Here is a 70,255-nt window from a genome sequence, read left to right as displayed (position 1 = left end):
CATGTGTGTGCGTACGTGTGTGTGTATATGTGTGTATGTGTGTGTGTGTGTGGGGGGGGGGGGTTGTGTGTGTGTGTGGGGGGGGGGGGTGTTTGTGCAAGTGTGTGTGTGTGCATGCATGTTGCTGATCTATCCCAAACCGGCCCTGCCATGATCCTGTGCCTTTTGCATCTTCTGCCCCGTGCCCCTGTACATGTGCTGGCGCAGCACCTATGTGCCCACCTCCGGGCCCGGTGGCCAACGGCAGCCTGCAAATCAACGGTCGCAGTCCCGGCGATAGCTACACAATTGCGTGCTCGTCGGGTTACAAGCTCCGCGGCGACTCGAGCACGGTCGTTTGCCGACCAGACGGATCCTGGGCGCAAAAGAACGCAACCTGTCAAGGTAAGTGTCCAAATAAGGCTGCAAGCTTGCAACGCACTCGCGTTGCTGGTGTTGGCGTATGCTTAATTTTATAGTGGGAATCAAAAAAAGGATGAGCTTATTATTAACAATGGACTCGCTGGGAATAAAAATTAAGGATGGTGTGGAAAAGTAGAGGTAAGAGAAAGAAAGAAAGAAAGAAAGTGAATGTGTAAATCCACCGTACTTGACCGGTTTGCAAAACTCCCCATGTGTGGCTGTGTATGCAGGATATGATCGGGCTAAAGGCTAAAGTTGAGCTTAAACCTGCCCGTGATAAAGGTATACCCGAACCTGATGGGGTAGAAGTATCTGGGCCGGGGGGGGGGGGGCACATTCACTGTTGGCTCCCAAGACGTATTTTACGGTGTCACGTGATGAACATACATACATGGATGGAGATAATGCCCGATACTAGTACCGTAAAGTACCGCCAGAGCGCCCCACCATCTCATCCTTTCGTGGTCGTTTTGTGGAGGTGGTCTGCTGTCTGTAGGTCATATGACATGAACCTTGTACCCATATTGCACGTTTTGCAGTCAATCCGTACCTTCGACAGGACACAAGCTCCACCCAAAAACCTGCCAAGTGTGACCTTAGTACACTAAGATTCTCACATCGTACCCACTTCGTTGCACTCTGCCATACGATTTTCCTTTCTCTGGCTGTAAAATCAAGGTGGGGCGCTCTCGCGAGACGGGGTGCTCTGGCGGTACTTTAAGGTAGTAATGGGCTTTCTCGGCACTTGTGCCAGTGATTGTGAGACTTATCCACTCACCCCCACCGTTAGGTGCTGCATCTGCCACTAGGGGTTACTGGGTGTTCGGGAACGGACATGATAATTTACTTTATTTTTATTTTTTTACTTTTTACGTGATAAACACTGCCTCCCCAGTTCTGAACAAGTAGTCGCATAGTATTGAGGGTTATCAACTGCAAGTGACATTTGAAGACGAAACGGTTAGGAAGAGTTTGGGTACTAGTCAATGGCTGCCATGATGACGTGCTCACATTCAGGAGGCAGTGGTGCACTGCAGTGGTGCACTGAATCGGGACCGCAGCGGTGCACTGTGAATCGGGACAGCAGTGGTGCACTGAATCGGGACTGCAGCGGTGCACTGTGAATCGGGACGGCAGTCGGTGCACTGTGAATCGGGATGGCACATTCTGGCCTGCGAGCATGTGTCCTGGGGTGCATGTGTGTCGAACGCCAGACTCACCGGACCTTGTTACCTTGACGGTTCACCATTGCTGTCCGTTTTCGTTGCATTCTATTATTTACTATGCTAGTCATAGTTCGTCGTATATATATTTTCATACCGTTCTTTTTCTTAATCTAGGAGCTGTGGCAATGTTTATGATCCACAGCAAGAAGGCAGCAATGCCTGTACCTATGTACCTATGTACCTATGTACCTATGTACCTATGTACCTATGTACCTATGTACCTATGTACCTATGTACCTATGGTGAAGTAACATAAAGATAACATGATTGTGTGTCTCTTGTTCTTCCCAGAAATCACCTGCAGTTTACCAGCCTATGTTCCAGACGGCCGGGTGAACTTCACGAGCTTAAGCGAAGGCAGCGTGTACACGGTAACGTGCAACCAGAACTACAGGCTGCCGAGGGGAGTGCCGGCAAATCCACAGGCGCGGTGTCGCAGTGACGGGACCTGGGAGCCACTGCCAGTCGTGTGTGAACGTACGTTTTTTTATAAGGACAATGGTCATCGCCTGGCTGCTCAAGCACTTGTCAGTGTGCACAGACACTCCGCTGCTCATGTCATTCATTCAGTCTTTCACACAGCAGCACAGCAGAGCTTACGTGTCGCGGTGTCTTATACTGTATAAGCAGAAATATTCGTCTGGAATTTAATTTCGTCTTTTTCGTCCAAGGAGCTTTTGGACTAAATTAAATGTAGGACGAATATCGATTTGTCCAGCGTTTCTATACACTCTTATGACCCACGGACGAAATTTTCAACCGGACGAACTCCTTTTCTTTGGAGTTGGACGAAATTATTGACCGACGAAATTTTCTGCCTCTACAGTAGTTCAGCCTTGCTCATAGTTAGAATCCTGTTTTGTATACAAGCCTGGTTTTCATGATACAGTTAAACCTGTCAAGGCGACCGCCCGGATACGGTGACCACCTGTCCAAGAAGACCACTGAAACCAGGATCAAGGGATGCTATTTCCAGTCAAATGACCCTGGATAAGGAGACCACCTGGTAACAGAGACCTCGTTTTTGAAGGTCCCTTGAGCGGTCGTCATAGCCAGGTGTCACTGTACATTGTCGGAGTCTGCACAAAAGCCTGGTTTTAGTGTTAACATACACAGAAATACCTGGTTTTAGTGTTAACATACACAGAAATACCTGGTTTTAGTGTTAACATACACAGAAATACCTGGTTTTAGTGTTGTAACATACACAGAAATACCTGGTTTTAGTGTTACCATACACAGAAATACCTGGTTCGGATAAATACCTAACACTGACATCGGCTTCCACAGGAATAAGCCCGGCTTTAATACGCTACATGACCCTATATTACTCTGCACATACTCAGTATGCAGAAGAAACAAAGACATGAGATACTCACTGGTTTGAGCGGAACGGGTGAAAAGGAGAAAAGCCTGAAGAAGAAAAATTGACTGTCGCCACCAGGACTCGAACCATGAACCTTGGCTTGAGTCCGGCCTTGCTCTCTAACCACTGAGCTCAGTATGGCGTAGCTGGCATCCCAGCAGCCACCGGTCGACATTTTCTTCCGACTTTGTACGTTTAGAAAGACGCGAGACTTGCTCCGTTTGTCGATGTGCTGCTCGTGTCATTCTGTGCTTTACAGGCGTAACCTGCCCACTGCCTTCCATCCCGGCTGATGGCTACCTGACTATCACGGGGTTAACAGTGTTCAGCACCAGTGACTTGCACTGTGACCGCGGATACACTGTCCAAGGAAAATCAATCAGGGTTTGTCAGCCTGATGGCACCTGGTCTAAACGAGGAACTTGCCGACGTGAGTGACAATGTATTACATTTTGCTTTTGTGCGTGTCACGGTGGGGCGGGGGGCATGCGTCTGTGTGTGTGGGGGGGGCATGTGTGTGTGTGGGGGGGGGGGGCATGTGTGTGTATGTGTGTGTATGTGTGTATGTGTGTGTGTGTGTGCGTGTGTGTGCGTGTGCGTGCATGTGTGTACGTACGTAAGTGTGTGTGTGCGGAGGGGGGGGGTGCGCACACACCCACATGTGTGTCCATGTGCATGCATGCGTGTGTTTATGTGTGTGTTTGTCGCCTGATGATGATGATGATGATGTGCATACAGCCAGTCCCTATACAAATAGCAAGCACACATTTTTTTGGAAAACAAGACTAAACAAGTAGGGCCACACCTAGCAAATCGCGTTCCTCCGCCGACTTTTGTGAAACCCCTTCCAGGTCCGAGCTCTAAAGCGGAAGTTTGTTTACCAGTGTTCTTCTTGGCAAACCATCACTGCATACATAGCTACTCCATGTGTGCAGTCAAGTAACCCTGGAAAACAAACCGAATTCTGTGTTCTTTTCTGAATCCGCTGATTTCTTGTCTCCTCGGTACGCACAATAGCCAAGGCAACTTGTCCGATCCCAGTACCGTACGTACCCCATGCTCAACCCGACATCGGCGGCCATTTTGAAAGTGACCACTACTCCCTTGCGTGTGATGCTGGATTTAAGGCCTCGCTGGGTGATTATGGAACTGATATATCTTACTGCGGATCGGACGGCGCATGGTCAGTGTTGACCGTCACCTGCAAGCGTACGTGTAGCTCATTCTCTGTGTGTATATGGCGGGGAGGGGTTGTAACGGTGTGCGTGTGTGTGTGCGTGTGTGCGTGTGTGCGTGCGTGTGTGCGTGTGTGCGTGTGTGCGTGTGTGTGTGTGTGTGTGTGTGTGTGTGTGTGTGTGTGTGTGTGTGCATGTGTGTGTTTGTGTGTGTGTGCATGTGTGTGTGTGCGTGTGTGTGTGTATGCGTGTGTGTGTGTGTTGGTGTGTGCATGTGTGTGTTGGTTTGTGCGTGTAATGCCAGCGCAAGTTGCTATGTCTAGCATAGCTGTTTGCTATCATCGCTTCGCGATGGGCATGTCTGAGGTCTGAGGTGTATGCGTGCGTGTGGTGTGTGTGCGTGTGTGTGTGCGTGTATGTGTGTGTGTGAGTGTGTGTGTGTATGTATGTGCGTGTGTGTGTGTGTGTGTGTTTGTGTGTGTGTGTGTTTGTGTGTGTGTGTGTGTGTGTGTGTGTGTGCGCGCGCGCGTGTGCGTGTTCGTGTGTATGTGTGTGTATGTGTGTATTGGTGTGTGTGTGTGTGTGTGTGTGTGTGTGTGTGTGTGTGTGTGTGTGTGTGTGTGTGTGTGTGTGTGTGTGTGTGTGTGTGTGTGTGCATGTGCGTGTGTGTGTGGTGTGCGCGCGTGCGTGTATGTATGTGTGTGTGAATGCGTGCGTTTGTGTATGTCTGCTCTGGAGCTGGGTCAGCCACCCATCTGGGGGGGGGGGGGGGGGGTACTTGCACCCATTTGTACAACACGACCAGGTCACTTTCAACCTGGCTTGGAGTACCCATGTACATGTACATGTCAAGAGTACTTTTAGCAGTACTTCAGTACTTCAGGTCAGGTTCGCACTGACAAGTTCCAGAGTTTTGCCCTGACACTGTGACACTGTGACAGCATTCTCAGTACAGTACTTGTGGTGTACATTTATGAGCCTCGCACACACTCCCCTACACACACGCATGCACTCCCCTACACACACGCATGCACTCCCCTACACACATTCGTGCACTCCCCTACACATATTCACGCACTCCCCTACACATATTCACGCACTCCCCTACACACATTCATGCACCCCGTTTTCCGCTCACCCTGTCTCGCTTACGGGTCGTCGCAAAAGTTTTTTGTCGTCCCTGAAACGAACATGATTCATTTGGGGGGGGGGGGGAGGAGGTGCGAGCCAAAATCGCAAGTCGACCGACACTGTACATATGACATGTACATGCATGCGATATTCGTCGTCCAGCATAGCAAGCTGTGTTCGTTTCAGAGGGAGGGGAGGGGGTCCGAGTACGAAATGAACGATGTTCGTTTCAGGGACGGCAGAAAACTTTTTCGACGACCCCTTAATGTATGCACCCCTTTTCCCGCTCGCCCTATTTTCCCACTTGCTGCCTGCACCCCTCTTTCCCTCCATACCTTTAGCTACACTCAGAAGGCTGCTCTTGCGCAGGGGCTGCTTCTCCCAGTCTTTTTGTGCTATTCCTAACCAGCAGTCCTCTGTGTGCTGTTCTCCCAGTCCAGAACATTTGTGATAGTCCAGTCTCTTTCCTTTGATATTATAGCCATTATAAAAGCCTTACGTGTGTTCTGAGACGAGTAGTATAAAGAGTAGTTGACTTGTACATAATAGTATAGTAGTCCCTTATTTAGACTACATTGGCGCCCAACCTGGGGCTCGAACCCTTGACCCATCGTACCCCCCGCAAGTAGGTACGGCGTGAGGACACAGCCTGTTGGGACGGGGAGCAGTGGCGCAAGAAGGACCCATGAGTGTGTGTGATCCGCGGTAGCCTAATCGGTAGGGCACTGTCCCGGAAGGACAGGGGTGCTGGGTTCGAATCCCGCTCGTGGATCCTTTTGCAACACTTGGCAAGTATGCCATGCTTGGATCGTTTGTGCAGTACTACCCACTCACACCATCCCCGCTGCTCGGTGTGTGTACTGAGTGTGACTTTTGTGTGCTTCACAGCCGAGTTCTGCCAGTTGCCGACGCAACCAAGCACAGGAGTTATCGCCGTTGGCAGCCTGGCCATAGGCGGTACTGCCACCTTGCACTGTCCAGAATTGTATACCCCGCGTGGACCCACGCTGATAACCTGCACTGAGAGCGGTACCTGGGTGCCAAAACCAGGACGGTGTGAAAGTAAGTTACACAACGTGCGTGCGTGTGTGTGTGTGTGTGTGTGTGTGTGTGTGTGTGTGCGTTCGTGCGTGCGTGCGTGCGTGCGTGTGTGTGTGTGTGTGTGTGTGCATGTGTGTGCGTGTGTGTGTGTGTGTGTGTGTGTGTGTGTGTGTGTGTGTGTGCATGTGTGTGCGTGTGTGGGTGTGTGTGCCGCTCTTGCCGTTTTGTCTCTTGTCTGGTTTTGTGCGTACAGTGTGTGTCACCCCAAGCTACATGGCATGCACTTTCAAAAGACTGGCGGTGCTCTCCTGCCTTGGCAATCCTCTTCATGACATTATGTTGTGAGTGAGTGAGTTGTTGGTGGTCTTAACTCTTAAGCATTCTGGCGAGATAATTGTCTTCTTCATCATGTTGCCTCTTTGTCTTATCCATGACGACCAGAGGAAGTCACATGTCCAAGGCCTTTAGCTATACCCAATGGCCAGGTCAAGATCGATGGGTTGCTTGTGGGTGACAGATATACCATGGGATGTGACTGCGGATTTGTACCCGAACTGGGGTCTATGGGAACGGCTAGCTCAGCATGTCAAAGTGATGGTACTTGGTCACCTCTGACGGCGACATGCAAACGTGAGTGATGTGGCTATATTGCACACTTGTGTATGTGTGCGTGTGTGTGTGTGTGTATGTATGTGTGCGTGTGTGTGTATGTATGTGTGTGGTTTTTTTTGGTTTTTTACTATTATTCGTGCGTGTGTGTGTGTGTGTGTGTGTACGTGTGTGTGTGTGTGTGTACGTGTGTGTGTGTGTACGTGTGTGTGTGTGTGCCTGGGTGTATGCTTGTGTGTCTGGGCGTGCCTGAATAGTATGTCTGTGTGCACATATTTGAACCCTGTGGAGAATACCCGTAATCAGATATTTTAGTTGTCACAAGTGACGACTTGTTGGAAAATTGGTCCGTAGAGAGTTCCGGCGATATCTCAATCGAAGCAAGACGACCATGTGTGTTACCGCATTTCCCCGAATAAGTCGCACCTTTTTACACCCAACTTCAGGGCCAGCAATGGGGATAACATCTACAATCAAGCATGACTTGCTACTGAAGTGAATACCTTGAAACAATATGACATGGATCTGAAATTGAGCGTGCCACTTACAATCTAGTGCGACCTACAACCGGCGAAATTTGGTGTGGTATCTGTACTTGCGAGTCATCATTTCTTGACTTGCCACACAGCGCATGCCTCCAGCTGTTTTTTTAAATTAATTTTTCTATTTTTTATGTATTCACTGGTTTGAGAGAAAGACACAAACGGGTAAAGGTCTGAACAAAAAAAATGACTGTCACCACCAGGACTCGAACCAGGGACCCTCGCTTGTATGTATGGTTGTTCTTTTGTTGACTGCTTCGTTATACTTCTGAAATCCTCTTGAAAGCATATCAAACTTCCGTGTTCCATGTTCTGACTGAGTACATAATATGGTATAAACTACAATACACGGTATTCACCAGCTTGAGTGTATGTTACACTTTCCCGTCTGTCCTGCACAGCCAAATCCTGCCCACTGCCTGTGCCGCCAGCCAATGGCTACGCTAACGTTCTACACCTGGATGTTGGCAGTGCGTACGCTCTAGACTGCCTGGAAGGCTATGCCCTCCGTGGAGCAGGGTATGTGCGGTGCAGAGCGGACGCCACTTGGGAGCCACAAGGCACATGCCAACGTGAGTACCGGTAACATGTTTTCTGTTCTGTCGAATGTTCGGGGTGGGGGGTGGGTGACAGGGGGAGGGCGGGGGCGGGAGGTGTGTCTGTGTCTGCGTGGTGAGAACACAGCAAGCTTTCATGGTTACTCTGTATGCTTCAACGAGTGCATGCCAAATTCAGCCCAAAAGCGTACGCATGTGATCATTTCGGACCAAAATCAATGTTCCCGCCAGGTTTCACTGTGAAAAAGCAAGATTGCTCTGGCTGCTCCGGCCTTGAGGTCGGAGCAAGCAGAATATGTTCTGGCCGACCCAGAACAGGCGCAGTCTCAACCGAACACACTGTTCTGGTGAATCCTGCTTTAGGTTGTACCAAAATCGATGGTACCGCCGGGTTTTAATGTGAACAATTGAACTGCTCTAGCTGCTCCAGCCTCGAGATCAGAACAAGTTGCGGCCGGTCAAGAACAGGTGCAATCGTAACCAAACACCCTGTTCTGGTGAATCCTTCTCTAGGCTGTACCAACCAAGTGCGCCCTCTAAGCTCTCTTGTGTCTTTTTTTTTCACGCACAGCATTGCAAGGGCGTAAAAGTTGCCCGATACCACCCCACGTTGCCAATGCTGATCTGGTAGTTGGTGGCGTAACACCCGGCAATAAGTACTCCGCACAGTGCAGAAGCGGGTACAGCCTCTCAACCGGCGCCGGCAAAGCTGAAGCAACGTGTCTCGGCACCGGCCATTGGACACCGCTGGCGGGCAGGTGTGAAGGTGAGCTTTAAACCCTGGGCCCAATAAGCCCAGTGCGCAATGATGATTATAGTAATTTGTACCATAAATACCCCACACGGCCATCTGCGCATGGTCGTCTGTCGTCTGGGGCGTTGAACAGTGCATTGCTGATCTCAGCATACTAACATGCATTACTCATACCTTCCATATTTGGCAATGCGCGATGGGCCCACACCGTACTGGTCTAGAGTGCTTTCACATCTCGGTCGTGTGACCGGGTGGTGATCTAATGCAGAAAGCGTACTGGCAAAACTGGCAGATGCCGTTGTTGACTGGTCCAGCCAGCGGCCATATCAAAGGCTTTGTGTACGATATGGCGGGTCACATGACCTCAACACCAGTAATCACGTGTTGCCTGTTAGCGGGGCAAACAGTTGCCTTGGCGGTGGCCTGACCAAACTGGACCGATCCCTTCACCCCTGAATGGCGGTCTGTGCATAGCGAAACAAATATGGCCGCCACCGTCGTGTGACCCCCTGGTGTAGAGAGCAACCGGCAGAGTTTGTAACCCACAGGGCTATCCTGCACTGTCTGGTCATGTGGTGAATGTCTGAAGGCCCTTCAGCTCTGTTCCAGATGATACCATCATTGCACCTGGCTGACACACTGTGCTCGCAATGTTCGCACACTGTACTCAGAGTCTCACACATTTTAGGCACCCAGGATGGCAGAGGTCGTATCTGTTCACGGGGGAGACAGATGAATCCCGGGACATACCACCCTGGGGCCTAATAAATTACAACTCCGAGGAGAGGGCAACTTTGTCTAGTTGTTGTTGTTTATTTTAGAGCAAAGAGGAAGAAATGTGTCATGCGCATGCGCATATCTGGTGAGGGAGCTGACGTCATGCAGCGAGGTCGCTACAGTACTCCCCCACCAGAGAACAAGCGGAGCGCAGAGAACGACAGAGAAAAAAACAAGGAAATAGAAAGAGCGCTGCATGTGGCGTACCCAATGTTTGTTAACGAGGCTAACAAAGGCCGAAACAGAGGAGAAAAATGCAGAAAGCGAAAAGAGATGCATGACAGAGGCGGGTTAACATGTCAGAGGTGGATTAACGTGACAGAGGTGGAGAGCATGTCAGAGGCGGAAAGAGAGAGAAAAAAAACTGTATGCAAACTGTGAAGGCAGAGGCAAAGACGCGCAGTAATCAATTGCAGGAAAACTTGCCGATGAACAGCCCATGTAGCCGTGTATCAATGTGGCGAGGCGGCGACTGGGTAGTCGGCAGCCAATCCAGGTACGGAACATGACAGCAATACAATGTTGTAGTAGTAGCAGCAGCAGTGCTGGCTCCACGACTGGGGAGGCTTTGCGGGTGGGAGGGGGCCAAGCTCCAGCTTGTGGCCGGCGCACACTGGACGGTGGTTGGAGGGTGGTTGCTCCACAGCTGCTCCAAGTCCAGGCGGTGAGGTGCGGATGTTGAGGCTCAAGTTTAATGTCAACAGCCGGTGATTGACAGGCAGCCAGAATGCGGTGCACGCAGGAACGGACTCAGTCACTGCGGCGAAAACCAGTGATGGCTGGCAGGCTGACGGGCGGAAGCAGCATGACGACGGATGGCGGCGGCAGGAGGGCGTAGTCCGCAGCAGCTCCAGGTGTGCCGAGGGCGGGTGGGCGGCGAGAGGCACCACGAATTCCCAAATCCGGAAAGTCAAAATACTAGAATGCTCCGCGAGCGCAGCGTCGGGGGTCACCAATTTAGGCACCCAGGATGGCAGAGGTCGTATCTGTTCACGGGGGAGACAGATGAATCCCGGGACATACCACCCTGGGGCCTAATAAATTACAACTCCGAGGAGAGGGCAACTTTGTCTAGTTGTTGTTGTTTATTTTAGAGCAAAGAGGAAGAAATGTGTCATGCGCATGCGCATATCTGGTGAGGGAGCTGACGTCATGCAGCGAGGTCGCTACAACATTGCCGAAACTGTGCGACTCGCACTGTGCTCAAACCATATAAACATCAAGAAACATGAGCATGTACACGAATTCTCTTGGCTGTGCCTATAAATAAACACATAAATAAATAAACACATGTATTTTTTATTAGTAAACCCACAGTTGGAGATCAATACTTTTAAAAAAACATTCAATATTCCAAGCATTTATTCTTGAATGTCTCAGTACCCTGTCAGTCTTGTGCCTAGTTGTTGTACTTCCTGACTGTATATAGTATCTAGTTACAGTGGTGGAGAGTTCCTCTTAACTCGTTTCCATATGTCCTTTTCCTTTCTACATTTATCATTGGCTCAATACCCGAGTTTCACATTTGTTCTTGATTGTTGTCTTCGTGACGACCTTTACATTTTATAACTCTCAGCACAACTCCAACCAGCACCATTGAAAACCTGTCCAACTCCGGTGCAGCCAGACAACGGCCGTATTGAGTTCAACAACCTGCAGATAGGTGGTATGTACACCGTGGAGTGCTCCGCGGGATACGTTCTCAATGGATCTCGACTGGCACACTGCACACAGAATGGTACCTGGAGTGCAACCCAAGCGACCAGGTGTCAAGGTGAGCAGCAGCAAACTTTGCATGCAATTATGTTGTATTTGTATTTATGGATTCTCCATCGGCCTTTAAAATAGCCTGAATCAAGGGAGTCTCCAAATCTGTATCTACATTTTCTCCACTTCCAATGTAGCCTTGTCACGCCAAATACTATGGACAGGTGCGGGGCAGTGCAGCCATTAAACCATCGTCGTGACTCGGCTAGCAAACGAGAAAGCACCCCCCCCCCCCCCACCAACATCGCCACTACCACCATCACCCCCCCCCCCCCCTCTCCCCCTTTCTGAATGCGGAGTGTTTCAAGGTTGTTGAATCGGTACTGGATACACAGGCTGAGGTTTATTTTAGCGAAGACGGCTGCAGGAGTAGGCTGCATGGTGGACTGGCTTCCCAGTATAAACCTCATTAAAAGGCGGATATGTTGGTTCCAATTCCAATCAACCCTAGCATCAATGTAGAGAGAGAGAGAGGGAGGGAGAGTGAGAGAGAGAGAGATACTGGGACGGTGTGTGTGTGTATGTGTGTGTGTGTGTGTGCGTGTGTGTGTGTGTGTGTGTGCACGCGTGTGTGTGTGTGTGTGTGTGTGTGCATGTGTCCAGTGTATGCCGGAGTATGTGGGGTGGTTGTGTGTAAAAAAATGAAAAAATGAAAAATAGAGATTCATTGGCCAGAAAAGCCACTTCAATCAGCTGTGTGGTGGATACCAGGCTAAAAATTAGTGGCGGTCAATTCATCAGCCTTGCAAGCTGTTGAATGGTGTAATCCCAGCACAAGTTGCTATGTCTAACATGGCTGTTCGCTATCATCGTTTCCGCGATGGGCATGTGTGTGTGTGTGTGTGTGTGTGTGTGTGTGTGTGTGTGCACCCGCGTGCGTGTGTGCAAACTTGTTTGTGTTTGTGTGTGTGTGTGTGTGTGTGTGTTTCCCTTCGCTTCCATGTATGTGTGTGTGTGTGTGTGTGTGTGTGTGTGTGTGTGTGTGTGTGTGTGTGTGTGTGTGTGTGTGTGTGTGCGTGTGTGTGTGTGTGTGTTGATATGCAGTCGAAAGCACTAGTCTTCCACCAACAGAAGCATTCTCCAACGCAGCCGGCGGCTGGATCAAACGCCCTGGCAACATCACCGTCACCGTCTTGATCTGCGTTGCTGTGGCTCTGGCTATGCTGGCCGCGTGCACAATGACGATTCATTGCCGACAGAAGCGTCGGGCCATGTCCACGCCAGTGATCAGCAGCCATTCGTCGAGGCATGTCTCCCCGGACAGGTACAGGAAGCACGGGCAGCAGGCCTACGGATCTCAGAAGTCGTTCTGCCAGGGCCGACTGGGCTCGGACGATCCGGAAAACTACAACGGAACTCTGGGCTCGTATATCTGGCGTCCGGCCGTCGGCTCGCCTGACTCCAGCTCCACGCGCCACTCAATGGTGTCGAGGGGTCCGCCGCTGCCCCTGCCGCCGCGGTCTGACTACGCCAACCCCAAGGACCCGACGTATCTGGACTTAACCAACCCCAATCTGGACGCTATTTCCACCGCGTTCAGCTGCGTGAGTCGCAATCAGGCTGCAGTGAACCGCACTGAGTCTCAGGAGACCTCACTGGGTTTCGATCCACACGTGTCCGTTCTCTGCTCCAAGGAAGACGACTCCAGCAACGACGATGCGGGCTACATGCGCGACGTGGATGTGGTGGCCGCCCGAAAGAAAGTGCTCTCGAAGTCGTTTAAGAAGGTCAACAAGAGCCCGCCGCTTCCGGAACAGGGAGTGCAGGCCTCGAAATCCTTGCCGCGGATCATGCCAATGGGTGGCAGCAAATAAGCCGCCTGACTGTGAAATGCAAGTGTGACTTGTCGGCTGCAGGGTCCTCTCCCGGAGTGCTGAAGGCCTGAAGCCGGCGAGCAGGTATAGAGCCGTGTGAATGGGCCGCCTGAACGCCATTCGCAAAGCGACGTGCACTCGCTTCTCTGGTCTATACGAGGCGGCCCGGACATCGCGGGCGGCGTGGACTAGCACGTCAGTGCCGGTACTGCACGCCGTGTGTATGCTCGGTGTAACCCGCACTATAGAGTGAGTGCAGTACGGTCATGCTTGCAGCACCACAATAGTCCCTTTCAGACTGTGGCATTCCTTCCTCAAACTATTGATAGGGGGATTTAATCCAGTTCTGATTTTAATTTCTTTCAACGGTTGGTTCTCCAACGGCCACGGTTGGTTTTACCGCCTTCCCGCTCATTGGCAACAGCATGCCTTGGGATGTGAAATGATTACCATAGATAAATACTTTGAAGTAAATAATTCAGTAATTTCGGTAGAGAACGCGCACCGTCGTTTAGCATACTACCCAGTTTTGAGGTATAAAGTTATAAACTATACTTAGACGTGAAACAATGCACTATATCACACACACACACGCACACACACACACACACACACACGGTTTAGTGTATGTTACGAGAGATGCCGATGGCCTGATTTTCTACATGTAGTTCAAATTCAAGCCTCTTTTGGCGTGACTGTGCAGACCCGATTGGCAGAAAAAAATGCTGTCCTGTCTGCTCTAAGTTAGTTGTTCTTCTCTAGCATGCACGGACCTCAGAGTTGACACTTGTGTGGAGCGGCTACTTACGCTTTACCGGTATACTGTTCTCAGTGTGGCGGCTTGAGGATACCAAGCACACTGAATTGTCCCTTTTAAAAACTTTTAAATGAACCATACGCGGCTGCATCGAAATGCATGTGCGTATCCATCAGTCTGGGGTCTATGCACGTCAGAGGACGACTTTTTTCATTTTTTTTCACGGTTCGCGTGAGACTCGGCTGGAAGCCCAGTTTTCCGCATCCGTCGTGGGAACGCCACCACCCTCTAGGATCAAAGGCGCAGATAAACGGTGGGAGGTGGGTAGATCAGACCCACCACTAAGTGGTCAAAGACCGAAATCCCATAAGCTGCATCCATGGTACCCTCGTGCCAGGCCACAAGTTCCCAACTTGATAACTGTGGGTCGCAGCACGGTTACGTTGACGACTTGCATAGAACAAAGTAATACTGCACTGTTGCTGCAAAATATATAATAATGCTGATGTCCAGAGCTAGAGTGGTTTGAGCTACCACACACACTGCACCTATTTAGACCCCACCAGGTTTTTTTTAGACAAGGATTGTTTTTACTGTCCAGAGTCACAGTCAGTACTTGAGTCCAAGCACTTGCTAATGAGACTCCAATTCACCTACATGTACATCATTGCTTTAGCTCTAGGTTCACCTTGTCACACGTGTTTTGCTCAATGAGTCTCTCGCACCTCTGGAAGTGTTCCACCATTATTCTACACCTCATCCTCCCTTGAACAACTTATTACTGGTATGGTATAGAGCAGACTGTGTGTCGGTGAGTTATAATCCGTGTTGTCACTGATGTAGACAAGGTGTGCATTGGTGGTCGATTCCAACACTGTGGCTTCACAGGTAGTGTGGATTGGACAGATATCTGGCGCAAGTCTTGATCTGTCTCATTCAGATCTTGTCCGCTACCGTTGCTATAAGTATAAGAGAAAATCTGTGGGTGCACATCCAGTGCATTTAAAAGGCCTTGTGGGCAGGCGTGTACATGTACTAGCAAGAGTACATAAACCTTTATGTACTCTTGGTACTAGTACATGTACCTGTCCTTTTGCACACCGTCATACTCTGTCTTAATTCAACCTCCTGCCTCTCCGCTGCAAAAAATAACTCCTTCGAATTCTCACAGTAAACACAAAATTAATCATATCAGTGGCATACCCTTTTTAAGGGGGCACATCACCCAAAAAATTCGTATGGCATTCAATTGACCGTAACTTTGGTGTTTCTCAGTGGATTTGAGTGAAATTTCGACCACACACTCCTGCCACTATGCTGGCCCTCAGGACATGATTTACAAGTTCTTGCGCCTCACTGACAGGCTTTCCAGGCCGGAAAAACTCGAATTTCCGGCATAGTGGTATGGTGTGCGAGCCACCCAGGAGCCAAACAAATGCATTTACATTTTTTTCACATTTTCGTGCCCATTCTGTCCGTGCGCGGGACCCAAACCTAAAACAAGTCCAGAAGCAGCCATGGGTGGTGGGGTAGGGCCCCACAACGTGGCCCTGGAATCTGTCACAACGGAACGAGTGGGCGTTCTCTCACGGACTCCCACAGACCCAAGTCAATTTTTGAATTTTTTTAGGTTTAGCACGTGCTACGAGGTCGTACCTTTGATACAACATCCAGTGCTGGGACCTCCACAGCAAGCCATTTCCACAGCGCTGCACACCAAATCCAGGATGCCCTCAGAAACCGGCAAAGACTGCCACTCACGTTTCACTACTGCCTAGTACTGAATCCTACCTGACTTCTTGACACGACTCAAACTTGCCAAAGTCACTAAATCAACGTCAACTACAATAATCAAGCCACATATCTGCAACGTCACGAGGGTGCTGGCAAAAGTCCTGTTGCACGGCGGCGGGCTTCGCCCGCCGCCGTGCAGCCCAATACGTGGATTTTAAACGTGATTTTTGGGACTTTTTTGGACTTGGGGCAAAATTCTGCACACTTTCGCGTGTTTCCATGATACGACAAGTTGCGCACGCGGTCTGCTCACATTCAAATACAGTGCTGCCAACAAATGACAGCATGCAACAAAAAAATCTTTCCTTGCAAGGGCACATTTTCGGCCCTAACTCTTGAACGGCTGGTCAGATAGGGACACAATTTTCAGAGAATTTGCAGCTATTCATGCTCTTTCAACTGACGTAGCACTCAATATGAATTTACAAATTCGATTTTTCAGCGAATTTTTGGGTAGTCTGCCACCTTAAGGTAAAAGCAAGAGTACATATTTTTTATGTACTCTTGGTAAAAGTAATCGATTTCGTTCCCGATGGAACTTACGACGACCGCTAGCACCTGGTAAATCCTGCGGGCTGCTAAGGAAACTGCATGTACATGTATAGGTAGACAAGTCTTATTAGACCAATATCAAGGCAAACCGTGGAGGGTGAACAAGTTTAAAAAACAACCATCTATTACTGCAAATACCGGTAGTACCAAGACAATCAGCAGAAAGAACCCGTGAAGTGGTGCAGTCTCTGCAGCATGCAGGGAATGGTGATGAGAAAACGATTGTGTCAACCAACTCACTACGTTGTAGGCTGCAATCTGCACTGTACATGTGCGGGTAAATAATAATAATAATAATAATAATAATAATAATAATAATAATAATAATAAGACAAGTGCGGAGCTAGCCGTGTTTGTGTGTGGAAGTCACTGCGGGTGTGAGTAGACCTTTGCGGATAATGCCGGCAGAAAAATTGGCAGAATTCGGTACTTTTTCTGGTAAGTTTCATGCATGTTTGGTATGTGGATAAAGAAATGGAGCAGAATTCGAGGAATTTCCCGCCTTAAGGTTTGTATGGTTCTGCCAATTTCACTGCTTTTCGAGCAGAATCTGCCACCTTTTCGAGCATTATCCGCCAATGCCTGGGTGTGAGGGCGAAAGCTAAGGCACAGTGTTGCGGAGTGCACGCACATGACCTACTACACTACAGTCATTACATTAATTTTGTAGTTTGAACATGAGACAGTACTCAGTAGAATGACTGTGAGCAAAGCCACGAAACCAACTTGTGACAAAAGCTAACCCACATGCATGTACATGATTGTTCTTCAGCTACTTCCACTACTTCAGCACAATCATGGATATCCAGTCATGATCACACTACCAGCATACTCCAGGAAGAATCACAACATGGAGCCACGGCACAATGTTCGCGAAGGTAATGAACACAACTGATACACAATGCAAGCTGAATTGTTCATGCTGAACCCCGATATGATTATTCTTCAAGTAGAAAACAAGAATTGCGCAAAAAACTCAAGTGGGAAATTACAAAACAATAATACCGCTTCACCATGACATGGTGCCATGGTTTTTTTTTTTTTTTTTTTTTTTTTTTTTTTTTTTTTTTTTTTTTTAGTAGTAAAAGCCTCTTTTACGGGCGAACAAAACACAATTTGCCATGGCGGAGGATTGAAAACAAAATGCCATGGTAGGTTTACATTATTGTACTTAATTTGTAGGTCTACTTCGAGTACATGTACTGTACATGTTTTTCGATTTTGACAGCATGTTACAAGCCGAGCCAATCGGGTTATGGTTGTAGTCAGGAGCACTACATGTACGCGTCCTCGCCTTGTATTATATAAACATGCTGTCAAAATCGAAAAACATGTCCAAGCAAGGCTTCTGTGTATAATCATACAAGTAATACTACTGTACATGTACAGTACTATTACTAGACCTACTAATCAGTAGGTCTAGTAATAGTGATATACATGTAGCTATGAATAGGATGAAGGCCGCAGACATCACGCAACTACGTTACTTGTTCGACATGTATTTACTGTGTATTTTATAACAAAAATATTATTGAAAACCCATAATCGATTTTCTTGTTCCTATCATCAGTGGGAAAAATACGGAACTAAGGATACAACCAAAGAAACTGAAGTTAAGTACTGTAAATAGAAATGTGTTAGAAATAACAACAAAATACAAGTGCAATAAAACCACTAGAGGAAACGCAAAAAGGTAACAAGATTACGTAACCGAAGGCGAGAAGGCGCTAAACGAAGTGTCAACCTACGAATACAACTTCAGTGCAACAACGTGCTCCTTCTGCTTACACAAAACAGGCTTATGAATACGTATACAGACTGCCTCAAGGACTTTCAACTGTTGGACATAACGCGCACGACACAGTACAGAAAAATGAGAGTCATCATACACACTAAGACAGTCAGGACGAGATAACAAGTGTAGATACACAGCTGACTTCTTACGATCAACACATTCATCCGCCTCATCTCGCTCCTTCCCACCCGACTCCTCCTCGTCCATCTCATCATCCTCTTCCTCGTTCCGCTCGTCATCCTCACGATCATCATCACTACCATCATCTGCCTCGTCCTCTGTCTCCTCACCAACCGTTTCGTCATCCAATTGCTCTTCTTGCTCTTCTATCCTCTGATCACCTGTCTCATCCTCCGTTTCTGTACAGACCACTTGTCTCCCATTTGCTAGCTGCTCGTCCAGTGAGCGGAGTTGTTCCTCCAGCTCCGCTTCACTCACTGACTCATGATCCTGCTCGACCTTCTTTCTGTTGGTATTGTCCACAACGCGCGGTCCTTGGCCGTTTCTGGCATAAATATCTGTGGAGTAGTTTGCTGTTGCCCTCCGAGGTCTCTGGATTAATGTGGGAGCCGTGGCAATTCGTGTGAGAGTTGGTGATGCCAGCGCGGGTGTAGGTGGGTCCACTGCAGCCCCCGCCACAAGAAGAGCCGGTGGCGGTTCTGGTGGTGGCAAGGGCAACGGTGGTGCTGCTGGAGTTGGTAACTTGGGCAGCCTAGCCCTCTCACACGGTACCGCATTTTGTGTTGGCTCAGTCTGTACCACTGGCACAGGGGGTGGGTTCTTGCGCGGTCGGCCACGCTTCGGCCGCTTGGATTTAGCTGCATCCGGCAGAATATGCAGTGGTACATGCTGTTTGATACGTGCGGTCAGGTGTTGACAGCAGTAAATACATGTCGAACAAGTAACGTAGTTGCGTGATGTCTGCGGCCTTCATCCTATTCATAGCTATATTAAAATTATTATCTCCACGTAGATTATTTCTAGTAATAGTACTGAACATTATCACTCCCTTAGTCAGTATCACTCCCTTAGTATTGACTCCCATAGATTTTTGCCATACCTAAGCAGTCAAAATAATATTCCTGCTTATCACTCTCTTAGTATTGACTCCCATTGATTTTCGCTATACCTAAGCAGTCAAATATTCCTGCATATTTCACTCCTTAGGGCTATATTGACTGCTTATATTTGACTGCTTAGGGGTTGCGCAGTTGAACGGTGCCTACTGCAACATTGTCACTGCATGAGTAGGTGGTGGTGCAACGGTTGTGCAATCATAAAACCGGGATTCATGAGGTTATCGTTCTGGAATTTGAAATACGGTCTGTTTGTCGTGATAAATCTAATATTGACTTCGTACTTGGTCAGTATAGGAAATAAAAACCTCGTAAAAGACCTCTACTTCGCCTCGGTCTTTTACTCGGCTTTTATTTCCTATATTGACCTCGTACTCACATTAGATACATGTACCGGTACATAGTTCACTCCTTAGGGCTATATTGACCGCTTATATTTGACTCCTTTTTAGCGATTGAACACAGGCTTTGGCTAGTCGTGATAAATCTAAATATTGACTTCATACTTGGTCAGTATAGGAAATAAAAGACCTCGTAAAAGACCTCGGCTTCGCCTCGGTCTTTTACTCGGCTTATATTTCCTATATTGACCTCGTACTCAGTCAATATTAGATACGTACTATGAAGAGTACACAAGTGAGGGGTTAGACAGTTGTCTAAAGTCCTCGGGCTGCTTACAGTGCTCAATGGCCAGTGGACAGAGCCTAGGGACCGGCGGATTCTGCTCGAAAAGTTGGCAGATTCTGCTCGAAAAGCAGTGAAATGGGCAGAACCATACAAACCTTATGGCGGGCAATTCCTCGAACTCTGCTCCATTTCTTTATCCACATACCAAACATGCATGAAACTTACCAGAAAAAGTACCGAATTCTGCCAATTTTTCTGCCGGCAGAATCCGCAGGACCCTAAGTCAGAGCCAGTGAGCCAGTAATACAAATATTACATAACAATGAAGCAAACGGCAAATCTCTTTCCGCTGTTACTCGGAGTTCCGTGTGACAACACTCAGCACCAGACAGCATAATGTTGGTCATATTATGACCAAGACTAACAATCACTAGAATATATGCGAAGGGTCTTGAGAAAAGAGGGCAGAGGTGATGGAGGTACAAGAGAGGGGTTATAATTATACTCTTGGTACTACTATGACCGTGTGGACTACGCCCGTCGAATAGAAAGAGAAGCACGCAAATCTGCAAATGCACCGGATATCCGGATGTGCACCAGAAAAAACAACAAAAACAAACAATGTGCCACAGATTATTGTCTCACACGGACAAGATCCGAATGAAACAGACGTAGACCTGGTAGACTAGCGCCAGATATCCACGCAACTGGCGAAGCCATGTGAATCGAGCGCAGCAATGCACACCTGGTCTGCACCACACGGAGCTGCACATCGGGCAAGACAGAATCACACGAACACAATGCACAGCAAGGTGCAGACTCGTTCGATCGGATTTCATTCAGCAGAAATGTCTGTAGTGTAGACTGTAGTGCTACTGGACTGGATTTAGATGGTTCAACTGACAGTCGAGTCACTGCACTCCTCAAAGAGTCATCGATCCTAGATCCTCTTCACACTTCGTGGATCTGCACTGCACTGAGACCACGATAAAAGTAAGTTAGTGATTTGTGATGATTCATGTGTGCCAAACTTCATGATGCACTGATCTGCTGATGGTCTCATGCTTATTCCTTGTTCTTAGTCGTAGCTTTGTCAGTATTGACTCTACAGACTACACACGGTCAGCGACTTGTTACGTAAGTAAGTTCGCGGTTCGTCGGTGGCCAGTCCTCGGTGTACGTGTAGGTCAGCCCTTTGCTGAAAATCAAAAATCTTCCTTGCGAATGAACTCACTGTTAGTACAGTACTGACAACATTCACAACGTGTTGAACGACAGGCCGGCGACAGTTGAGCTACAACCTGCGGACCACGTCTTATAATGTCGGCCGGTGCGCAAATGCAGTCCCTGGGCCCTGCCCAAGTTCAACAGCTTCCGCTGGCCAGGGAAAGAAGCGGCTGGTTGTCTGCGGATGATCTCAACCAGCTGAAGCTCTCGACCACTGACAGGAGCTTGGCGGAGCGCATTCGGGACGAAGTCGATCAGAAGACATTCACGGTGGGTTCCGGTATAGACTGGCCGTCGAATGTCGGCATGATGGAGACGGCCCTGCTAGAGTTCCGTGCCGCACGGGAGAGGATGAACAGCGATTACGACGATGTTCTAAACGGCTTGGAGACGAAGCTGGCTGTCGCCCGAGGGGCCAAGGACACCTCGATTCGCTCGAACGAGGCCCGAGACCAGGAAGTCTTCGGGGATACAGTCGACGGCCGCCCCAGGCCCAGGAGCAGGACTAGGCCATCGACTAGCGACCGTGAGGCCAAGCTTCGCGCTTTCCGCAACGAGTCGCTGGACGGTGGCTCGGAGCACGAGGATATGCGCGATACTCTGTCGACGATCAATTCGAGCATCGCCACTCTGAAAGCTAGCGAACTGAAGCTAGCGCAACAGGCGGAGGGCCTGCTGAGAATCGGCAGCGGCACGAGCCAGCCGGAGTGCGACCGTCCTGACGGGGGCCGTGCGGCGTATAGCAGTCAGAGTAGCCCACCACCAAGCTACATCCAGTGGCAACAGACGGCGGAGCTAGCGGACGTGCAGGCTCAGTTAGCCGCCGCCGCTGCAGGTGACGACGGAAGAGCAAGAGCCGCTACCCGGGCGCCGGAAACGACAGTGGCAGCGTATCCCCGGCTACACGACACCACTGCGGACACGCTGATGTTCCGGGAGATGCTGGCGCACGAGAGGAAGATTCGCAGGCGCTGCGAGGCGGCACTGACGGACTACGCGAACCTGTGCACACGAATGGCGTTGTACGACGATGCGGAGGGCATGAAAGCACGTTATCTGCGGTTACTTAGTGCACCCCCATCGGGAAATGATGACAAGAGACCTACTGTGCCCAAGGTAAGCACTATTGTGCTAGTAGAACCCTGATATTGCGTACGTCATGGGGTGCAGAAAAGTCTGTCTTACTCTTAGCTTGGCTGTGTTTACATGAGAAGTTTACATAACGCATTGCGCTTGACCCGTTGAAAATTCGCTTGACAAATTTGGTTGAAAATTCGCCCGGGTTGATTTCAACCAGGCGGCGAATTTTCAACCAGGGAGTAGTAAAATGCATTTTTACTACTCCCTGATTTCAACCCACCCCTTGGGTATCTGCAAACACTGGTCTGCGAAATGGTGCAAGGACGTGCAAACTTGACTCACTTGACCGGATTTCATTGAGCAGCCCTGCACTGTAGTCAGTACAGTCAAATCTGCCGTTAGCGACCTCTGCTGTAGGCGACCATCTACCGTTAGCGACCGATTTTCCGTGCACCGACGGTTTCACATACAAACTGATCTGTCCAGAGCGACCATCTGCAGTGCGCGACCAGCGACCGCGATTTCATGCACGGTGGCTGCATTCAAATCTGCTGTAAGCGACCGCGACCCAGGTTCATTAAGGTGCGAAACTGTACTTGCCAGTGCGCTGTCAACTGCAAAGTGTGAAAATGCGCTGTCTTGCAAGTGCGATCGACTGGCGCCTGGCCTGTACCATGTGTACTTGTGTACTGAGGCTGTGCTGTAGCTCTCAAGTCCAGGCAGTGTCGATCTACTGCCGTGTCGCATACGCGTAATACGGGTATGGTCGTCGTTGAATATCCAATAAAATGATATTAAAAATCACATTTGCGCTGATGAGTTCAAAAAGAACGAAACAGCATGCTGTCCGCAGATTGAGTATTTCGCTCCTGCTCTTGTAGCAGTTGAGCACTCTTGCGTGGGGTAGTGCCTTTGCTGTTTGCGTTATGCAGAGCTCACTGACTTGTCAGTTTGAGCACTCTGGCAAGGTACGTTCGGGCCTGATTGGAAATTTTTATTTCCATTGCTATCAGGTTCGGCCTCATTTCCTCTGTGCTGCGCGCGCTGATGAGTTCAAAAAGAACGAAACAGCATGCTGTCCGCAGATTGAGTATTAAAAATCACATTATTCTCGTCGATTTGAGTACATGGAAGCATATACCTGGTATGCCGGATTTACCATACATCTGCCGTAAGAGACCATCTGCCGTAAGCGACCGCTTTTTCTTGCACCAAGGGGCGGTCGCTTACGACAGATTTGACTGTACTTGAAGTACATGTACATGCATGGAATATTACACATGTGCATGCTGCGGACGATATCAGTGTACTAAACGCAAGATCATCAGAGTACGTAGACAAGTGAGTTCCGTTTTGTGTGGCTGACGAGTGTCCAGGTTGCGCATTGCACACTGCCGCCGTCAGCGTGGCTTGGTTTGATGGCCAGCCACATCTCAACCCCATCTTGCAGGTGTAAAAAAGCCTCTTTTGGCGGGCCAACACAGGATCACCAGTGAGAAGTTAAACCCAACACATGTTAACGAGAAGCAATTCCACACTACAAGCGCTCTCTGGCTATTCCACACTACAAGCGCTCTCTGGCTGACCTCACAAGCCAGCAACATGACTACAAGTTGTAGGTACTGACACATAATTACCCTTTCAGAACAATTTTAAATGAGAACCCTGAACCCCATCTTCCTGCTGTGTCGGTTCTTCGTTTGTCTACATGTCTCTGTTTTGTTTTTCTGTAATGCTGTCCATCCTCCTCTCACTTCCCCTGCCCGCTCTACGATTACATGTATGTGCTCTTGTACAGTGGCAGGTGTCTGGATATCTTCCAGAGTGGATCAACGGCTTTGGCGAGCCAGTGATATACGGCAAACGTATCTACCTCTCCTTGGCCGTAGCCGGGGTGTGGAAACCGTACTCGCTACCAGTGGACGACCTGGACGCCAGGAATCTCTTCGAGCTGAATAGCCCGCCGCGGATTGGCAGGAGTGATTCGTGTATCAACGCTTGGATCGTGCACGGTTCGTCGCTCTATTGCCTCGTCCACCCGAACGATCCGACGGACGACTACCCCCGTCTGTACCGCTACTGGAATGGCCTCTATCATTACCTGTGCGAGTTGCCTGAGCGAGTGCACGCGTACTGCGCCGGTGTCAACGGCTCTCAGCTGTTCGTCGTCGGCGGTCGCTACTACTCGGCCAGCGGCATGTCCGGAGTGTCCTCGTCCGTGCATGCGCTCTCGCTGCGCGACGACGATCTGACGGGGCGCTTTGCCAGCCGGGAGCCCGTCTGGGACCGCTGGCCCAACACGCCTAAGCCAGGCGCCTGCGGCATTCTTCTTCCCGCTGAGCCAGTGTTCCACCTGCTGGGCCGCTGGGAAGACGACGGCGGCGCGACGCCCAGGACGTCCAAGAGCTCGTCCCTCGCCGTCGAGCCATCCAGAACGCGGAAGACGGCCGCCGGCTCCCACATCCGCGCCGCCGCCGAGTCTAGCTGGATGAACTCAAGCATACCGACCGTCCCGGCCACCATGTTCGCCGCTGTGCAGGTGAACGGCAGCATGATCACCTGCGGTGGCATGCAGACGCGCCGTCCTAACGGTCGCGACACCGTCCAGCAAGTCACCGGCAACTGCAACGTGCTGGTCAAGGGCTACTGGCGACCGCTGCCGCCGCTGAGAGAGCCGCGCTACTACGCTCGCGTCCTCCTCTACAAGAACACGCTCATCTGCATCGGCGGCTGGCGCAAGAGCAAGGACTTTGTCAGGCAAATCGAAACGCTGGAGCTCTGAGCGCCCCAAGCCTGCAGGAACACTGCGGAATGTATTATTGGCAGTCTACAGGGGCAATCGATTGTTTTCTCATCTGTATCGGCGACTGGCGGAACAGCAAGGACCTTTTCAGGCAAATCGAAACACTGGAGCTCTGAGCCCCCCACGCACGCTGTATTTAAAACACTGCGGAATATAGTATTGACAGTCTGCAGTGTCAATCGATTGCCTTCGACACACTGATAACGGTTTTCGTCCCACTGTATACCTGCCAACGTAAGAACTCGGTGCTGCTACCTGGCTATGATTATGGTGTGTCTCGTACTGTGTGATTCTAAATTCCTCTCGCTGAATCTGCTGCGGGAGATGCCCGTACAACGACCGTGTGCACAAGACACACGCTTCTTTCTAATGATTTGCTCCCATTCGGACATATCCGAGAGGCGCTCTCTTATCTATATATACTTGTAAAAGGACTGGCTGTGTATGTATGTATGTATGTATGTGGCTTATTTTCTTCTCAACCAATGGTCGGTGGTTTGCGATGTTCTTCTGGACTGCCTACCGTAGTCACGCATTCTACATTGCTCGCCTATATCTGTAACGACAAGAGTCCATAACGGCCGGGTTCCACTGCGGCTCCGCTGCTCGTCATCCCTGGCTTGAAACGTCATTACCATAGTGACCGCGGCTCGAGCTGGAGCAGCGAGGCCGCAGCTCACTGCGAGCTTTCGCTACAATTCTTGATCAAAAACTGCGAGCCGCGGTCGCGGCTTGATCTGTTTCCCGTACTTTGCATTGTTTTGTATGCGAGATTTTTAAACTTCAGATTTTAATTCGTTGCGCATGCGCGAACACGAGGATTTTTTTGATTTCGCGCACGCGCAGGCAGGTAAAACGTCATCCGAGAATGTGGAGCACGACCGTGGTGCCACGAATGGCGAGTGTCAGTGGAACAGCACTGCTCCGCTGCATGCAGCCAAGTGCCGCGGAGCCGCAGTGGAACCCGGCCCTAAGGCCCTCTTCAGACCAGGTACAAAACAGCCTATAAGTCACATTTACATAGAAGTTTCCAGGACAACAACAAGAATCTGGCGGGAAGCCTAAAAAGCTGCCCAATCCTTTCAGGCAGGGTGCCAACCCTTGTACAAGGCAACTTTCCTGCATTTATCGTACTTTCACCAGGCAGTTGTACGAACTTTGTACCCGGGTACGACTGTCCGCTGCTTTTACACATCCCAGGCCCCTTGCGCAATTTCGTAGGGTCAAAGGTTGCCTGTATATTGCATGTAAAATGTGTAGTCTGAATGCAGGCATGGAAAAATGTTGCCTTTTAGGTTTTATGTGATTTTGTACTGGATTATCTATGTACGTAGTCTGATGAGGGCCTCTTGCTAGTACAGTCTTGGTAACGATTGTTAGGTACTAACCAGGTAGTAGTAAAATACCGGTATTTTACTACTACCCGGGAGTGGGAGTCCTGCATCAGTGCATGTAATGGGCAGAGGAATTCAAACTCATGAATAAAATAAGGCCTGGCGCTTTGTGGCCCTACAAGTAGAACGCACCACACATTCCACCCTGCACACCTGAGTGGGGCGTTACTAAGTTTACTAGATTCATGAGGTCGAATTTCTCCGGCAAAGAGGGCGCACTGTCACACGTGTACCACCCAGAGTCCATTAATCTGGTACTGACGTGCAAACAGTATGCTGGACTGTGTGGAGGACTATTCGACACGGCACGACGAAAGTGGTCGGATATCCTCTGGCAGCATTGAACATATCTACCAAGCATGCATGGCAGCAGAACACAGACTTGATTGCAATGTGTCGCAGCCACTGGCAACAAATCACAAACGACCACCGTCCGCACCTCCAAACCCACACACACACCCACACAGGCACACTTGAGAGGAAAAACGATGAATCGCGCTACTTTCAAAGGGAAAAGAAACATCAAAATAAGACAGGTCTCAAAAAGAACTAAAAACAAGATGGAAGATGCCGAAAGAATTCACCGCCACCATCACTGTCAGGAACCAATTACAAGTAGGAAAAGAATACTGGAAACTGCTAAGAAAAAAAATGCTAGAAACGCTGGGTAAACTTGAAAAATAGAACAGCTCATCGAAAGCGAACCGCTAGGAATTCCATCACCAACTAAAATGTGCACAATGGAGTAAAAAAAGTCAGAATATTCTCGCAAGGGAGAGATCGATGGTGAGCAAAAACACGTAGAACGCAGGGCATACAACAACACTGCGGACCTCGCTGACACCAGCAGCAGAGCAGCGTGTGCAAGCAGGACTAGGAACATTCGGAGGGGCCAGGCTGGCGAGGTGCATCGGACCCAGCCAATTCCACTGTACATCATATGCCAATGATAAACCATAATAAAACGAATGTCACAGAACCCTAGGATAATAAGCAAGGCTGCAGCGGCGACCTGGCAGTCAAGAATTGAAACAAAACACTAATAAAGTTTTAGCCGTGTGTGTACAGGCGCGGCGGCCGTAAGCAGTGGCCCAAATTACACTCTAACATACACTCACCTCTATTTCTACACCCGTACTCTAGCAGGGCGACCTACCGACACGTCTAAGCTCGCACTCCACCCAGCGCCAAGCGAGGCACTGCGCCCTGCAAAGGCACACACCGACACCAACACCACAGTGCACATCTCACTTCTCGGTTTTCGGTACTTCGTCGGTGGACCACTTGCCCACCGAGTCAATGTCCTCGGAAAAGACATCAATATTGGCCTTGATGCCTGCCTTGTCAGTGCTCTGTGAGTCCATGAAGAACTTTGGAATACTAGTGCCGTAGTAGATCTTGCTGTTGGTCGCAATGGCCTTGATACGCTGGAGCTCCAGGTAGTCCGTCGTCAACTTCACCTGATCACGGGAAGGAACACAATACCGCATGCATGCACACACACACACACACACGTGCACACACACACACACACACACACACACACACACACACACACACACACACACACACACACACACGTGCACACACGTGCACACATCAATGCCATAGGCAGGGAGCCAGGCATACAGAGAGACAAACCGGCACAAATACACATAATTATGTACACATATGCTACATGCGTACCTTATTGGATTCGGCAATCTTCTTGGCCATGTAGAACTCGGCGTCTGCGCGTGCAATCTGTCGTGCCACAAGAGTTTGATCTGAATAAAAAAAAAGAGACCAAGGAGAGAGAGAGAGAGAGAGAGAGAGAGAGAGAGAGAGAGAGAGAGAGAGAGAGAGAGACAGAGACAGAGAGAGAGAGAGAGAGAGAGAGAGAGAAAGACAGAGAGAGAGAGAGAGAGAGAGAGAGAGAGAGAGAGAGAGAGAGAGAGAAGCTGATTAGTGATAGACGGATGTCACTGGGCAGCACTTCTGATTCGAGTTACCGCTGGGGCGTGGGCACCTTGCGTCTCACCTACAACCAAAGGATTTTTTGTTCTTCGAAGGAATTTGCTCAGGCGTACATACAGTGGAACTTGCTAAGTTCGTACCCGGGTAAGACATACGCCTGTTTAGCACGGTCCTTTTTCGTCGCACGGATTTTCCTCCCATAAGCGCATACACAAATGTGTTCGGATACGACGTACAGTCAGACCTCGCTTATCCGGATCCCTTGCCATCCGGAAGAAAATAGCTGGTTACAAATCTACAGCATACGTGGTGCATCCAACAAAACCGGTGTTTGGCTATCCGGTTCCCTCGCCTATCTGGACACTTTTGTGGAAAACGGATGTGTGCAGTTAAGCGAGGTCTGACTGTACCGTAAAAGTCCGTAAATAAGTACCTGCCCGAAAGAAATACCCCCTTCATTCTTTTGGCTCTGTCTGTTGAAGTCAAGTCAAGCCCGATAAACATACTGCCCGAAATAAGTACCGGTACGGTGCGCACATGCAGCACGTAGCATGTACATCGACATGAAAATGACTTCTCCACTACACACAAGTCAGGTCCGAAAGTTAGTACGGGTGTGGTCACTTAATTCGAAAGTAAATACGTACTTATTTACGGACTTTCACGGTACTCTAATAAGATATACAACTCGTGCATGCCGGATTTTCAGCAGGTCCAAACACACCCAGCCTCACACGCTACAATACGTTTTGGTGTTTTCACACACCTTCACACATGACAGCAGGTTCAAGTTGATACGTACTTCAGTATGTTGACGATGCGGACGGGGCTGATTGCAAGGCGGGACGCCTGGTTTGGTGGCACTGACCACGTACATTTCTGAGTGCAATAAAATAACTTCGACGAGCATTTTTGACAAACTGTCCATGTATCATTTTAGCGGGCCGCAGAAGTCAACTTTGGATAAGCAGCACCTGGGATACTAGGTACTGTTTTTCCATACCCCAGCGGGGTATGTCTCTTACCCCAGTTACACTGTATACACATGCACATACATACATACGCACACACTTGTACTTGCTCACTGCCAGAACAGGTGACGTGGGTCTCCCTGGGAGAGGGGAGAGAGACTCAAAAGGTATCTTAGAAACACAAACACATACACACACACACACACACACACAACGCACACACACACAACGCACACACACACACACACACACACACACACACATGTGCGCACACGCACACACACACACACACACACACATGTGCGCGCACACACACACACACACACACACACACACACACACACACACATGTGCGCACACACACACACACACACACACAAAGCAAGAGGGGGAAGGACTCACCTTCAATCTCTGCAATTTTCTTCTGGCTTTCCTTCTCCATGATCTTCTGTTGATACTGAATCTTGGCAACCTGTGCATTCTTTTCCGCCTCTAGCAATGGAGAGAGAAAGAGAGATATGATAGAGAGAGAGATAGAGAGAGAGATAGAGAGAAGGAGAGAGAGAGAGAGAGAGAGAGAGAGAGAGAGAGAGAGAGAGAGAGAGAGAGAGAGAGAGAGAGAGAGAGATAGAGATAGCTCATTGGATTTCAGCCCCTGATGCATCCATTCCTTTTCTTGCAATCCTCAAGATCAATGTGTTCTTTTCAATGTCTTGAAGATCTTGGACGGGTATCTCAAAGAGAAAAACGGATGGACGCAAGGAACAAACACACAAACACACAACCACCCACCGCACCCCCCCCCCCCCCCCCCGGATGTGTGACCAGCGTTACGGGGTTGGCGCAATTTTTTTGTCGTACCGAACATCATTCATTCGGGGGGTGGGGGTGGGGTGTGTGTGTGTGTATACATACATGTGCAGTCATGAGATTTTCGTCGTCCAGCATAGCAAGCTATGTTCATTTCAGAGGGAGGGGAGGGGTCCGAGTACGAAATGAACGATATTCGTTTCAGGGACGACAAGAAAACTGTTGCGACGACCCCTAAGTGTTTTCTCGTGTTTCCCAAGAACATGTGGAGCACAAGATTCTCTATGTCCCAAACTGGGTCCCGGATGACACTTTGCCGCCGGGCAAGCCTCTTTAAGCATTACGTGCAGTGCTAGAGGGTCCACTGCTGTACAATGCGTCAACTTAAAACTAAACTAAGCCAGAAGGCGCCACCATACCGCCAAGGCACAACCAGCCAATGCAGGACTAGGGGTGGCATTGCGCGTACTGTACGAACGACAGGTCCGCGCACGCAAGCATTTCAGCCCTGCAGCGCACGTGACCAAGCAGTTGTCCACCACTGAGAAACGATACAGTACATTCAGCCGTGAGTTGCTAGCGATCTACCTGTCTGTGCGTCACTTCAAGGATTCACATCTCTGATGAAGCTCTACAGAGCAGAAACTAGTTAGATAAAAATGAATTTTATAACTTAGAACTGTTTGAAGAAAGTGTGTTGTGTCGGGGTTTCCGAAATCCAAAACTGCCATGTACTTCCTCCGCGTCATCGAAATTGTCGCAGTTTGACTAGTGACTTGTCACTTGTTACTGACAACTCCATAAGCTAAGCCATTCAAAACTTATTACACAGTATGATAGTCTGAAGCCTAGAGTAACGTTTCAGGACAGTTGGACTGAGAGTTTTCATGCAGAGATGAAGTCCTCGTCGTCGCTGATGTCAATGGACGCAAAAATATCGTTCCAAAATATTTCAAGGAAGGTTGAAAGTTGGTCGCGCCTCATCTCAAACGCTTTGACTTTCTCCACAGGACAAGAGCTGCTATGCTTGTCGTCTGCTAGTTCTGGATGATTTCTACTTCACCACCAACGAAGCCTAGTAAGAATACACGATCGTTGCGAGGTCGGCTGATTACCGTCGGCGGAATCACCTCGATCTTGAAATGAACATTTTTTAGCCGTGGCATGCCCATTTATTTTAGCTGTGTGGTCACAGCTCATGCAGGTAAGTGTACTATCACGTCCAGCGTGCCCTCTTTTTCAGCATCACTGCCCGGCCCTGATTCACTGGTATACCCGGGGGGGGGGGGGGGGGGGGGGGGGGATGATGGTACGGCACCTGCGTGTGCATCACTAGCACTACATGTAGAGTCTACACGGCTCTTGCAGGTACAATCATGTACTGAGTGTCTCGGCCAGAGCGACAAATTTATTGCTGTTGCAGGCATTTAGTTTGCTGACCCCTCGGTGTTTCTCCAAGCGCTGCCACTTGTTCCACGAAGTCATTCTCACCCCAGCTAAGGTAAAACAGTGATGAGGCTTGAGTGAATGGCCATAAGCACGAGAAATGTGCAGGCTGCAACGCCTGACTGATCTCACCGAGTCGAAATTACCATCGCAGCGACATCAGCGAAGAAATTGCGTCTAGTTCAAAAATTCCAGCTTCCAATAACAGAAAATAGAACTTTGCCGTCACCCTATACTGATGACCATCGCCTATGTCGGATTCCTTACCTGTGGTACGAGTGCTGGTGAGTAAATACCCCGTTTTATATCAAAAGTCAAACTGCGACAATTTCGATGACGCGGAGGAAGTAGGTCAACACTACGACAAGTCCACCTTGTGTTCTTCAGCAGCTTGCATACATCAGCGAGTTCACCACCGATATTCGCCCCATCAAAGGTGCAGATAACTTAGTCGTAGACTGCCCGCAGCGCCAACAGCGAGGAAGGTAGGTAGCCGGTCTCAGGGTCGAGTGCTACGGACTCGTCCTCCAGTACTGGCTGTATGGTGCTTGCCTTGCCAGCATCCGGCCTGGAGCCTGTCACTGGCATACCTGTCAACGATGGTTTTGCCACCGTCATACCTGTCATCGACGGTTTTGAAGAGTTGGTGGTTTTGCGACGCACCATTGCGTGCAGCGGGAAGGCGCCAAGAGTCGAACGATAAGAGAGCGCGTTCTCAACACAGTCAAGCTACGTGTTGCGAAATTCGATACGCTTATTATTTACACCCGTTGTTGTTTCTGGTCTCGCTGTCTTGTCCTGTCCGGTGTCAAATATGGTCTGCTGTCTGTACGGGAGTGATGCGTGGTGTGCAGTATATGGGTGTGATGCGTATGACGTGGTATATGTGGTGTATGCGTTGTCAGAGTGTGTGGATCTGCTTCTGCCTGTGTGAGTGCGTTTGTCTACTAGTTGTTGCACATGCGTGGATTATGTGGTGCATGCGCTGTGCGAGTCGGGTTCGGGTGCGAGGGAGTGGTGTGATTCGTCCACGGTGTTGTTGTCTTGGTTCTGGTCACATGTATCGTACGTACTGGTCGCTCATTGGTCGTTTCGATGTGTTCGCCCTTTCTCTGTTTATAACTGTTGGTTGTTTATTATTTCGTTGTCTTTCTCCCCCGTTCTCTCGCCCACCAGTTGATTATTGATTCTAAGAGATATTGTTCAACTCCAAGTAACTGTGTTATTCTGTAATCCGCTTGGATGAGTCAGAGGGTAGTTGTGTGGCGGGGAGCGGGGGACAATTCCACAACATACGCATAAAAGGAGACAACACCTCTCAAAAGCAACAAGATGAGCCAAGTCTTGTTTTCTGTACGTCAACAAGTGTTGAGCTTCAATTTCAGATTTACGATGGAGTGCATTCAAGGCTTGACTTGCTTGTCCCTTTAGTACAAGCAGATCTGGAACAGATGAAGACTATACGGAAAAGGACCAGCTCCAGCTCCTATACCAAGGACCAGCTCCTGGATTGTGTGGTGGAACTGTACCGAGGAGACATGGAGCAGAGCGCCACAACTGCTCTGCACAAGCAAAAAAAGTGGAAGTGAAGGCAGAGGAGGACAGAAAGCTGGGTTTCTAGCTGAGAGCCGACGCCACTACTTCCTCCGTATACAAAAACTTCGTGACTTTTTTTTGAAAGCTGCGCACAGCTCTGAAATTGTTCCGTTTGACTTGGAATAACACTCGTGGCATTGTCTAACCTGTTTACAAGCTATATACAAAGAAAAAAGCAACTCAGACGAATGAGATTGAGTTTTTTCAGAGTCTTCGTCGCTCATGTCATTGTCACCTGACGACGCTGACTCCGCATCGCCAACAGTCGCTGCTTCCGCTCGCATTTCGTTCAGATTCTTGTCACCTGCAGTGATGATCCGACGCTGGACTTTGGCTACGTCCTCTTCATCTGTGTACGAATCGGTGTCAACTATATTCAGTTGTTCCAACCCGCAACCTCCATTATGCCGTGAAACGAGTCGTACAAGCACATCCCCACGCTTCGCATTTTCTCGCCAGGAAAATCCTCCCAAGCATTCTACAATGGCTTCGAGGAGGTCCCTGCGATTCCCCTTGGCGACAAAGGAGGCGTCTGACTGGAGAGAGGCGAAGAAAGCCAGGCCATCGACATTCTGATCCTGAGTCTGCGCTGGTTGCACGACGACTGAAATGTTTCATCTTGCCGTGCGAGCGAAACAAATCGATGTTCTCACGCTGCGTAGATATCATGGATATGGGGCCGCGCACCGCAAGTACGAGCCTGGCCAGTTTCAGGGCAGCGAGTGCCGCGTGACTTCGTGTTCCAGCCACGAGCTACACTTCGTCACTGAGTCAGTTTCTTGGAGCAAGTAAGTGTTAGTTTTTTTTCATTTGACTCTTGAGTTTCTGTCGGCAACGTCCTCACACGCATGGCGTACGTGGAGAATCTGTTCGGGATCAACCAAACTCACCTCGACATGGACGTGGGTTGTCGATGACAGCCTTTGGCGCCGTTCGTTGAGCAGGTTCTTGCTCAAAAACACCATGCAAAAAAAGTCACGAAGTTTTTGTATACGGAGGAAGTAAGTCCTTCAAAGACAAGGCAACTTTGGTAAAACAAACCACATCCGCACCAACAGCAACAGGTGAGAGTCCAGGGACATCTTGATGAATTCCAAACGCTGTCGCTGCTAACGGCTAAAAGACCAGGAAAAGCTTCATACAGCCTATCTTGTCTATACCAATCCTGCTTTGCCAATTCCCTTGCAGATGCACATTCAGCGCTGGCAGATGTGCGGGGCCTTCGCGCCATCCTCGAGCATGTCGCCGTTTCAAAGAAGGACATGGTGGTTGCGACAACAGGCATCGCATTCGTTGCCGAGGAACGCCAGTACCAGGCCAAGCAGCAGAAGTGCCTGGCAACACTGCTGCCCCATCTCAAGAACATCCTGACCCGGACAATGCTCCTCAAGATGGCAGGCTCTGGCCTCACGTACAACCACCTCGTCCATGCCTACAAAAGAAACCCGTAAATGGGCATACGGCTATTGTTTATCGACAAGTCGACCGGCAGCTCACGGGTCACCAGCAACCGCCGGATTATGGATTCTGCCATGCAGCATTTTGCAAAGAAGTAGTAACCCAATCTTCATAGGAGCCATTGCCTGCGGGCGTGCGAGCAAGTGTGTGCCTTGTGTGTGTGTGTGTGTGTGTGCGTGCGTCGTGTGCGTGTGTGTGCGCACGTGTGTCTATGCGTATTGCAGGGCTGGGGTTGGCTAGTAGAGAAGGGTAGGTGTATAATGGACATGTACATGGGATATGTAGGTGTGCATGTACATGCACCAAAGCAAACTTATCAAAAAGGCATTCTGCACCTGCATGTATATGGCGAAATCGAGCATTGAAGCATTCTTATTATTTTCTCATTGGCACGTACACGTTTAGTACATTCAATAACCAAAAAATGAGGAAGATTGTAAATCAGATTCTTAATGAAATACCCATCCGCTATACATCACAAATCCTGTACAAATTTGAAAATTTAGTGAAATTGTCATCGCCTATATCTCAAAAGTTAGCACTGAGACCCCGTTTTTGTAAAATTTTATTTCGCCATTTGCCTACAGTACGAGCAACCGCCCACCAAATTTTCAGTACACAAAGATACCGACGTAGCAATACAATTCCAATCAAATTTATGCGGAAATGAACAAAAAGCCTGTCGCTTGAGGGATTAGCTACAGCTGCGCTCACTGAAATCCGACCACTTGTGCAAAGCTGGCGCGCTCAACTATAAAAACTGCCCTTGACGCCCTGGAAGTGGCACGAATGCGGCTGGATGTACACTTATACTGATGCAATGTGAACTGGTCCAGGGCGCCAGCTCTGCACTTTGGGTCGGATTTCAGTGAGCACAAATCTGTAGTTGGCGAGACATCACGTACAAACTAGCACGCGGGGAGCCCCAAATCATAAAAATACTCATGGGTTTGAGGGAAAGACACAAACGGCAAAAGTCTGAAGACAAAATTGACTGTCACCACCAGGACTCGAACCAGGGACCTTCACTTGACGCTACAGTCCATTTCAAAACTATAGACGCGTAGGGTTTTTGAAATATTTCAAATTTGGCTGGACCTTTTTGAGAATAGTTTTCGGAATATTGCTCAGGACCGCTCCACAATTACTCTCATATAGTTTTTAAACGATTAGATAACAGACGCCCAATTTGGAAAATTTATGCACAAAGTCATCACAGATTTTATGTGGTATAGATACTGGCATAACGGTTTTTGCCTAGGTACGCGTCTATAGTTTTGAAATGGACTGTAGCGATGCTCTAACCACTGAGCTATGGTGTAGCTGTCATCCCAGCAGAGACAGTTTTAAAACATTTTTTCTTCAGACTTCGAAACTCATGCTTCCTGTGACTCCACACAGGCGGGTGGGACCCAGCCCTCACTGTAACCCACACACTTCACGTACAAACTAGCACGCGGGGAGCCCCAAGTCATAACAAATTCACTGGTTTGAGGGAAAGAGACAAGCGGGAAAAGTCTGAAGACAAAATTGACTGTCACCACCAGGACTCGAACCAGGGACCTTCACTTGACGCTAGCGATGCTCTAACCACTGAGCTATGGTGTAGCTGTCATCCCAGCAGAGACAGTTTTTAAACATTTTTTTCTTCAGACTTCGAAACTCACGCTTCCTGTGACTCCACACAGGCGGGTGGGACCCAGCCCTCACCGTAACCCACACACTTCACGTACAAACTAGCACGCGGGGAGCCCCAAGTCATAACAAATTCACTGGTTTGAGGGAAAGACACAAACGGGAAAAGTCGGAGCAAAAAATTGACTGTCACCACCAGGACTCGAGCCAGGGATCTTCACCTGAGGCCACTGATGCTCTAACCACTAAGCTAGGTGTGGCGGTCATCCAAGCAGAGACCGTTCAACATTTTCTTCAGCCTTCATAGGATTATTTCGTTTTGCCGCAGTCTGACCAGGACCACAAAAAAAAGCAAATAAAACTCGGAGGAGCTACAGGGTCATAGATTAAAGCAAGAGTACAGAACCCCCAAGAGTGTGCAACTCCAGCAATGGGGGTCTGTGATGGCAGAAGTTCACATCAAGTGACGAACCCGTACACATTATTTGCACCGTGTGCATGATAGACCCTGCTTTGGGTTAAACTCTCTCGTGGTCACTTTGCACTGTTTGGCAGCGTAACGGTACCTCTTGAACCAAGTCAGGTGATGTGAAGCTCTGCAGTCACAGCACTGTATAGAGGTTGTGCAGGCAGTCGCACACTTTTGGGGGTTAGGTACTCTTGATTAAAGCATGAGTTGCTTACCGATGACAGCTCGTTTGCGGTCAGTCTCAGCCTCCTTCTCCACCACCCTCTGCTTCTGCGTGGCCACCAGCAAGCGGGTCTTTTCTCCCTCCCTGCACAGGGCAACGGCGGCAGACAACACACAATGAGTTTCGACGCCAAGCTCGCCTACAAAAGCATCCCGACTGGAGCGAGTCCTACTGGAGGGAAGGGGTTTCCTACTGGCGGGGTGTGGGTTCTAGTGGAGGGAAGGGGTTTCCTACTGGCGGGGCGTGGGTTCTACTGGAGGGAAGGGGTTTCCTACTGGCGGGGTGTGGGTTCTACTGGAGGGGAGGGGTTTCCTACTGGCGGGGTGTGGGTTCTACTGGAGGGAAGGGGTTTCCTACTGGCGGGGCGTGGGTTCTACTGGAGGGAAGGGGTTTCCTACTGGCGGGGTGTGGGTTCGACTGGAGGGAAGGGTTTCCTACTGGCGGGGTGTGGGTTCTACTGGAGGGAAGGGGTTTCCTACTGGCGGGGTGTGGGTTCTACTGGGGGGAAGGGGTTTCCTACTGGCGGGGTGTGGGTTCTACTGGAGGGAAGGGGTTTCCTACTGGCGGGGTGTGGGTTCTACTGGAGGGAAGGGGTTTCCTACTGGCGGGGCGTGGGTTCTACTGGAGGGAAGGGGTTTCCTACTGGCGGGGTGTGGGTTCTACTGGAGGGAAGGGGTTTCCTACTGGCGGGATGTGGGTTCGACTGGAGGGAAGGGGTTTCCTACTGGCGGGATGTGGGTTCGACTGGAGGGAAGGGTTTCCTACTGGCGGGGTGTGGGTTCTACTGGAGGGAAGGGGTTTCCTACTGGCGGGGTGTGGGTTCGACTGGAGGGAAGGGTTTCCTACTGGCGGGATGTGGGTTCTACTGGAGGGAAGGGGTTTCCTACTGGCGGGGCGTGGGTTCTACTGGAGGGAAGGGGTTTCCTACTGGCGGGGTGTGGGTTCTACTGGAGGGAAGGGGTTTCCTACTGGCGGGGTGTGGGTTCTACTGGAGGGAAGGGGTTTCCTACTGGCGGGATGTGGGTTCTACTGGAGGGAAGGGGTTTCCTACTGGCGGGGCGTGGGTTCTACTGGAGGGAAGGGGTTTCCTACTGGCGGGGCGTGGGTTCTACTGGAGGGAAGGGGTTTCCTACTGGCGGGGTGTGGGTTCGACTGGAGGGAAGGGTTTCCTACTGGCGGGATGTGGGTTCTACTGGAGGGAAGGGGTTTCCTACTGGCGGGGCGTGGGTTCTACTGGAGGGAAGGGGTTTCCTACTGGCGGGGCGTGGGTTCTACTGGAGGGAAGGGGTTTCCTACTGGCGGGGTGTGGGTTCGACTGGAGGGAAGGGTTTCCTACTGGCGGGATGTGGGTTCTACTGGAGGGAAGGGGGTTCCTACTGGCGGGGCGTGGGTTCTGCTGGAGGGAAGGGGTTTTCTACTGGCGGGGCTTGGGTTCTACTGGAGGCGCCATTTCCAAGCATGTCACTGTTGGTCGACAACACGTATTCGTGATTGAATGTTATTCAACCTTACAACAACACACATGCATACAATACTATAACCACGGTGTAGTAGAATCCTACGGGTTTCTCGTGAAATCAGAAATGTTCCTGGTCAGGTCTGGTGTCATACACAGTAGCGGCGAGTTCTCGTACAATTAGGCAGCAATGCATGCTCGTATGCTATGCTGCTGCTCAGTCACACACACACACACACACACACACGCACACACACACACACACACACACACACACACACACACACACACACACACACACACACACAGGTGTAGTTCACTACTTATACACAAGCTGTGTTGCTGCTGCTGCTGCCGGTCACCACAGCATACTCACAAGCTGTGTTGCTGCTGCTGCTGCACACTCACACATAAGTCCACTGCGCACCCACACGCTACGCTGCTGCACACTCACACATAAGTCCACTGCATACCCACAAGCTATGCTGCTGCACGCTCAGACATCAATCCACTGCATACCCACAAGCTATGCTGCTGCACGCTCAGACATCAATCCATTGCATACCCACAAACCATGCTGATGCGCACTCACACATCAATCCACTGCATACCCACAAGCTATGCTGCTGCGCACTCACACTTCTTGCTATCGTGGAGTGTGGCTGGTGAACTGTTCGTGCTGCTGTCTGTAAGCGTCAAGTAGCCTGGTCTGGTCAAATCAAACATACTGATTACAATCACTTACATGTGTTCAAAGTTTTGCTTGATGGACTGCGGGATCTTAGGCTTGGTGACCCGCACTGCCTGGATCATCAGACCCTTAGCCATGCTCTCCAAGTCCTTCTGCAGCGCGGATTTGAGATTCTCGTCAATCTTATCTATTGAGCAGAACAACGCCGGGGAAGGCAAAACGGTTAGTGGCTGCCCACACAACGGGGAAGGTAAAAGATTGGTGGTTGCCCAGTAAATAACGACACGCTTCAAGCGAAATTTTGCAATTTCCAGACTGGGGATCAAGTACGGTTCGTTTATAAGTGAGTTGAAACAACAATGTTACTCCGAAGAAAATCGACGCACAACACGCGCACGCACACACACGCGCGCGCGCGCACACACACACACACACACACACACGTAAACACACGCAAACACCCACACACCCACATGTGTTCATAAAGGTGAGTAGAAAAAGGAACTAAAATGCATGTCTAAAAACATCTCCGTACTACAGATGGTCCCTTCCATCTCAGATTTCCGGTTCCCGTCACCTGGCCGGTCTTGTTTCCGGGTAGACTGTTCGAGTTGCACGCGGAGTAGGTCGGACTTAAACACACACATGCACATGCAATCGCTGGTCTAGGTGTGGGTTGCGTTTGACTAAAGTAAGCAGGCCCGGGAACTTGATCATGACTGAGTGTACTGTTATATACACCACGGGTCAGCACAGGGCTCAGAATTGTCACTCCAGCCACTATCATGCCATGTAATCTCCATAGAGTATACTGCACGTTTCAAAAATATAGACGCGGAATTTCAAAAATCGTTAGGCCAGCATCTATGCCACACCAAATCTGTGATCACTTTGTGCACAAAGTTTTCGAAATTGGGCGTTCGTTATCTGATCGGTTAATTTTCCGAAAAAAATTCTCAAGAAGCTCCAGCCAAATTTGAAGTATTTCAAAAATACCATGCGTCTATATTTTTGAAATGGACTCCAGGTCTTCTGGTGTAGTATAGCACACGATGAGAAGTACTAGCCTGCAATGCCATCTCCATAGTATACATGCCCGTGTTTTCTGGTGTACTGTAAAAGCCATTATTCTAACGAGGCGCATGTATAACGATTTCCCAAAATTGACTAGTTCACGTGTGCCAAAGGTAACGATTCTCACTCATATTCTCAACGCTCAATAGGACAGTATATGTATCGATTTCTGTATAACGATTTGGTTTGTGTGTGTGTGTGTGTGAGTTAGCGACAGATTTCCCCTCGTTAACTCGTTAGATTTAAGACTTCGTTATATATGTATGGCTTTTACAGTACAAAATAGCAATGAAAAATATCAATTGTGCACTCATAACCATGTATAAACAATTAAAATGAAACAATTCCAGAACGTTTTCGTGTGACTATCATCAGTGGAACATCGTCACATAATAAGAATCACTAAAACAACCAGTTATATAGCTAGAATATGAAAAGAAGCGTGAGAATGCAGCACAGCTAGCGGTTATGCATAACGCGGGAGACCGCCGGACGATCGTTCGTCAACAAACCCGACGGCGGTAACGGAAAAATTACCAGGAGAACGAAACGAAAATGGAGGAAAAACGAATCTGAGGAGAAGCCAGAGACTAGCGGAGACACGACTGAGAAAAATCGAGAAGGCGGAACCAGTAGCGGCAGGTGAAAGTACGGGCGCAGCAGTGAACGCGTCAAGGAGAAAGAAGCGATGGCATGAGGAGATGGAGATGGAGGATGATGATGGGGATGAACAGGATGATCAGGAGGAAAGCAAGGGTGAGCAGGAACAGGAAGTGGATGATGAGAGTGATACTGACGAGGAGGAGTTCGACATCGACAAGAGCAAGTCTGCCATCTACAAGCATTTGGTGTCCAGTCCGGATTGTCGTAAGTTGTTTGATGATTCCTGGTTTAGTGTTATTTGTTGCGCATGTTTCTTTAAGCAGTTGCAGGTGTTGGAAGCTGTATATATTCGCACACGTGACCCTGTTCTATGCAAGCAAAAAGAAAATGTTGTAGCACTCACACTTTTTAAATAATACGCACTCACCAGTGTTGTCCACACGCACTCACAGCTGCCACATTCATCTACTGCTACCATTCTCAGATACACTGCAAAGGTTCACACTACACGCGTTATGCATAACCGCTAGCTGTGCTGCATTCTCACGCTTCTTTTCATATTCTAGCTATATAACTGGTTGTTTTAGTGATTCTTATTATGTGACGATGTTCCACTGATGATAGTCACACGAAAACGTTCTGGAATTGTTTCATTTTAATTGTTTATACATGGTTATGAGTGCACAATTGATATTTTTCATTGCTATTTTACGACTGTTGTCTCCTCGTCGGTTATTTAAATATTTTACAGTACAGTACCGCATGTAGAACAAACGATAAGTAGTACAATGTCATGTACTCCAACGGCCAGAACACTTACCAAACATCTCGATGTAGACCTCTTGGAGTGTGTGTGCACTGCAAAACTGCCCACAGATTGAAAAGAAAGAATGAACGAGAGAAGCAGAGGGATAGGGAGAGGGAGAGAGAGAGAGAGTCCGTCAATTATAAAGATGGCATTCTCATTAGAAATAAAATTGATAGCCAGTGGAAGAGCTTAAGCCACATGGACACACAGCAATGACATCAAACTACCAGGGTCTACACAAACTAAACACATGGATGCTTGCGTGCACACACACACAAACACGCGCGCGTGCGCACACGCGTGCGTGCGCACCCGCACCGTATATGCTTATTGGCATACACAAACGCGTGCACACAGGCACGTATACGTAGAAAGCAGCAACACAAGCACTCTCGGTCGTACCTGGTTCAGTTCGTGGTGGACCTTGTTGAAGATGAGGACGCGATCATAATCTGCGGTGTAGTTGTGAACTATGTCATAGACTAAACACAAATCCATGTACACCCGTCCGACATACACAGACATAGCCACAGACAGACAGACACGCACGCGGAGAGGACAGACAAAATTACTCTATAATGACACACGAACGCACACACACACACACACAAACCCCCCTCCCCCCCCCCCCCCCCCCCACACACACATACATGAATCATTCACACACACATGTCCACCGGTAATACCCTGCTGCAGCTGTGAGTACAGATATCAGTATATCTGATGTCTGGTTGTGTGTGTGTGTGTGTGTGTGTGTGTGTGTGTGTGTGTGTGTGTGTGTGTGTGTGTGTGTGTGTGTGTGTGTGTGTGTGTGTGTGTGTGTGTGTGTGTGTGTGTGTGTGTGTGTGTGTGTGTGTGTGTGTGTGTGTGTGTGTGTGTGTGTGTGTGTGTGTGTGTGTGTGTGTGTGTGTGTGTGTGTGTGTGTGTGTGTGTGTGTGTGTGTGTGTGTGTGTGTGTGTGTGTGTGTGTGTGTGTGTGTGTGTGTGTGTGTGTGTGTGTGTGTGTGTGTGTGTGTGTGTGTGTGTGTGTGTGTGTGTGTGTGTGTGTGTGTGTGTGTGTGTGTGTGTGTGTGTGTGTGTGTGTGTGTGTGTGTGTGTGTGTGTGTGTGTGTGTGTGTGTGTGTGTGTGTGTGTGTGTGTGTGTGTGTGTGTGTGTGTGTGTGTGTGTGTGTGTGTGTGTGTGTGTGTGATGCCGTCAATCCTTTTTCTGCACCTTGTCCTCACCCACTTACTGAGGTGTGGTGAGCCCATAAGTGGGATCATTTTCAAGTCCACCCAGAGTTTTGGGGATTTCAGGGGGTGTCGGCCGTTGGGCGGTTCAATAACCAGTTGAGTCATCTTTCCAAGATTCCTTTTGAGTCTCTCTCCCCTCTCCCGGGGGGACTCACGTGACCAGTTTTGGCAGTGAGCAACAAGTACAAGTACAAGTGTGTGTGTGTGTGTGTGTGTGTGTGTGTGTGTGTGTGTGTGTGTGTGTGTGTGTGTGTGTGTGCATCCGTGTGTTTGTGCGTGTGCACACGCGCACATGCTTGCACAATCTGTTGCATGCCCACAATCAGGTTGGCTGGTTAATTTCAGGTCGGACAAGGCTGGGTATAGCCTGACCTTGGAAGAGAGGGCTGCTGAATCATTGAACCCCCCCCCCCGCCTGAAAGCACTCAACAGATTCCATAGACACAGTGGCACACAATCCTTATCCAATAACCTACCGTGCCTGCCATCCAGCATGTTGACAACCTCCACACGGTCAAAGTAGATCATCACACCACCACTAGAAAAAGATTATAAAAAAAAAAAACAGAAAGAGAAAACAAACACAAGAAGATGTCATTGAGCAGTTGCCAGTGATACTACTGGCAGTACTGCTGCTGCCACTGCCGTCATTGTCGTTGTTGGTGTTGTAGTGGCTGTTGCTTTTATGGTTGTTGCTGCAGGCAGGATCATTGTTGCCATTGTTGTCTTACTTGTACTTTAGACATCACCGGGCAAGGTTTTTGACCCACAAAACAACAAGAAGCAAACTGCACAGGAGAGTTTGGGTTCAGTGAAATTAGTACAAAAATCAATTATTTTCTCTGTTACTAAACTTGCAGCGTTGCACTGACTACGATTGGACCACCGGCTCTTTTTTTCATGTCCCGCAGGAATTGGAAACTTCACACTCTGGTGAGAAGGCAGCACTGCCTGTGCCTAAATGCGAAGTAAAATGAAAGACTACAACAACAACAACAACAACAACAACAACAACAACAACGACGACGACAACAACATTGCAAACACATAGACACAGACAAACCGAACAGACATGGTACACACACACACAGATAGAGAGAGGGGCAAACAAAACAGGCAAACAGGGACAGGCGCAAGCCCGCCAACAGGCACTCACCTTGTACCGCACGGGACATTGGTGACTTCGTCGGTTTGTAGTGTGGTCTAGGACATGCCCGAGGGGAAAGACAAAACAAGTAACAAGGTCAGTGAGACATCGGCAGTCCCATCACAAGCAGGGAAGAAGGTACTAACATGCGGCCGGGTGGAAGTGTGCAGCATAGAATAGCATGCGGCTGGGGCATAACTACCGCAGTCACTACAACGTGGTAGTGTCTTGTATTATAGCCGGTCTTGTATAGAAGCCTGTTTCGATTACAAGCCTGATGTTCAAGATACACAGGTAGAACACAAGCCTGATTATAGTGTTGACATACGGTAAGATCTGTAACTAAAGACCACTGTGACTAGCGACCAGCCTGGTACTACAGACCACTTCCCCAGGCACGTAGGTCTCACGTTCATATGGCTGTGCGGTGCAAACCTCTAACTAAGGACCACCTGCTACTAAAGACCGCTTTCTCTGGCCCCAAGGGGTGGTCGTTAGTCACAGGTTTTACCCTACATAGAAATACCGCGTTCGAATAGACGCCCAGCACTGACATTGGCTTCTACTGGAATAAGCCCGGCATCACAACAGGCGACATTACGGTAGGTTAGCAAACGTGTCAGGACTATGTTATCCGGACCAGGGGAATCTGGGCCGGGGGAGCTAGCACTCTACTAGGCAATCGTGACGAGAACTCCAACGTGCATATGTGGTTGAGATCTGACAGCGAGGCAAAAATACGAGGCATAGGCACGCACCTGTACAAAGCGATAGGTTGTGAGGAACGGGACCATGAAATGGAAGCCAGGACCATTGGTGTGCTTCAGTAAAGCGCCTCCCTGTACAAACAAACAGCACGGAACACAAACACCAGTGTAGTTAGTTTATTGCTGTCTTCATTCAGCAACAGTAGCAGCAGCAATAGCAGCAATAGAAGAAGGAGCAGCAGCAGCAGTAGCAGCAGCAACAGTAGCAGCAGCAGCAGCAGTAGCAGCAGCAGTAGCAGCAGCAGCAGCAACAGTAGCAGCAGCAGGAGCAGCGCCAGCAGCAGCACCTCCGCCCCAGTAGCCGAAGCTGGAACAACAGCCAAGCTAGTAGCAGCTCAGCAGCCACACACAGATCAAATCGCGTTTCCGGACAGCTCAACGGTCACCAAGACGAAGGACAACCGGCCGATCATTGCATACGTAGAAAGCATGACCTCTGGGCCAACACAGACAACAATACAACTTTGTGAGTGGCCGAGCCCAATGGCAACAGCCCCCAAGCACAACCCTGGCACTAGTACCCCCACCGACTGAACTAGGTGGCACACACACATACACACACCCCCACACACACACACATACACACACCCACACACCCACACACCCACACACACACACACACACACACACACACACACACACACGCCGGAATATCAAGTCCAAACTGAGCTCGCAACACAGTCCCTTACCCGATAGTACACAGCAACATGTCCTGGAGAAGGCAGGCAGTCAAACAAAAAGAAACAAATAAATTGACACGTCACTGTAGAAATAAAAACATAATGCTCCGAGTATGCACACATCCCATACTGTACAAGCAGAAATATTCGTCTGGAATTTAATTTCGTCTTTTTCGTCCAACGAGCTGTTGGACTAAATTAAATGCTGGACTAATGTTAATTTGTCCAGCTTTTCAATACACTCTTATGATCCATGGACGAAATTGACAACCGGACGAACTCCCTTTCTTTGGAGTTGGACGAAATTATTGACCGACGAAATTGTCTGCTTATACAGTAAACAGTGAATACTAGTCAAGCTATTCTGGAAACATGAATTTCATGCCATCCCTGCATCCTGACATCCCAAATGTGTTGCTACCAGTTGATGTAATGGCAGCCACGTGGATCAAGGCAGCAGCTGATTCATGCAACACAACTTTTCTGCCTCAGCGTACTCCGCAGACAGCCGGAACCCCTTCGTGGAAACATACAAGCTAAGATAGGAGACCCTTAGCATGCAGCATACAGCACCAAGAGGGGATGTCCCCTCAGTTGCAATCACTCCCAGTACAAATAAATCATTGCTGCAAGTTTGAAAGTCAACAATAGAACCTCCTTGGAGGCCCGCACCGCACAATGAAGTCCAGGGCGAGATAAAATCAGAGTATATACAGTATAAGATGGTCTTGACTGGCAACAGAGCGTGAATATCGCAGGCCAAGGTGTGAAGGACGCTGCAGAATCACACGGGCATTCTGAAATGGCGCTACATTGTTATCACAGGCTCCTGGGGCAATGCCATCCACACAATCGTTTCACGGCACTTCGCTATACAATGCAGCAGCCAGATAGGCAACAAAAGTAGCAGGAAGCATTGCGCAAACTGGACAAGGAAGGCATCCATGTGTTGACTTATACTTGACGCCCTAGTGGCAGCAATGACAGCTTTCTACGTGAGGATTGCGGCGTGAACTGCAAAACATGCCTTGTTGCATTGGAGTCGCGTCGGCTGCATGCGCCTGCCGCATACACCACGCGCCTAAACCACATTCTTAATTTTTGTTTTCAACGTGTAGTGGACCTTGTGTTTCACGCGGCTTGAACGTTGGCATGGATAAATCCGGAAAATGCAAAAAATATTTCAAAAAAGTCCTACGGAGGACCAATCATAGGAAAGCGCGTTCCTAAGGAAATCCGTAGGGAGATGTAAGTATGAAAGTTGCCCTCGCTCCCCGGCGCGTACGACATACACGTACATATTTTCATACGCATCTATGTAGAGCGAAACTTCCCAAGTGACGGGGGCCCGCCCGATAGCTAACATGTATAGGGTTTCCCGGCACCCGTTTGAAGACTAGTTTTCGTTTGGGGGTGGGTGGGTTTGAAGGAGTTTCGTTTTGAAAATAATTATTGAATGCAGATGGAGAATGCCCAGTTACATGTGGTTGTCGAAAATAATATGACATCAATATTTTATTCGAATTCGTTTTACCTGCAGAAAAGGTAGGTGGGTGGGTGGGTACATGTACTGAAAATACTAAACCTTTTCGTTTTGCAACAACTATTGGTAACCCCGGACGGCCCCTAAAGCAAAATCATCCACATCCAAGCAGGGTGGGTGTGTACATTGTTCGCTGCAAAAATTGTGGAAAAATCCGAGCCCACATACCTTCCTGGATTTTGTGAAGAGCAAGTTGAGCCGAGAAGGCAGCGATAGCTATCAGGGCCACAACAATGGCACCCAGCGACATGACTGGCCAAGAGCTCGTCACGGAAGAGTAAATTCCAGTAGCGTCAAGAAACTGTTGGTGAGCAAAAGAAAACTTTGAAGTCTGTTTCAGATTCTTTTTAGAATTATTTTGTTCAGAGAGCCAGCATGACGTACGTGAACGTTCGAACGCACGCGCATCATGCATCGGATCGGATTTTTGTGGCTGCAGCCGCCGCCGCGCGCGCACCACATATTCTCACCCTGAAAAAGCCCGATAATGCGATATTTTGCCACAGGCTCACGTCCACAGCTACCATGGCTACAGCTAGCGTACGTACACGTGTAGGATCACGTGATCAAGAGTTTTCGAAGAAGCCAGCCATGCAAGAAACACGTGGTCTCGCTTGAAAAAATCTGGCGGGCGCGTACATATACACACACATTACATGTACATATCGACTCGTACTCGTCGATCGTGCACGGGCGCGCTCGCGCACTGCACCTACCTACGTACCTGCCTAGCGCCTAGCGCCTGCTAGCGGCTAGCGAGTAGCGTGCACGGTGCAGCGCGTGGCAAGCTCGAGCGCGAGCGAGCTAGCTGCACTCTGTGCAGTCTGTAGTACGACACTGACTGTACTGCACTGACTGTGCACTAGCGCAACCGTACTGTACGCATCCGATCTACGGTGTACGGTCGGTCATCCACTCCTTGCATTCGCCTTCCCACTCCTTTTTTTTGTCCACCCTCGCAACGAAACTGCCGTTCCTTTTTTCTTCGCCAAGAACAAGGCGTTGCAACAAAAAGTTTCGCTTATCGCGCTCGAGTGCACTCTTCATTACTCTGTGCAGCTAGCTGGATAGTCAGCTCTGCAGTTTTCTCTGATCTTCTGAAGGCCTTTGGCTCTTGGCACTTGCATCAGTAAGCAGGCAGAAAGGCAGCTAGCTGCGTTGATTCGATTGGGTAAGTGCGTGTGTATGTGCAGTCAGTTGTTTTTAGCTGTTCGGAGAGTTGCGGGAGCAGCTACTGTGTGTTTGCGCCACACTCGTTCGTTTCTCCCTTGCGTTGTCTTGTCCAAAGTCGGTGACCTTACCATAGAATGATTCCATACAGCTGTTCGGAGACGGCTTCTTTCAATTTTCAATCCACGCGTATTTGTATTACCGTAGCGTCTCTGTGCATGCGGCGAAAGCCGGCAAGAACTTCTTGACCACATGGGCTCATGTGGTCTACTGGTCTTCCACTTTCCCTCGCGCCTTTGAAGGGACGAAATGGGTTTGATGCCTCATGGGAAGTATTATCGGTAGCCAGCTAGCCGGCCACTCCAGTTGCCTAAAAACGCTTTTCATTTTTACTTTTTGTACCTGAAATTGCTTTGTCATGCCTCTTTGTGTTTGTACATGAGCGCGAAGTGCAGTTGAGTGCGTGGGTTTGGAAAGTTCACACAAATCGAATGAATCTCCCACATTTCGTTCATACTTGACGACTACTTGTGCTATCAGTACAGTAGATCCTGATATCCTGATCCATGCTATGTGCTTTTTCCGGAAACCCCACTGTTCATGTACAGTGGGGGTGTACTGTTGTACTGTTGTATTGTACTGTTAGTGTTAGTCCACACAAGATTTCCTTTTCGTGACACACATAAATTCATTCTACTACAGCTGAGTATGAACTACAATGTACTATGTAGTGAACATCATTAATATGCCTGGTGTGGTTTCTGGGTGGTCGAACCCCAAGCAGTACACGCTGCTCACTTTCATGACGTTCTGGTATTGAGTGAGATCCAGTAACATTTTCGCTAACTACATGACAGCCAGCAACACTTACATTGTGCTGTGTTTGGTAGCGCTGGGCGTCCGCCCAATGGCGATGGGGCAATATGCATTGCTCACGATATGCAAGGAGCAGCACATCATTGACCCTCTGTGCTCCCGTCTTTCTCTGCGTGCTGGTGCCCGTGCTTATGAGTACGCGTGTATACGTAACTATGTACATGTCGTGTCCATGTGCGTGTCTGTGCATGTGCTTGTCTGTGTATGTCCACGTGTGTGTGCATGTGTGTGTCTGTGCATGTACGTGTCTGTGCACGTGTGCATGTCTGGGTATGTGTATGCCGTATCTATCGCGCACAGCAGCAGTAGAGATCACCACACCATGGCCAGTCTGATGCGTGCCGGCCACGCACTGCGCAACAGCGGCGCGCTGAGGCGCAGTGCATGGCAATCGTCGCCGGTCGCTTCCAGTGCGCGCCGTGCGTTCTCCACCGGCCTGCGACCGGCATCGTCGGTGTTGCGCAACACCGTGGCGCCGCGATTCACGTCGCGCTGCGCCGCCACGGACGCGGCCAAGGCCGAGGAGGCGCTCGGCGTTGCCTACAACGAGCTGACGCTCGGCGTGCCCAAGGAGGCCAGTCCGGAGACACGTGTTGCCGTCACTCCCGCCAGTGTTCAGGTAGGTACCGGTACGCATTCAGTATTCACTGCTCTATCTAGACTAGCTCCTCAAGCGAAGGTTTTCTGGTTCAAGCTCTGCTGGTGACATTCAACAGCTTAACCGAAAAGTCCAACCTTCGCCTTTTGGATGCCTCGCCACTCTTTGGAGGCTCATGGAGTTCAACAGGTCCCAAACCAAGGTTCCTGTGACTATCCCGGCTCCGTATAAGGGCATGGTGTCCCCAAGGGGTGCAGTCTCGGCCAGGGTTCAGTGTGTCGCGTTGATGATATGCATGCCAAAAACTTGGTGAATTGCACACGTGTCCCTACAGGTGGGCCGAAGAGTGGACACTTGAAATTACGGTTCATTTCAAAAGCATTGACCTCTAAACTTTTTTCAAATAATCCGAATTTGGTTTTGAGCTTTTTGAAAAATTTGTTCAGGCTCTTTCCTATTATGGGTTTCTGTGGTTTTGAAATGCACTTTAGCTCTTGTTTCTTGCATCAAGTAATTTGCTATGGTCAGATGCCCTTTCCCCTTAGACCTTAGTGCTTTTCTGGGAGCAAAGTCCTTGTATTTGCCAGTTTCTGTGTGACGTGACTTTCCCTCGTCTTTCCCTGTTCTCCGTCTGTTGGTGTGTTAGGCTTACAGCAAGCAGGGCTTCAAAGTGTTTGTTGAGAAGAATGCAGGTGTTGCCGCTGGCTTCTACGACGCTGATTATGTCTCGGCCGGTGCAAGCATTGTGGACGCAAAGGAGGCGCTGAAGCAGAAGGTTGTCATGAAGGTGTGTAATGCTTGCTAGTTGCTTTGCGCTGTAGTAGCATCTACATGTACTTCAGTAATAGCACTAGTACCAGGAAGAATTCCTGGCTGCATGGAGCAATGCTTGCTAGTTGCTGGTTGCTCAGCCTAGCTCTTTGCTACTGAAGCAGTTGTTATAGCCAGCTGTGTGGTGGCGGAGTCGGTGCTGATGAAGTGGCGACGCGTAGCAGTTGCTGCTGCTTGTGGTGTGTATTCTTGGCTGCTTCTTCGACAAAAGTCGACATAGCCGGCGTGTGCTGCGTTTGTATCGCAGCGAAAAATACCATCTTTTCCGATCCGAGTGTTAAACGCTGCGTTGTCTCTGGCGCCAATGCATGTCACGGCGAAGTCTCTCTTGCTGGAGACTTCGATTAAGTTCGACACGACTGCTAAGATCGTCCTTGAAATATGGACGGCTCCTTTTATCATGTTTCAGTGAAGTAACGCGGGAGATGATTAATTTTTGTTAGTGCCTGGGTATGCACTGTGAAAGTGTATGTTTGGTCTAAAGTATGATTCCCCGACGTCCGTAAGGCTTAGTAGGCCCTCCTAGGTTCGTTAACCCTTGATTTATCAGTTTAGGAAACTTCACTTCTCAACTCCGAAAACGGTCGCTTCATTGCGATTAAAATTAAAATTTACATACACCAAATTTTCTGGCCTGGCCCATCATCGGGGTAATGGTAGATTTATCAAGCCTGGGTTTATCAGTTAACCCTTTGGAGTCCATGGTTCGATTTCGAACCATGGACATTTTGTATGCATGTGGGCGCAGTCAAACTTTCGGTTCTCGGCCAAATCTTGACCAAATTCAACAATCGAAGGGTCTAGATGGTAGAGAAAACTCTCAGCTATCGCCTGGAACAGGTCCGAAGACTCTCTGATGAAGTTTGAGTGAGCGGCGAGCGATCAAACATTTCGAGTTTTCTGCGCTGCGTGCTGCGAGTCAGCAGTGCGTGAAAAAAAGGGATTTTCCCAGCTTCATGACAGGCGGCATGTGCCAGGACCGGCGCGGCGCGACGTCACGGCAAGGTAAGCTTCTACTCGAAAACATTTGAACAGTTCCGAGCTAGATTCAGTGAAATGGCTACAGGAGACCGATTTCGTCTCTGATCTGGTGTTGGACTCGCGTTTGGGGCGCATTGTGGCGGACAATGAATAGTGCTCTTTGCGAGTTTGGGCTCACTGTATGTCTCTCATCAAGAGCTTTCCAACAAGCCCAAGATCTTCAAAATCGGTGAAGGAGAACCAAAGTTATGTTGGAAATCGAGTGCGCATTTTCGTGACTGCCCCAAATTCTGCGGAAGGAAAAAAGTTACGGACTCCAAAGGGTTAACTCGGGAGTAGCAACAAACTCTGCCATTTGAAAATAGACTGAACTGTGTGGAGAGGTGGCCGGTCTGGGTTTATCCTTAGACTGACAAGTGCAATCTCTGCATGTTTACTGGGTAATCTCATTGGCTCAATTCCATGCTATGTACCTGTTCTCCTTCTCTTTCCCCTAGGTTCGTCCGCCGAGCATTGATGAAGTGAAGCAGCTGTCGTCCGGAGCCTTGTATGCCGGTATGCTGCAGCCGGCCGCTAACAAGGACCTGCTGGAGGCTCTGCGCGCGCAGGGCGTGTCCGCGTTCAGCATGGAGTCCGTGCCGCGTATCTCCCGTGCTCAGGTACGCAGCACTCTGCACGCATGTGTGTTTGTGTGTGGTATGGGGAGGGGGCTGTGCTCCAGTCATCAGCAAGTCAGCGCGTGGCACGAAGCGGGATCTATAGAAAATATCAGGAAAAGCCTTCAGTTTTGGGGTAATCAAATAATTAGGAAAAGCCTGCAGTTTTGGGTAATCACCCGATAGCTTGCGACGAGCTTGTAGGTGTGATAAGTGAGTGATAGTAGAACCCTTCTTTCAAGAGCGATACGTCATGCTTGACTTTTGCTGTGTTGTTTTGAATTGTTGCAGTCATTCGATGTCCTTAGCAGCATGGCTAATGTTGCTGGATATCGGGCGATCATCGAGGCAGCCAATCATTTTGGACGATTCTTTGCCGGTCAGATGACAGCTGCTGGTCGTGTACCCCCAGCCAAGGTAAGTGTGTTTCTGTGTGTGTGTGTGTGTGTTTCTGTGTGTGTGTGTGTGCGCGTGTGTGTGTGTGTGTGTGTGTGTGTGTGTGTGTGTGTGGTGGATACCAGGCTAGAAAATAGTGGCGGTCAATTCATCAGCCTTGCAAGCTGTTGAATGGTGTAATCCCAGCACAAGTTGCTATGTCTAACATAGCTGTTCGCTATCATCGCTTCCGCGATGCGCATGTCTGAGGTCTGAGGTGTGTGTGCGCGTCTGTGTGTGCGTGTGGTATCCTCTCTCTCTCTCTCTCTCTCTCTCTCTCTCTCTCCTCTCTCTCTCTCTCTCTCTCTCTCCGTCTCTGTCCCTCTCTGTCTGTCTGTGTGAATGCATACACCCAGTGACCGACACTGAAACACTGGTGTTTGGTCTGAATCTGCGACTGTTGAAAATAAAATATCGTTGGTTCGTTTCCATAGTGCGATAGATGCACATGGACAGTACGCTTCCTTCATGTTTACCTGTGATATACTCATCTAAATGTGAATCTGTTCTTTTTTCTTCTTGTTAGGTTCTTGTCATTGGTGGCGGAGTTGCTGGTCTGGCTGCCACGCAGACCGCGCGTAACATGGGCGCCATTGTCCGTGTCTTTGATACCCGCGCTGCTGTCAAGGAACAGGTAATGTACAGTGCTTGGCTCCAGCTGCTGTTGCTGCTGCTACTTTTGCTGCTAGTGCCGATGCAGCTGCTGAAAGTGATAAACAGCATTTTTGTCATGTTCTGTTCTTCTCTTTGGTCCTGCAATGGCTTGCGTTCTGCACAGGTGCAATCTCTCGGAGCCGAGTTCCTGGAGGTGACGGTCAAGGAGTCCGGAGACGGTGGTGGTGGCTACGCCAAGGTCATGTCCAAGGAGTTCATCGAGGCCGAGATGAAGCTGTTCGCCAAGCAGTGCGAGGAGGTCGACATCGTGGTCACTACCGCACTCATCCCCGGCAAGCCGGCGCCCAAGCTGATCACCAAGCCGATGGTGGACTCGATGAAGTCCGGCTCGGTCGTCGTGGACCTGGCGGCCGAGCAGGGCGGCAACTGCGAGTACACGGTGAAGGGCGAGACGATCCGCCACAAGGACGTCACCATCATGGGCAGCACCGACCTGGTGTCGCGCATGCCCTCGCTCGCCTCCACGCTCTACTCCAACAACCTGTCCAAGTTCTTCAACTCCATCGGGCCGAAGGAGCGCCTGCACATCGACTTCGAGGACGAGGTCGTGCGCCAGTCCATCGTCTCTCACAACAAGGAGCTGACCTACCCACCACCGCCGCTGTCAGCTGCATCCTCCGGCGCCACCACCGGCGCTAAGAAAGAGGAGAAGAAGGAGCTGACGAAGGAGGAGAAGGCTCTGGTCGCCTACAACAAGGCGGAGAAGACGGCGCGCTCCACCAGCACCTCGCTCACCGTCGGCCTCGGCACGATGGTGGCGCTCGGCGCCGCGCAGCCAGGCGCCGAATTCTCCAACCTGTTCACCATGTTTGCGCTGTCGGGCATCGCCGGCTATCACGTGGTGTGGGGCGTCACGCCGGCGCTGCACTCGCCGCTCATGAGCGTCACCAACGCCATCTCTGGCCTGACGGCCGTCGGCGGCATGGTGCTGATGGGCGGTGGCATTACCCCGCACACGTCGGCACATGCGCTCGCCGCCGGTGCCGTCCTCCTGTCATCAGTAAACATCGTCGGAGGTTTCCTGGTCACCAGGCGTATGCTGGACATGTTCCGGCGTGAGGGCGACCCCCCGGATTTCGGCAAGTACTACATCATTCCTGTCGCCGTCTACGGTGGATCGTACCTCGGTGCTGTCGCTACCGGGTGAGTGTTGTGATTTGTGCTCGATGATACTCTGCAGAGTCTTCACTTCCCGATTGGAACCACTTTGAAGTATGAGCAGTCCGATGATAGCGTCAGAGTTTTTTTTTTTTTTTTTTGAAAAATGCTACGAAATGGTCGGACACCATCCCTTGTAGGAGCTATTTCGTCATGCAGTAGCGGTTTACACGCTTATGCAATGTCATATCATCATGGAGCTAATGGTGTTGCTTGTTATTGACGGTCATATCGCGATTGGTTTTGCCAGGTTTTCTTATTGGATGCTCTGTGTGTGTGTGCGTGCGTGTGTGTGTGTGTGTGCGTGTGCCCGCTTATCCACGTATCTCGATTTCCAGCCTGACCGGCGTGCAGGACCTGTGCTACGTGGCACCCAGCCTGGCCTGCATCGCCAGCATTGGCGCTCTGTCCTCGCAGAGCACGGCTCGCATGGGCAACATCATCGGCGTGGTGGGAGTTAGCAGCGGTGTGGCCTGCACCGCCGTCAACATGCAGGTCTCGCCCGCCGTCTACATGCAGATGGCCGCCATGATGGGCGCCGGCGGGGCCGTTGGCATGGCAATCGCCAACCGCATCGCCGTGACGTCGCTGCCCCAGCTGGTGGCCGCCTTCCACAGCCTGGTGGGCCTGGCAGCCATGCTCACCAGCGGTTCTGTGTACCTGATGGACCCGGCCGCGCTGGCGCACAGCGGCGTGCACGCCAGCATGGCCTACTTCGGCGAGGCCATCGGTGCCATCACCTTCACCGGCTCGCTGATCGCGTTCGGCAAGCTGGAGGGACGGCTGAAGTCGGCGCCGCTGGAGCTGCCCGCCAAGTCCATGCTCAACCTGGCCATGCTGGGTGTGAACGGAGCAGGTCAGTCCCGATCATCAGTCAGTCCACACACGCACACGCACACACACACACACACACACACACACACACACACACACACACGCACATACACACACACACTGGGATGTAGCAAGATAGACCTCTTATCATGGTACTGATAGGACAATGGCCCGGGGTTTCCCTTTGGAATAGCATCGGGGTCTTGAAGCCGAGACTAGTTTCTTTGGCCAGTCGGCTCACACGTTAGTGTGTCTATGTTGAACATTAGTCATGATGGAAGCCAGTGATGCACACATTGCCCCGAGTTCAGTTGCAGCACGTAAAATCCGACATCATGTGTACGTCCACTGCCCGGGTTCTATTAATAAAATAAAATACCTCGCCCGCACATGTAGCACCTGGAGTGCCTGTATGTTGCACTCAACTGTGTTGCGCCTTTTTGTGCGAATGCATGTGTATGCGTGTGTTTGTTTGTGTGTGTGTGTGTGTGTGTGTGTGTGTGTGTGTGTGTGTGTGTGTGTGTGTGCGCGTGTGTGTGTATGTGCCGGTATCGGTGTGTATGTCCTATTGTCACGCGCGCAGGTCTTGTTTGCTTCATGTCCGACCCGGCCTCCACCCTGGGCGCTAGCTCGCTGGCCATGACCGCCGGTTTGTCCAGCGTGATGGGCCTGCACTTGGTAGCCTCCATCGGCGGTGCAGACATGCCCGTAGCCATCACTGTTCTCAACAGCTACAGCGGATGGGCTCTGTGCGCAGAAGGTACGCATCTTGTGTGGCTGCACGCATCTTGTGTGGCTGCACGTGTACCGGTATGCATTTGCATGTGCTCTCTCAAACGCCTTCACAACCAAGGTCTTCACCATGTGAAGTTCATCCACCGTCCGTGGAGTTCTATTTTCGTCTGATGAATATTTCAGTTTGTGCAACTCAGAGAGTTACGAAAAACAACTGCTCAACAACTGCTCAACAACTGCTCAACAACTGCTCAACAACTGCTCGTTCTTCTGTCTGTGTAACCAAGGTTTTCCACTGTAATTGCAGTTAAATTTGCCTCCGAATTTTCGCCCTTGGGGTTTCATCAGCGAGTGTACGTGGTTGTGAGGGTGCTGGGGACGTGATTGATAGGCTGCAGTGGAGCCTCCGACTATTGAAGGAAGTGCTTTCACAAACGTGATGTAAACTCACCATCTCACCAGTTTCCCCTCGATCCTGATGATGGCTCCTGGCCGAAGATTTCATTGAGATATGAGAATTGTGCAGCAAAGAGACCACCTGCCTTGGTGATGATGTAGGGTTTTCAGTGTTGTGATATAAACGATGTTCAAGCCTTCATTCTGAGATAATGTTATCCACACACATTTCTGTGTGGAATGGGTTCTTTTGAGAGTCCTTCAAGAAATGATTTTGGGCAGCACTGCACTTGGTTGGTCTTACCACCTTGCCCTGTGGAACCTCCTCACTTCGACTAGACAAGCCTACTGCACTGTGCTTGAGCTAAGGTTATTGCTGCTCCTCATGGAGCAATCGGCAGCCACCTAGAATTCAGCCGGTCAGCGACCAGGAATGATTTCCTCTGTCTCTCTCTCTCTCTCTCTCTCTCTCTCTCTCTCTCTGTCTCTCTCTCTCTCTCTCTCTCTCTCTCTCTCTCCCTCTCTCTCTCTCTCCGCCTCTGTCTCTCTGTCTCTCTCTCTCTCCCTCACTCCCTCTTGCAGGCTTCCTTCTCGGCAACAAGCTCTTGACAATGGTTGGCGCTCTGATTGGCTTCAGCGGAGGAATCCTGTCCTACATCATGTGTGAAGCGATGAACCGCTCTCTCCTCAACGTTGTGTTCGGCGGTGCCAACACCAAGACCCGATCACAGGTACGTATGGCGAATGCTGTGCGCACTTCTGTCCGTCAGCATGGCATGCCTCGAGCAATCCATCCCATCCGACCTTGAATAAAATGTGCTACTCAGTGCTCGGCAGGCTGATCCAATGTACAATACGATTGTCAGGCGCATAGCCCCCCCCCCCCCCCCCCCCCCCCCTACAAAGTTCGACCCATCTAGGTTCAGCATGCACATACTGACCCTGATGACCAGAGCACCTGCCATCCTATACGTACATGTATGATAGTACAGCTAGCTAACGAACTACGGCCGTTCACCCACCACCACCACCACCACCAGCTACGCCCCTGATTGTAATATGTGATACTTGATGCAAGAAGGCGTTCATTATCCAAGAACATGGTGCAGTGCGTGCATACACGCTGATCACCGAAGAACAAGTGACAAACTGTTTTGCATGTATGATGATCTGTGTGTGTGTGTGTGTGTGTGTGTGTGTGTGTGTGTGTGTGTGTGTGTGTGTGTGTGTGTGTGTGTGTGTGTGTGTGTGTGTGTGTGTGTGTGTGTGTGTGTGTGTGTGTGTGTGTGTGTGTGTGTGTGTGTGTGTGTGTGTGTGTGTGTGTGTGTGTGTGTGTGTGTGTGTGTGTGCATGTGTGCCCTGCTTTTCTGCATCTTCCTGTGTGCAGGGTACAGGAAAGGCTGCCAGAATCGAGGGCACGCACACCGAGACAGACGTCCTCTCCGTCGCCGAAAGCCTTTCACAGGCTGGCAAGGTAAGCGGTGGTGTTTCTTCCCGGTTCTGGCCCAGGTTAGATGAGGGGAATCCTGCTACAGTGGAGCTTGGATGTAGCGGCACTCCAGCAGGCAAACATATCTGTGTTCACACCAAGAGTACATAACCCCCACCCCAGAGTGTGCAACTCCCACGCACCCTGCTGTCCCGACGAAATTTCCGAAGTTGACGTCATTTTTATGATGCAATGCTCCTTGCACCAGTGATTTACGACATTTGTACGGCGTGTCAACACAGCACACGTTTTTCTTTGAACTAATTTGTACCGGATCAAACGGGGCTTTGTCTTTGTCCACCACCGGTTCAGGATACGTCTGATAACGCAGTCATGTACAGTGCACATCGCACCATAAAAATGACGTCAACTTGAAATTCCGTCGGGACAGCACCCATCGTCGAGTTGCACCCTCTGGGGCGTTATGAACTCTGGGTTCACACGCCGTGTCACTGTATTGGATCCCGACATGCTGGACACACTGTGCTACGTGCAACATGTATCCGCTGTTGTTGATGATGTGCCACTGCTAGCATTGCTGCCACGTCCTAGCTTCACTTGTTGCAGTCTCTCTTCTAAACCTTGATGATTCAATTTCTAGGCAACACCTTTCTGGAACACTGCACAGCCGACTAACATCCTCTTCTACTTTTTTGTCTGTGGCTGCAGGTGATTGTGGTTCCTGGCTATGGTCTGGCTGTGGCCAAGGCCCAGTACGCCATTGCCGAGATGGCAAAGACGCTCACCGACAACGGCGTCGACTTCAAGTTTGCTATCCACCCCGTCGCTGGCCGTATGCCCGGACAGCTGAATGTGCTGCTTGCCGAGGCCGGTGTGCCCTATGACATTGTCTTTGAGATGGAAGAGGTCAGTGTGTGTGTGTTTGTGTGCTTGTGTGTGTGTGTGCTTGTGTGTGTGTGTGTGTGTGTGTGCTTGTGTGTGTGTGTGTGTGTGTGTGTGTGTGTGTGTGTGTGTGTGTGTGTGTGTGTGTGTGTGTGTGTGTGTGTGTGTGTGTGACGCTTAGATCAGATCCACTCTGATTTAGCCACCCACACTAGTAGCAAGTATTACCTTCACTGGGGGCAGGCGTAACTGCAGTTGGATCCCAGGACGGATACCCTGATGCCGTCAATCCTTTTTCTGCACCATGTCCTCACCCACTTACTGAGGTGTGGTGAGCCCATAAGTGGGATCATTTTCAAGTCCACCCAGAGTTTTTGGGATTTCAGGGGGTGTCGGCCGTTGGGCGGTTCAATAGCCAGTTGAGTCATCTTTCCAAGATTCCTTTTGAGTCTCTCTCCCCTCTCCCGGGGAGACCCACGTGACCAGTTTTGGCAGTGAGCAACAAGTACAAGTGTGTGTGTGTGTGCGTGTGTGTGTGTGTGCGTGTGTGTGTGTGCTTGTGTGTGCGTGTGTGTGTGTGTGTGTGTGTGCGCGTGCGCCGTATGACATTGTGTTGGAAATGGAAGAGGTCAGTGTGAGCGTGTCTTTACTACTGTCGCCACATGCATCTCAAGCACTACAGATTGCGTTTCGAAAGTATAGACTTACATATTATACAAAAGTACAAGCCGTCCGAATTGCAAAAGTACGCGACTTATCGCTGGTAGACTGTAGTGGTGGTCAAGTCTTCAACCTTGCAAAGCTTGCAGTCTAGATCTCACGTCCCGATGTCCACTCTGATTTCTTGCGTAGATCAACCACGAGCTGTCCGACACGGATGTGTGCCTGGTTGTTGGCGCCAATGACACCGTCAACTCCGCTGCCATCGAGGACCCCAACTCTCCCATCGCCGGTATGCCTGTTATCGAGGCATGGAAGGCCAAGCAAACCATTGTCATCAAGCGTACCATGGGTAAGAGTGCTTTTTCTGGACTTGTACTGCTTCTTGTGCTGAAAACATGTGAAGCGTAAAATTCTGCTGATTTGAGTGTGGGCCTTTTTGAATATTCACTTTATTTGGAGTGTTTTGCAGGATGGGCGTATACGATTAGGATCATGTTGTGTCTTCTTCTACGTGTGTGTGTGCGTGTGTGTGTGTGTGTGTGTGTGCGTGGCTCTCTCTCTCTCTCTCTCTCTCTCTCTCTCTCTCTCTCTCTCTCTCTCTCTCTCATTCCCGGAGACACATGTATCATAAACTCTGCTTTGGCTCTCAACTCTTAGGTCAAGCTATGTGTGCTCTGACAGAAAATGTGTTTCCTCTCATCATTTTTCCACAATTCAGGTACTGGCTACGCTGACGTGGATAACCCCGTCTTCTTCAAGCCCAACACAAACATGTTGCTCTCCGACGCCAAGACGGCGTGCGAGGGACTCAAGAACCGCGTCGGTGAGCTTGTGCAGAAGTAGGTGCGTGCATCCCGGACTGTTGCCCGGGCAACACCAGCCTAGTTCGGATACTCTTGCGCGAGCACTGTTGAGCGTCGAAATGTTTCGTTTGCATGACCTTGTAATGTGTGTTGCAACAAGAGACCTTCTTCGGTCTTTGCGTTCTCCCCGCGGACTTATCTGCAGTGTCTCAACGCTGACATTTCTACATTCTTGCTTTCCTAGCTACTTTCAATCCTTTGGTGCCAGGATCATTTGACCTTTCCGCTTGCTTTTTTTCCCCGCTCGACTAAGGCACAGCACTAGCGCACTGTCCTTTGTTTTAGACCTCTAACTGGCTGCGTTGCGCCTCCAAAACCAATAATACTCCCCCTCCCCCCTATTTTTGTGTGGTGATTAGGCATATTAAATTTTATCCTGATCCATTTTATCCGCCCGTTCCCCGTGCCTTGTCTTGTATTTATTTTTATGCTATTTTATCTGTGCGAAATTCTTTGCTTCGGACGAGGGGTTGTTGTTTCGGCCCCGGTTCTTTTTAGGTGTTTTGCTCCTGTCTATTTTTATTTCCTGATGTGTGTAATCACTTTGTTTGGTTTTTCCTCTCTGAGTCGGTGCAATGGTGCGCTGACTCGTGTATGCTTTTGCGCTTGCAGCTGTAGCTGATCGTACTCCTTCTGTATGTCTGTATATATTCGTGGTTGATGTGACAGCGCCTCCCTGTGTGTGTGGCTTGTGGCGCCTCCCTGTGTGTGTGTGTGTGTGTGTGTGTGTGTGTGTGTGTGTGTGTGTGTGTGTGTGTGCGTGTGTGTGTGTGTAGCCTTATGGTGTAGACCAGGCTAAAATAGTGGCGGTCAATTCTTCAGCCTTGCAAGCTGTTGAACGGTGTAATCCCAGCACAAGTTGCTATGTCTAACATAGCTGTTCGCTATCATCGTTTCCGCGATGGGCATGTGTGTGTGTGTGTGTGTGTGTGTCCGGGTTTCATGGACGTACGTGTGGATCGTTGAGCATGCAACATCATGAGGCTATCCGCCATCAGCCTGTCTTGAGGTACTCTAATTTCAGAAATTTCTTGACTGAGGTACTCTAATTTCAGAAATTTCCGGTGCTCAATATTTTCGGTATGAGGGCAAAAGGCCAGGTTAGGCGAACAGAAATTTTAGGTACAGAGAAGCAGTTTCCTACTGTTTTATGTGTGTTAGTGTTTGTTCGGTGTACTAGTATTGAAAATTTAGGTATGAAACAGATGCACCGAAAATACGGTAAAAGTACACGGGAAATTTGGGAAATTACGGTATTCAGTGCTTTAAAAATTAGTTACAACTGCCTGGAGTCAGGTGCACGTCGAATGGTAGCTGTCTGAGCGGCAGTGAATGCCCACTGCAGGTTCGTCATGCTTGTTTCAAGTTGTTTGTAAACGACAGAACTTACTAAGCATGTGAAGTTGTAGTCGGTGAATTCAGGACCGGTTATCACATGCCGCGCAGCCAACGATTGCTGTAAATCAGACTTTCTGGACCCAGCTTTAGAGATACTGACAAGCGTGAATGATGAGGGGATCACGGCCATGCATGAAGACATGACTGATGTTGACCCCCTTGATTTAGGCTTCCGCCTTTGGGGAATCCCTCAAATAATAATAATAATAATAATGTACAATGACTTGTCTTGGGCTTCTGTCCAATCGCTGCTCTAACTGCGATAAACACAGCGAGCTTTGCACTTAAGGCAGATAGCATTGACTCTAAGCAGCACACGACTGCTAGTATACATTGCTGGTAGATGTATTAGGCGAACACGCAGTACTACAACAATGGAGCAATTAGGCGCGTCCCCGTTGCAACGTACCATGAGGGATTTTCACGCGCAGTGCTATCATCATCAGGCAATGACAGCTCGTTGTTAGCTGTTGTGCCACTGTTGTACTGTGTGTACTGCCAGCTCTGCCTTCGCAGCATTTAAACACTCTTAGCACACCGGGTGCATCTCATGGTGTACCCGGTGATGAACTGCAGTGTCACACATAATTGCCAACAACACAAGTGACACGCTTGATTTTTTGCTCATTTCGTTTCATTCAGGGGGGGGGGGGGGGGGGGGCGGGCGTACACGTATATGATTGACGGGTAGATCTCCCAGTATATCTGGCCACGGGCCTTGCAGTGGTACACTACGGACACCAACACTGACACGCGGAAACAGGAACGGGAAAGGTAAGCAGAGAATACTGAAAACTAAGCTCCAGGAGCGGCCAAATAGAAAAGGATAAAAAAATGATGGTGCTGGCGTTGGAGTACTGTCGCGTCTTGGATAGGGATTGTGCACTGGACCTCGCCGCCACAGACGTCCACGCAAGAGACGAGCGTTTCGCCACCAGCGGCAGCTGGGGTGTCACACAGCAGAGAGCGGCCGTTCCCCGCAGTATACATGGTACGCACTGCACACGGTGGTATCAGAGGTGATATAGGAACGAACCGAGCCCCAGGTTTTTCTGGCAGAACTCGGTGCTCGGTGTGGACCGTCCTTTTCTCGATATTCGTAATGACTTGTTCTGGCACGGTCAAAGTGCCTTCTAGCGGGTAGACTTCACAAGGCCGCTAATTCGGTCCGGGTGGCGTTGCCTCGTTTCAGGTCACCGAGCGGACTTGAACGCTGAGATATCTAGGTAGGCGCAGTCGTCTCCGTAGTCTCGGTACCAGCGGCCTCGCCATCGTCGCACCAGTCCGACGAGTACGAGTAAAATTCACCGCCCCACGTGCCTTCAAAGTCGTCCGCCGGTTCGCCACTGTTGTCCGCGCCATGACTGGCAAGAGAGCCGTCACTTTCCTCATCCGCACTGTTCCTTAGCAGGACATTGGGATAGATCACGGACTTCCGATCGGCAGAGAGGACGGGCGGCGTGTAGGATAGAACAATGGTGGCCGGATTTGCTGACGGCGTCACTGGCGGATGCTCCAGCACTTCCAAGACGTCATCTATGCGGCACTCCAGGCGAGAAAGGTCGTAGGTGAGACACGCCTGGAAGCAGTGCAGTGGAATATCCCAGGCGCTGATGCGGTTCAGGCAGACGTGAGGTACGCAGCGACGGACAGTGTCCTTCTGTTCCGATGATGACGATGACGGCGGTTCTACAGTGGCCGACGGACCTGGGGCGCCGAGCTGCAGATCGACATTACCACCAACACTGTCTGCATCAAATGCACATGAACTGGCGGACATACTCGCCTCGTATCCGCAGTCGCATGGCAAGTCAGGGTCGACGTTGTCGAGAAGAATGGGCGTGATGTCGCCGTGACTGCAGGAGACGCTCTCCTCCTCGCCACCGTAGTAGTCACAACTCTCGCCTTGATCCAGTCCCTCGCGTATATCGTGCGCCTCGCGGCCGAGGCGATACGCTTTCGCCGACACGGCCGTGTATATCTGATTGGGCCGCGGTGTATACGGCCACGACACGGACCAGCGCTGCTCAAACTCACCAAACTCCGCTTGTGCCGGCACCGCACTGGCTGCGTCGTCGTCGTCATCCGCTGTAGGAGCGTGCGCGGCAAACTCAACCTCGTCGGTGATGCGTTCAAATGTGGCCATCTGCGAGCAGCAGCCGAGGTGCTCTGTTCCCGGCAAACCAGCACCCACACCACTGAACCTCACTCCATAGCCGTAGGTACTCGCCACGCCGGTGGCCCAGGTTTCGAACTCGGCACGCGACCACTCAAACTTGTGGTCCCAGTGTCGGAAGCGTGGCTGGCCGTCCGCCCCGATGCCCATGTCCGGAAAGAGGACGTTGAAATCGGAGTTTGGCGTGGTGACGATAGCGGCTCGAGGGCGCAGGCGGCCGAATATCGCCTCGGGTACTCGTGCCAGGGTGTCGTCGTACAAGTGCTCAATGATCTCCACCATACTGATCAAGTCGACGTCCACAAATCTCCTGTCCGGTGTTGAGATCGAGCCGCAGTAGCCGCCAATCTCCAGCGGATCTGTGCGCCGGTGCATGTACGCGTAGGCCAGCGGCCGGAATCTCTCCCGGCTCCGGTCCACCAGGCTTCCATCCAGATCCACTCCGCTCAGCTCCTGCACGCAAGGGCACAGCTCCTTCACGTTGACCATAAGCGAGCCCTCGGCGCAGCCTATGTCTACCACACGGCGTGCGCCAGTCTGGTTCACGTAATCGGTCACGGCGTTGTATCGCTGCTGATACACAGGTAAAGAGCTGGCGAACAACCTCTCTTTGGACTCCAGTATCGTCTCTCCATCCTCTGCCACAGAAACCATCACTCCAGTTCCTGGCTGCGTGACACAGGCCAGTATAGATCTTCTGTGAAGTTCTGACACTTCGCCTTGCTGAAGATGTCCGCTCCTCTATACCCACCAGTTCCTAGGCAGGCACATCTACGAATCTTCGCTTCCACAGAAACCGACTGGCTCGTCGTTCTCAAGTGAAAATAAATTTCTACGTTCGTCGTTGGTACTTGATCGTCTGGTGCAGGTTAGAGAGCTGCTCCTTACCTAATCGTTTTGTCTACAGACTAGAGTCACGGAAAAAGCTGCTCCCCGCTGAGTCTCCAGCAAGACGAAGAACGTGCAAGAACTGAGATCGAGAGCCTAACTGTTTTACGACAATGACCGAACAATTGCCAATACAGCAAGAAACCTTCTTTGCTGTATAAATTAATTTGAAAACATTCGAATGAAAATTTTTGAATGTTTGTGAGTACACGCGTACATAAACACTCGAAATCACTCGGGGGTACGGTCCGGGTGGCGCCGCGCTCACTACGAAATTCGTGATGTAAAAAAAAGAGTGGTGGGCGCGTACAATAATTATAGTACAGTATACGCATTTCAGAAGTGTGTACGGTTTTGCTTCCCATACTCTTTACTTTCATCTGAGCTGTGTGTTTCTTTCAGGGAGTCGTAAAATATTAATTTTTACGACTCCCTGGTTTCTTTCATAGTAGTAGTAGTAGTAGTAGTAGTAGTAGAATTTATTATTTTGATAGGGAAGGCCCTACAGACGTTGCCGTCTTGTACCATCAAGAGTTCATAACCCCCAAGAGTGTGCAACTCCTGATCAGTCCCCAGCAGCAGGGTAAACTGCCTATAAATTATAAGGCCACCCTTTGCTAATAATTCATTGTTTAACGTCCTTTTTTCGCGAAAAGGTACGCGGGAGGGCGAAAAAAACCAAAAACCCATTCCAAAAACTGGAAACCCCAATCAAACATTTTGACCAGTAAAGCATGTGATAATATACAATATTTCTGGGTCTAACGGCACTTGCAGGCAGGGAGTAGTACAATACCGGTATTGTACTACTCCCTGCTTGCAGGCATAGAACAACATTCTTTGATGGTACATTGTCGTTGGAGCACATGCCTGATGAATCCAACAAAACAGGTACTCGTACATAGCATGGAGCATGTCATGAATTCATTACATGTACATCTGGATTTTTACATGTACTAGGACACACACCGTACGATATTTAAAAGCCAACAAAAAAAAAGAAAAAGAACACAAGAGACAAAGGCATGCCCGGGAGGCAAGATTATAAGTTTAAGGTCATGATCGGCACACTGTGAAACTACACAATCATGTATTTACAACTTCGCATATTATTGGTACTACTACTTTCTTGTTTTTTTCCGGTCGGAGGCAAAAAGGTACGCGGGCGCGGACGTTAAACAACGAAAAAAGAAAGGGTGGCCTAAACTGCGATTCTAGTCTGAGCCTGAAGATCGAAGCAAAAGTGAAACAAAGCACACGATCCTGAAGACAAAACTATTTATTTTTTCGATGCAATGGTGACTCTTCATCGCCTTCTTCTTTCACCAGTGCAGTCAGTCTCTTCAACTAAGTTCCTTCAAGAACAATTTCTTCCCCAGGCCATCTGTAACAGTATAGACTTGATTGATTGGAGAATTCCCCGAATGATGTTCAAACCAGAGGTTATAAAGCAAAAGAAAGGCGATAACCGCAGGAGTGAGAATAGTAGGAACACAAGGTGTTACCATAAGACAAGCAAGAAGTGTCAAGGTAAAACTATTACACTCTCCCGGCCCCATAGGAAGCCCAAAGTTCTATTAGATAACACAATCCAGTTAGGAGATGCAATTGTGGAAAGGGGAATATTAAATAATCACTCATGCACATGCATAACCACATTGAAGTGTAATCCAACTCAACTCCATCACTCTCACAAGGAGATGACGCAAAACTATATCAGTCTATCTCAGTAAGAGATGCATATGGCTCAGCCCAGTTAGATCAAGGCTGCTGTCGTTGTGAGGCTAGATAGTTCTGCAGCGGTTTAATATTCCGACCAGACTCATCACATAGGTTGCCAGCGGGCTCCCACGTAGCTTCGCTGCTGGGGTAACCCTTCCAATGCACCAGGAAACAAGTCCAAATTTTATTAAACTCTCAAAATAGAAATGAAAAACGTAAAATGTTTGGCACCTATGAAGTCAGGGGATGGCCCACGCCTGGTAAAAAACAATGAGGAGTTAAATACAAAGAAAACGAACTGAAAATACAAAAGTAAATGAAACACCATTACCAAAGAAACTGTACTGTATCATGTACACCGTTTATGGCACCAGGGCACATTCAGCAGCCGCCAGCACAGCCGAACCAGACAGATGTCGAGGCGGGTTCCGACGGTGACCACGTAGACTGGCAACCATTGCCCGAACAAGGCAAAAGGAGATCTTCGCCCGTACAAAAGCCATCATAACCGGGAAAGGCTCACGGCGCTTTTCACACAGCTTGCTGGCAATCCTGGCAAAGAGGGCCGAAGCAGCTTTCCCCTGGCCGCCAGTGGTTGCAAAAACCACGGGAACAAACGAGGAATGCTCCGCCTCCAGGACTCGCCGTTCATATTTACGCCTCTTCTCCTGCTCGTGCTTTCTGTAGACAGACGGGAGAGTAAGGTTTCGGTTGGAGGGGACAAAAGGGTTAAACACCCGAACATCAAACATTGTCCTCTCTAACCTACTCCCATACCCTCCACGTGCTGCCACATCAAGACGAGCATGAGCCTCCGTGTTGGCCGACCGGAGAGGGAATGTTTCACCAGAGAGAGGTTCCAACTCTGGCTCCACGCTGACGTCATGCGCAACCTCACGCAACAGATTAGCGGTTAGATCCCGGAGCTCGTTGTGGCGCATCCCAGTGAATCCTCCGATGGCACATGATAGGGCATGGGTGGTGTCGAAGGGCTTTCCACAGGTGCAGTGAGACGGCAACCGGGGAGGGGTCCAGCCGTAGCCCAGACATAGGGCATCCCGGAAGCCAGCCTTGTGGATGGTAAACTGGAACCGGCGAGATGGCCGACTAGTGAGCCAACTGGAGGCACCTTTCTCTGCGGCTAGATCCAGAGTCCGCCTGTGGTCGTCACTCAGGGTATCCCTGAGGGAGGAGAGGGCCATTGCCTGATCTTGGCGATTAGCTGTGCGTTGGGCCGCCTTGGCTGCCTTGGTGGCAGCAACAACTTCCTCGATGGATTCCTCCTGTCGAAGGAGCTGCTCGACTAGACGTCTGGTGACAGCCGTAGACGTGTCGTACTGCTGGGAAAGGGTCCCTGGGTTTAGAATTCCCAAACCACCATGACGACACGGAAGCGCCAGGATGGCACGTTCTTCCTCGCCGGGAGCCTGGCGACCAGTCAGTGCAGGGAGGAAAACTTGGCTGATGGAGTTTTCCAGCGGTGTCAGGAGGTCCGCGATGGCTGGCATTGTCCTCGCAAGGAATGACCACTTATGGCGGAGACCATGGGTAAGGACAGCGTAAGCAGCCTGAGGTTGAGACGCCGCATGATTGGCGAGGGTCTGCAGCTCTGTGCACCATGTGTCAACCTTCTGCGACACTTAACCGTCGCAGAACAGGGCAGAGCCTAGGGCAGCACCAAGATGACGATAGCCGTCCGTCCGGATGTTAACCCCGGTTGTGGCAAACAATTCTGTTGCTAGCACAAGATGTTGTGGCTTCACGAGGAGAGTGGACTTTGACGGGTTGATGTCGTAACCTTACCTGGTGCCTCGATCTACTAGGATGGACCACCAGGTGCGCATTCGTCGGAGAGCGCCGGCTGAAGTTGCGTCATCGGCATACCAGGACCGCATGGCCCCAGCGGCTTCCCGGATCAGTGGCACCGTGCCAAGCGCATACATTGGCATAGCCAATGGGTCTCCTTGAGTGGTGCCCTCAGAAGACAGGATCACCTCTCCTCCAACATACAGGTGAGCTGGGGAGCGGTAGGTGTTGATAACAGCTGGCGCGAGCTCAGGACATAGCCGCTGAACATTGCGCAGGCAAACAGCTCTATTTAGGCGATTGAATGCGTTCGTTGCATCCGCGAACAGGACTCCCTCCGTGTGGTCATCATCGAAGGTGGTCTTCACCGCATGAATGGCGGCTTCCACGCCGCACTCTTGCCCACCGCATAACTGCAGACAGCCAACAGCACTCTCTACTGCCGAGCCAACAATTTGAAGTATGGCTTTGCCCAGAATGCGGCGGACGACTTCCCCGATCCCGATAGGCCAAACGCCTGGCTGCTTGTCCAAAGGCACTAGACGGCAAGCCACATAAGCTTCCAGTGAGATGGGGTCCACATACTTGGTAGCTATTCGCCTGGCACAGGTAACCATAGCATCGCAGAGTGCATCCGAGGCTGAGCGGAAGGAGGTGCAAATCTTTCGCCAATTGGCTGCGTCCATGCCTGAAGGCCCAGCTGCACCATGCGTGCGCAGCGCAGCTTGGCGAATAACGTCCCTATTGAGTGCCGTGAAGATGACCGGATGTGGTTGGGGCAGAGGCTCTCCGTCCATAACTGCGTCTTCGTTTAGAGGTGATGCTGCTGGATGCTTCTCTCGAAGAATCTCTCGAACTGTGTGGTCACCTATGACATTGTCAAGGCGATGCAGGTCGCAAAGTGTTGCTCACCACTGCGGTGTCGGTGATTCAAAACGGCTTCGACAACATAGCGTGTGTGTCCATCTAGATCTGTGAAGGGCGGAGGCGGGGGTTGGTGTCTTCCAGAAATCGTGTTCTCTTCGTAGCGTTTAAGAGCAGTGACATTAAACACGGGATGGCAGCGAAGTTCACGGGGTAGTTCCAAGCGAAAAGCATTCGCTCCAATCTTAGCCTGGATACGATACGGACCAAACCACTTGGGTTGCAACTTCCGAGAGGGCTGGCCACGAGCTTCCGGGGTCAGTAGAAAGTCTCTGTAGACAAGAACGCTATCACCAACCTTCAAATCACTGGGCGTTCTCGTCTGGTCTGCGTATAGAGCTTGCCTTGCCTGGGCGTCGAGCATTGCATCTCGAGCTATCCTTAGTGCGGCTTCCTGCTCATGAAGCCAATCGACCGAATCACTCCTTTCCCCTCCCGTAAGAATGAATTCGGGCGGGGACTTAGGGTCAAACCCATAGTTCAGATAGAACGGTGTATTAGCTACAGATGACTGTTGTGAACTATTAATTGCAAACTCGCAGAGTGGTAGAAGCGAATCCCAATTGTCCTGTCTCAAGTTCACAAATGCTCTTAGAACATCTCCCACTTGCCGGTTAACTCTCTCTGTCAAACCATTCGTTTGAGGGTGGTTAGCAGTGCTGAATGCCAATTTAGTTCCTAGCTGAGAGAATACTTCTTTGAAAAAAGCTGCAGTGAATTGTGGATCGCGATCGGAAACAATGGTCGAGCTCAGCCCGTGCAGACGAAACACGTTTTGAATGTACAGTTGAGCGCTGCCCTTAGCATCAATCTTCGAGTTTGTTGGAACAAGATGTACGCACTTCGTAATAAAGTCGGTCCACAAAGGTGTAAATTGCGTCGAAGCCACGAGAAGTAAGGGACAATCCAACAATAAAATCCATTGAGATATCCTGCCAAGGACTATTAGGTATTGGAAGTGACTGACCTCCCTTCGTTCGCTGGCAGAGATCACAGGTTTTGACAAATCTCTTGATATCGAGACCCATTCGGGGCCAGTAGAAAAACGTGCTAGGCGGAAGTACGTTCGATCACGACCCGGGTGGCCAGCCGTTGCACACTCATGGTGTTCTTGAATGAGCTTTAACCGGACACCGCACTGTGGTATGCACAACCGGTTATTGGGGGATGCCTTGAGGTACAAGCGATCAGTGGATTCGTCCCAATAATAGTGATCATGCAAATTATCTCGGAGAGAATGCTTCAATCTTTCTATGATGGGAGTTAGCTCTTTGTCTCTCTGGTAGGCATCTGATATTGTATTGGAC

The 70,255-nt window shown here is 50.0% G+C and overlaps 5 protein-coding genes across 6 annotated transcripts in view; 3 read left to right on the top strand and 2 right to left on the bottom strand.

Moving 5' to 3' along the window:
• The window catches only part of LOC135818875 (complement receptor type 2-like), a 27,092-nt gene extending 13,096 nt beyond the window's left edge, over window positions 1-13,996 (top strand). The window contains exons 7-16 of the mRNA XM_065332078.1: window positions 208-384; window positions 1,920-2,105; window positions 3,254-3,424; window positions 4,012-4,203; window positions 6,189-6,362; window positions 6,783-6,971; window positions 7,894-8,064; window positions 8,621-8,815; window positions 11,157-11,354; window positions 12,392-13,996. Coding sequence (XP_065188150.1) covers window positions 208-384; window positions 1,920-2,105; window positions 3,254-3,424; window positions 4,012-4,203; window positions 6,189-6,362; window positions 6,783-6,971; window positions 7,894-8,064; window positions 8,621-8,815; window positions 11,157-11,354; window positions 12,392-13,161 — 2,423 coding nt within the window. The 3' untranslated portion in view covers window positions 13,162-13,996. The remainder of the gene's footprint in view (window positions 1-207; window positions 385-1,919; window positions 2,106-3,253; window positions 3,425-4,011; window positions 4,204-6,188; window positions 6,363-6,782; window positions 6,972-7,893; window positions 8,065-8,620; window positions 8,816-11,156; window positions 11,355-12,391) is intronic.
• A 6,194-nt stretch (window positions 13,997-20,190) lies between these two features.
• Window positions 20,191-25,484, top strand: LOC135819537 (uncharacterized). Its single transcript, XM_065332762.1, has 2 exons — window positions 20,191-22,105; window positions 23,868-25,484. Exons 1-2 carry the CDS (start codon window positions 21,083-21,085, stop codon window positions 24,849-24,851), a joined length of 2,007 nt encoding a protein of 668 aa, XP_065188834.1. The 5' UTR covers window positions 20,191-21,082; the 3' UTR covers window positions 24,852-25,484.
• A 1,255-nt stretch (window positions 25,485-26,739) lies between these two features.
• LOC135819536 (erlin-2-B-like) lies at window positions 26,740-47,192 on the bottom strand. Its single transcript, XM_065332760.1, has 12 exons — window positions 47,000-47,192; window positions 45,298-45,320; window positions 44,600-44,680; window positions 43,851-43,897; window positions 43,171-43,232; window positions 41,865-41,944; window positions 41,475-41,520; window positions 39,032-39,164; window positions 36,823-36,914; window positions 29,596-29,685; window positions 27,953-28,032; window positions 26,740-27,726 (listed from the first exon to the last, which is right to left on the bottom strand). Exons 1-12 carry the CDS (start codon window positions 47,079-47,081, stop codon window positions 27,514-27,516), a joined length of 1,029 nt encoding a protein of 342 aa, XP_065188832.1. The 5' UTR covers window positions 47,082-47,192; the 3' UTR covers window positions 26,740-27,513.
• Window positions 47,193-47,763: 571 nt separating this feature from the next.
• Window positions 47,764-60,695, top strand: LOC135819534 (NAD(P) transhydrogenase, mitochondrial-like). 2 transcript variants are annotated; one of them, XM_065332758.1, is made up of 14 exons: window positions 47,764-48,002; window positions 49,181-49,496; window positions 50,122-50,262; window positions 51,785-51,946; window positions 52,235-52,360; window positions 52,905-53,012; window positions 53,157-54,196; window positions 54,550-55,067; window positions 55,629-55,805; window positions 56,759-56,907; window positions 57,564-57,650; window positions 58,335-58,532; window positions 59,361-59,520; window positions 59,890-60,695. In XM_065332758.1, exons 2-14 carry the CDS (start codon window positions 49,200-49,202, stop codon window positions 60,012-60,014), a joined length of 3,288 nt encoding a protein of 1,095 aa, XP_065188830.1. In that variant the 5' UTR covers window positions 47,764-48,002; window positions 49,181-49,199; the 3' UTR covers window positions 60,015-60,695. The 2 variants fall into 2 exon arrangements, with proteins under 2 accessions (XP_065188830.1, XP_065188829.1); XM_065332757.1 differs by having other exon boundaries at window positions 49,178-49,496.
• A 1,392-nt stretch (window positions 60,696-62,087) lies between these two features.
• Window positions 62,088-64,710, bottom strand: LOC135819535 (small RNA 2'-O-methyltransferase-like). Its single transcript, XM_065332759.1, has one exon. It carries the CDS (start codon window positions 64,260-64,262, stop codon window positions 62,655-62,657), a length of 1,608 nt encoding a protein of 535 aa, XP_065188831.1. The 5' UTR covers window positions 64,263-64,710; the 3' UTR covers window positions 62,088-62,654.
• Window positions 64,711-70,255: the final 5,545 nt, after the last annotated feature.

Source organism: Sycon ciliatum, chromosome 6 (genome assembly GCF_964019385.1).
Source record: "Sycon ciliatum chromosome 6, ocSycCili1.1, whole genome shotgun sequence".
Taxonomy (NCBI): Eukaryota; Metazoa; Porifera; class Calcarea; order Leucosolenida; family Sycettidae; genus Sycon; species Sycon ciliatum.
Note: the sequence above shows the minus strand (reverse complement) of the source record. Positions and strands in the feature narration are given on the sequence as shown.

Bases quoted from the DNA above. Each gene is read 5' to 3' on its own strand.
- LOC135819535 (XM_065332759.1), bottom strand. From the start codon at position 64,262: ATGGTTTCTGTGGCAGAGGATGGAGAGACGATACTGGAGTCCAAAGAG.
- LOC135819536 (XM_065332760.1), bottom strand. From the start codon at position 47,081: ATGTCGCTGGGTGCCATTGTTGTGGCCCTGATAGCTATCGCTGCCTTC. The intron at 44,681-45,297 runs GTAAGGGACTGT...TTGTTTGTACAG, and splicing joins ATGTTGCTGTGTACTATCGG to GGAGGCGCTTTACTGAAGCA. The intron at 43,898-44,599 runs GTGCGTGCCTAT...GGCATGTCCTAG, and splicing joins CAACCTATCGCTTTGTACAG to ACCACACTACAAACCGACGA.
- LOC135819534 (XM_065332758.1), top strand. From the start codon at position 49,200: ATGGCCAGTCTGATGCGTGCCGGCCACGCACTGCGCAACAGCGGCGCG. The intron at 52,361-52,904 runs GTAAGTGTGTTT...TCTTCTTGTTAG, and splicing joins GTCGTGTACCCCCAGCCAAG to GTTCTTGTCATTGGTGGCGG. The intron at 55,068-55,628 runs GTCAGTCCCGAT...TCACGCGCGCAG, and splicing joins GCTGGGTGTGAACGGAGCAG to GTCTTGTTTGCTTCATGTCC.
- LOC135819537 (XM_065332762.1), top strand. From the start codon at position 21,083: ATGTCGGCCGGTGCGCAAATGCAGTCCCTGGGCCCTGCCCAAGTTCAA. The intron at 22,106-23,867 runs GTAAGCACTATT...GCTCTTGTACAG, and splicing joins AGAGACCTACTGTGCCCAAG to TGGCAGGTGTCTGGATATCT.